This window comes from Melozone crissalis, unplaced genomic scaffold, assembly GCF_028551555.1.
Source record: "Melozone crissalis strain CALT ecotype California unplaced genomic scaffold, PUWL_Pcris_2 ptg000033l_1, whole genome shotgun sequence".
NCBI lineage: Eukaryota > Metazoa > Chordata > Aves > Passeriformes > Passerellidae > Melozone > Melozone crissalis.
Genome location: NW_026535811.1, coordinates 16,473,431 through 16,544,522, shown reverse-complemented (window position 1 = coordinate 16,544,522; position 71,092 = coordinate 16,473,431). Strand labels below are relative to the sequence as shown.

Here is a 71,092-nt window from a genome sequence, read left to right as displayed (position 1 = left end):
ACTGATCCTTGGTCCTGCTGTCTCACAGATGACCAAACCTATCTGGAGCTTTGCTGTTGGTTTATATGCCTGCTGTAAAATGCTCTATTCCCTTTTTAAGAAACCTCAAGCTCCAACTCTAAGTTTGTGATTTTTGACCATAGAGTCTATAAAACATCCTGGGTTTATGTTCTTCTGCACCTAGTGGATAGACACAAGATTTTTTTAATCTTGTGTCTATTTTAAAGATTAAAAAAAAATACACTTTCAGATAAGAGAAACAGTTGAAGCATGAGGGAAAAGAAAGAGCAGTCAGTGCTTAGGTAAGGTTTCCAAAGGTTTTTTCAGGCAGAGAAGTGATGAGCTTGAAGGGTGAACCAAAGGGAACTTAAATCTGGAGTCTATAGGAATCATTAAATATGGCAGGCTTTTCATATACATTACTGACACTGTGAGTGAAATAAAAATCTGCTCCATGGTCAAAAGAGTAACTGGATGACAGAAAAGAAAGAATCAGTTGAGTTGCGATCATTACAAATACTTTGGAGCTGGGTATGCACAGCACACAAGTATTACCTGACAGAATTCAGGACAGGGTAGATTTCTCTGAGAACAGGGCAAAGCATAACTTAGGAGGAGGAGAAGATGGGCAGGGTGCAGATGGATGTAACAGTGAGACACCATGATGTAACATGGCTTGTGCCACGATTGTGCCTGGAAACCTGAGTCAGATCCTGTGGTCCCACAGCATAAAATGCCATGTCAATTTCTCCTAAAAAACTTTAAATTTTCATCAGCAGTAACACTTCCTGTTCCAGTCTGAGTTTCCACTGGCTTTTAGGTTGAAGCTACAAGTAGAGCAAAGAGTAAAAACCACCAGCTGGGAGAATAAACATTACCCTGGCACACTCTGAGCTGGCCAGCTAAAGAATTTATCATACCAGAGCATAAATATGAGGATGAAAGTTCTCAAAAAAATAGATTCCAAGAAAGCCATCCAACTGTATGGCTCTGATCTTCATTTTCTACCTGAAAGAAACCATAGATAAGTGCACGCTGGGCATCTCCACTGTGGTTTTCAATCTTCATACCAGCTGGAAAGGGATAAAAATAATCAGGAGGCTCTGCATGCTCTGAGGAGGAGTGGCAGCAGAGAAGGGCTTGTATGAAAGCACCCTTTATTTCCTGACCCAGATACCTGCAATAGGTGTGGGTTATCCCAGAGCCAGTGAGGGCAGCACAATGTAAACATCAGAGACACACATAATTAATCACATAACTGAGCGGCCTCAGTGATTCATGTGCTTCACAATTACTTTTATAAGGGATGTTACTGTTATTTCCTGCTTAAGATAGAAATATCTAGAACCTTTTGCAACACCAAATCACACCTAATAAGACATTTCACCAGTGAAGAGGCACTCTGGTCTGAATAAAACTCCCAGAGCCACTCTCTGAGGCCCTGAATGCCAGAAGCACTTAGAGTTTCTCTTTTCCTATTCCTGTGGTAGCACTAGTGTCATTTTGCTTCCTGAGGTGCCATCAGTTCCTTAAGGACTGGCCAACCCCAGCATTACAGAGCAGTCTTGGCAAGGATCACTGAGTCCCATTGATGTGGTAACCTGACCTGATTCAATTTTTCACATCTGCTAAGGAGATCATGACAGGATTCATCCCAGCAGCAGACCAGGCGGGCAGCAGAGGGAACCTGAGCTGGAGTTGGCACTCCTAGCCCAGCTCCCTTTCCTTTGTTAGCCTGGGCACTGGTGCTGCTATAAATACTCAGCAGTCACTTGACCTTGGCAGTTGTTTTGGCTGCAGTATTTCTCCTTTGCAGCTGGCAGGGGTTCAAGAGGAGCACATGCCTGCTGCCCCTGCTGCTCAGCTGGAAGGAATGACCTTCCTCTTGCTCTGAAGGTGCAGCTCTGGGGCTGCCTTATGCTCAGCTAAGAAGGACTAATCCTAAAACAGTGACCCCACCTTCTTTTTCCCCCTGCTACACATTCATACTCACTTTTCTGACTGAATCAGACTGAAAATCAATCTAATTTCTTTTCCCTCCAACAATTCACTTTCAGAGTGAAGGGAAAGAAAATGCACTTTTAGGAATCAACACATTTTTCCTCCATGGCAGATGTGGATTAGAACAGATGGGTCAAAATAACTTGTCTTTTTTCTTTCACTTAAGATGACCAGACAACTATAAATGTATGCTTTGTTTATCTAAAGGTAGATGAGAAAAACCCCATCATCAATGTGTATATCCATCTTTTCTTTTCATAATTCCCCATTGAAAAGTTTCCTAAGCCAGCTGACCAGAACCCTCTAAAATTCCACTGGGAGGTGAGCAGCCCTGCAGGCACTTTGTCCTCTCAGCCTGTATTTTAGGATCAGTCATATTGCCCTCAGATCACATGTCAGGTGCTGATATTCTGCCACTGAATGGCAGATGTCTGTGAGGTGCTGTGTTTTCTCCAGCTAAATTCCTGGATCAACAGTTCACTGCTGAGCAAGCCCTGGATGGTTTCTGTCACATCAAGTTTCAGAATCACAGCCTCATGCCTGGCAGATCTTTCAATGAAGTGTTTTCCTTTGCCAAGGAACCATCCATGGGAGCAAAGGCTGCCCAAGGCCAGTGCCCACAGGCATTTTCCATGGCAAAAATAAACAGAAGAGGGCAGGGCTCTTTCTGCATCCCTTTAATAGCCAACATCTTATAATGGGTATTTAGATAATATTACAGTTCACAAATGCTACAGTAAAAGGCAACTGAGACGTTGCCCAGAAGTCACAGCTGCATTTTTTTGTCATTTACTAAAAATGAAGCAGAGCCCTGGCTGATTCTTAGAGGGGCTGCTGCTACAGCTAAAATCAATTTGAATTTTGTCAGAATACCACACTGTTACCAGTGGCACTTAATATATGGAGCAATGTAATGATGCCATTGGAACAGTTCCCTTAGACACATGTCAGGTGTCCAAGGTGGCTGGGGTGATCTCAGCAGGTTTGCTATGTAGAGGTGACATAACTGTCCCAGAAAGAGGAGCTTGCTCTGAAAGACAAGCCTTTCTGGCTGAAACACTTTTCAAAGTCTAACTGCACTGCCAAATCCTTTCTAGCACTGAGGGAGTTTTAGCATGGGCAGAATTAGTGGGAGAGAGAGAGTGCAAAGAGAACAGGAATAAGCACTTGATGAGGGTAAATCATCCGTGCTTGTGCAGCTCATTCACTTGCTCTCTGGAAGTCAGGAGAACAAAGACTTGTTTATTTTATTAAAGGTTATTGAAATTACCTTCTACAAACAGGGACAGATGTCAAGTTCTTTCATCCCATGAAGGATGTAGGGCTGTAGATGCCCTCTAAGTGTACCTCCTATCATAGGGCAAGACAGTTTAATGATGTTTGTGCAGCAATGGAACAACTGGAGAGAATGGAATGTAATTACTTTTGTGGGTTTATTTGATTTGAAAGGTGAGCACCACATCCCCAAGCAGTTCCAGCAGCTGCAGTGGTATTGAACATCACTTGTGATATAATGTAGGCAGGCACAATATAATTTGAAATGTATTAAGCAGCATCACACTTTCAGCAATTTAATTGAGGAATAGGTTTGCAGAAGTGAATGACTACAGGGTGCATCAGCAAGAGTAAACAATAAGTTTAGGAAATCTCATCATTTAAAAGAGATTTTAATCTACTCACTGATGAAGAAATACATGAGTGTGATGATCACTGAAGGCAGCGAAGAGCACCAATCTCTAACTAGGGGCTGACTTGGGAAAAAATGGGGGGTTTGACACCTATCCCATAATGTTCATTAATTGTTTGACTTCAGTTCTCTGAACTTTTCAAAATAGCTTAGATAAGGGCCCCTATTTTTCAGACATAGATCCAGCCCAGCCAGGCAGAGAAGTCACAGTGAAGTTATAAAAGAATAAGACAATTCCTGATCACACAAAATTCAGTTTTTATCTGCTTACAGGATAGTTTTCATGCAAAATGCTTTATTATTTTTTAGAACTTTTAAAATAAACCACTTCTAGTTGCACTTTTGGAAGCTGGAACCCCCTTCAATCTAACATGCATCCTTTTAAATGTATTAACTTTGATTACTAGTCCAAGTACTGATCAATAAAACTAAAATCCAGGCAGGAAAAATTTCTGCTTACTTTCCTTAACGTGCTAAAAAGCAAATCAACAGCTGCAGGAAGCCTGTGACTTTCTGAATGTGTCTCAGCATTAGCCTGCAAGTTTACAATGACATGGAGATTTTGGGCGTACAATTTACACAGTAAATCTCTGGCACACGTCAAGGAAAAATACTGTGGTGCTTATCTAGCCAGTGTAGCTCATATCAGTGCTGGGGCTGATTCAAGGCAATTTACAACAGGTTACTTGCATGGGTTACTATTAATAAGAAGTGTTGGAATTAGCACCTTGGGCACAGAAGAGGCATCCACGGACACTAAATTGACTGAGTGAAGCCAATTCACACCCCCAGCTACTTCTGTGGAAATGTAAGCTTCTCTAGAAGGCAGCTCAGAGCACGAGCTTAATTTAGACTCAAGTTACAGGAGAGGCAGAGAACTGATTTAGTGTTTCCCAGCCATGACACAGGGAAGGGACTCTCCCTGTGCTTCTTTGTCCTGGACTGTCCTGAGCTGTGTCAGGTATTCGCTGGCACTTCACCAAGCCCAGTCAGTTGGCTAATGAACAAAAAACTGCTTCAAGGAAATAAAAGTGATCGTTTCCTGCTGATTTAATGAGCTGAAATGGCTCAGGAAAAGCTTAGAGAAGCTTGTGGGTCTGAGGGATGAGCAGGGGTGGAGGGCAGCCCTTTGAGGCTTGCCTGATCCCGCAGAGCTCAGCTTTGGACTCAGCACTGCTGGGAAACATCACCCTTGGCTGCTTTCTTTGAGAAGAGAAATTTTAAGTGGGCACCTGTTAGATCCAAAACAAAGATATTTGTTGCAGTCATCCTGAAGTTCCTGTCTCAGTTGGTTTTGCCTACAGCATTATAAACCAAAGTGGAAGCTTGATTGGTTGAATGACTGAGCTGTGTTTTATAGTTGGAAGGAGGAGATTCAAAATATGTCCACAGATATATTCCCTCATCTTTTGTGCATCATCGTTCTAGGACCACTGCTGGAAAACATAACTCTCATCACTTCACAGAGAACTTGCACCTGTCCCCACTTCCAGCAATGATTTCCCCTCTTTAAGTCCCTCTAACCAGAGGAACAGATTTGCAGGGTCAGGTGAAACAAGCTGTGACTGAGGACACTCAGGAGCCTCCCAGCATTCGGATGGAGATTGACACTGCGTTTGCCAACAGTTCTCTTCCCCCTCCCCAGGAATCCAACACCATCAAGGGTAGGGATGTTCCCTCAAACCACCTGATTAAAGGAATTGTGCCAAATTCTATCAAGAAATCTCTGCCGCTATGAGTCCCTTGTGTGTACAGTGCAAAGCTTGTCCCTAGATGCAGGACTCAGATGCACCAATGGAGACAAACCTCCCTCATTACTGGGAAATGTTAAATAATAATGCTTTCTGGACGCTCAGCTGTATCCACAGCTTTTTCCACAGAGCTTGTGCTCTGTGAATGGCAGTGCTAAGGGTCCAGAGTGCAATATGGCAAAGGTTCTTCAGATAGCACTGGATGCTTCCCAAACAGGAGGGTGGTCAGTGAGCCTTGACCCTTAACATCAGCAATCTGCTTCAAAGGCAGTGGCTGCAAGGTTGTGACTGCTCTGGAGGGGTTTATGTAAACCACAGACAGGTTTCTGTGTAACAGGCAAAAATGTATTCAGTCTGTCTCCAGAATTACTTTTAACAAGGTAAATTGTGGGATCATGTAAGTAAAAGTCTAGGTGGGACTGGGAGTGGTGAATCTGTTCTCCAGCAAAATTCACTGTAAGCAATATCCAGACATTCCTTCTCCCAGTACAACACACATACAAGGAAACCAGCTCCTAAAGAGACAGCAAGTCTACAGCTGTGGAACTACTTCAGAAGTCATTAAAGGCACAAGATGTGTTTCTATGTGAAGCACTACTGAAAAATCTACCGTAACACGATGTATTATTGTATTACAGGAGGCAATTCTTACTTATTACCTCACTGCTATTACAATAGTGCTGTACAGACTACTACAAAAATCTTTGTACAAAGATCAATTGAAGTGCTACATACGAGATATGCCCCACTCTGTGTGTGAATACAGGGGGTGATTGCACTGATATAAAAAACTCTCCAGTATGAACACAACCTTGCATCTGTGTCTGGAGAGGTGTTAGTCTGACAAGGTCATATTCACTCCTTCAGACATACAAGTGAAACCACAAAATCCATACGTAAAAATCTTAGGACTACTAAGTTTCTTCAACAGTTAACCAGTTCAGAGGAAAAAAACCCCATCCTTATTGTATGGAAACTAATCTATGGATTAAAAAATCATTCTCTGTCTGTAATTTCAGTTTCATATATTTTTGCTTGCATATGCACTGTTTGCCCCATTTGTCTTATCACTTTGTTTAGCAGCTGTAGTTTCTCCTGAACCTTTTAATGAGCCAGAGCTCATTAAATCAACAACGTTTACTTCTTACAAACTGAGTGCTATTACTTACCTAATTGTAAAACTTATCACCATTTATTTCCTCTGGCATCAAAAATATTAATGAAATGAGATAATCACATTTCACTCCTCTTGCACTATAGCCCCCAAGCTCATGATGTGTTTGTTTGGGTTTTTTTTATAACTAATTCCATTCTAAAGCACTTAACTTATTATGAGTGTGTTATCTGTTTGCACTGTCTAATCTTTAAACAAAAATTAAACAGAAAGTTGGCTTGCTGCCAAAAACAAGGAACCGTTCCTTCAAACTAAACCAGGGCAAAAGAAGCTTGCAAAGCTGCCACTCCAAGATAATTTTTCTTTATTGTGTGATGTATTTTTCCTCCAAATGGCAAATCCAGGTGAAGAAGCACAGAATTAACATAGGTGGACCAGAATTTTAATTCAGCATCTGCCAGCATTGCATGTGACAGTACTTAACAATTTCCAGCAGATTAAATCAGTTCTCTGTAACTGCAAAGCTGAACATCTAATGCTTTTCCCTCCATGACATCCACGTGCAATGATGCCTAGAACACATCCATCCTGTAGGGCAAGGACCAGATCCACCAGGTCCAACACAGTGAGAAAATCTTCACATTGCCATCAGCCCTACATCCCATCCTGTGGTGCAAGGGTTCCTTCCCTTCCTAGGTTAAACTCTTCATGACTTAGGGCTACAGCCATCATCAGACCATGGCCATCAAAACATCAGCATCCTGCTGTGTGAAACAGTCCCATGAACAGAGTTTTTCGACTGAGATCTCTCTTTTTTTAAAATCAGGTTTAAGGGTAGTTTTGGAGGGGGAAAAAAGGCAGGGAAATCCTATCTACTTTCATTTTGGGAAGATGATGGGACAGATGGAAGTAGTGAAGTATCTCAGACTTATCTAATGACACACTTTGTATACAACCCAAAAGTTGAAGTGATTAAAATGTATGCACAAAATATATGTTGTAATTGTATGAAGGTTACCAGGCAAATTTATTTGCACTGTGTCCCTTAACATTAGGGTTTGTTTTTCTGAAGAACTGCGCTGCATCAAAAATGCGAATGTTGCCAAACTGGAGCTGAACTTTGAAACTGTGACCTGTCACCAGGAGATTTTCCATGTGACCTTGGGGAGATCTTTTCACCTCTCTGTGCCTCAATCCTCCATCATCTGGAACAATAAGTAAGTAAATAATTAAGAGCAGGAAAAGGGAATAAGCTTCTTTCTTCTACCCACTGTCTTGCTCCTACCTTGTCTATTTCGATTGAAAGGACTTCAGGTAGGGGATTAAATACCCTGTGCTTTTAGCACTGCATGCAACATGAAGCCTGATCATAAGAAGAGCTGTTGTAACCTGTGGTGAACAGACTAAGTCTGCCTTTTAAAGCTTTAATATCATGCAAATAGGAACATGGCTTTTCCCTCTCTAATTCCAAATGCTACTGTGATAACTGATTGTTGAAAGTTCATAAGGAGAGAGAAGGATCCTGCCCAAAGAAGACAAAATGCAGTGGTGAATGTTCCTCACAACAGGCACTGGCAGGACAAGGACCTTAGTTATGGTTCAGGAATTAAAAAACTTTCCTCTGGTCCTTCCCTAATATCTCCAGAATCTTTTTATCTCCTTTCCTCCCTATTTCCTTAAATTTCAGTTGTGCATGTTCCTGTTGTAATTATAGAAGACAGCTTTTCTGACCCTTACATTTCATAGTGTAATTATTATTTACCTCCAGCTCCCAGTGCAGCCGTAATTTCAAAGTCTTGAATTGATTTTCTTACAGCAAGCTGCTACCTGAAGTGTCATGTGGATGGCTTAACCCATTTCTTTCCCTGCAGGAGACCTTTTGCAAAAAAATGTGTAGAAGCAAAGCAGGCCACGGTTAGACAGTGATTAAAGCCCGCATGGATCTGTACTGATCTGCTGCCCAGAAGAGCAGGTTTCATCCTTTGCTCACCACCATGCTCACAGCATCATTTGTTTGGCAGCTTGGTGAGCCATGGGAATTAATCCAGTTATTACTAAACCTGGCAAAATATCTGGGAAAAAAAAAATCAATACAACTTTAAATGAGCCGCAAGAACAGAATAAAAAAAAAAAAAAGGCAGCCATAGTCATAGGCAGGCAGAGCTAGGCTCTCTGCCTAGTCCCATCTAACCCAGTGACTTATTTGGGAGGGCCCTGGAATCCACTGTTCTGTTTTCCCTCTTGTGAGAGAGACTAAATCATGTGTGATGGGGAACCTAAAGCTTGCTGATTTCTTCCCCACTGGAACTAATTGCATACAATTCAGTGTTGTGCTTCTACTTTCTTCCTTTACAGCCAGGAAGATGTAATGTTAGATCGCTAGATGAAACAAACTCTGTTTGCTGTTATCCTGTATTTTGCTTGCTTTGGTCCCGAAGGAATTCCAAGAAATCCCTTTCTTCTCTGCTCAGCAGCAGTGGCCGATTGTACACCCAGATTTTCAGTCTGTGTGTTCTGTGTGTATGAGGAAAAGGAAAATATCATCTGACTCTTATTGCTACTTACAGTATCGGATTTGCTTACTGCTTTAACAAGGCGTTGAACTACATTCACGCTTATTATCATCTTTAAGGGATGCCCTACTGGGATACCGCGAAAGAGAGTGTGCTGGGTCTGGCCGAGACCGAGGGAGAGGGAGGAGGCGGTGGCGGTGGCTCTACTCGGGTTACATTCTTTGTTGGCCTGCCTCACGTTACATCCCTTATTCCTGCCGAGGCATCGCTCTGTGCCTCCAGGAGGGATTCGTCCGACCACCAAAAATCCAACCGCAGTCAGGCCCGGGGCAGAAATCAACGAGCGCAGAAATCAGATACCCCTGACTGAGGAGATACCCCAACTTGAGCAAGTTCTCCACGAAAGATCAGGTAAAATGCTTTACTTTTGCCATATTTTATATCGATTGCAGCGATTCTGGCCAAGCCTGTGGTTCTGTGACACCAGGGACCGACAGCCCCGTTGTTCCCTGTGAAAGTGGAGCTGCCGAGGCCACCAGTGTCGCACGGCCACCCCCGGCCCCGGCAGCATCGCTGCTCCCGGCGGCGCGCCCAGCGGTGTCCCGGGGACACAGCTCCAGGGACGGGCCAGCAGCGCGGGCCCTGCGCCACTGCGGGACCGGGGCGGAGCAGCGACATCCTTGAGGCTCCGTCCTTGGCGGGGATTGAGCGCGGCCGCCGCCTCCCCCCAGCCGCGCCGCCGGGCCCGCCCCTTCCGCTGCGGAGCGGTCTTTGCCTGAGCCCCCAGCCCCGAGCCCCGCTCTCCCTGAGCTGCTCCGGCTCCCCTTCCATTGCGGAGCGCTCGTTGCCCGAGCCCCGCGCCCCTTCGGTTGCGGAGCGCTCGTTGCCCGAGCCCCGCGCCCCTGCCGTTCCGGAGCGCTCGTTGCCCGAGCCCCGCGCCCCTGCCGTTCCGGAGCGCTCCCTGCCTGAGCCCCGCGTTCCCCTCGCCGTTTCTGCGCTGTTCCCGCTGCCCGGTGCGTATGGGGAGACCCCGCTCCGGGGCACGGGGTGCTGGGTGGCCGCCCAGCCGGCCCGTCCCTTGACCCCGCCGGGGTTCCGCCTTGCCGCGGGCCGAGCATCCCTGCGTGGCCAGCGGGTGATGCCTGGGGTGGCCGCAGCTGGGTCGGGCTCCCGAGGGTTCAGGTTGGGGTCTGGAATGGCCGGAGCCGAACTGTGGTTCCCGGAGGTTTGGGGTTGGGGTGGCCGGAGCCGGGCTGCGGTTCCCCCGAGTGTTGGGGTCTGGGGTGGCCCGAGCTGGGTTGTGGCTCCCGAGGGTTTGGGGTGGCCGGGGTCGGGCGGTGGTTCCGGGCTGGTCCCCGGCTGTGCTCAGGGTGCCGCCGCGGCCCCTGTGTGCCCTGGCGCGGCCCTGGGCCTCGGGCAGTCTCGGAGGGAAGCCGGGGAAATCCCAGCCCGCTCCCTGCGGCCCGGCTGGCTCGTGGAGTCCCGTCCCGGAGCCCCGGTGTGCCGAGAGGTGAATGCCCATGGCCCGGCAGCGCTGATGGAATTTCACCTCCGGCGGGTGGCTCTGGGAACGGCAGTGGCGGGGTGTGCTGCCAGCCGCTGGCCGGCACAGGGAGGGCAGGCACCTGGAGACCTAGAGCTGTGTGGGTGGTGAGGGGTGACTCGTGGCTGGGAAGGAGCCCTGCGAGCAAGGGCAGCGTGTCCGGAGCTGCTTTACGTAGGCTGTGGCAGGTGACTCCTCCCTTCAGAACATGCCTTCGGCTCCCTCTGGCCTGCTCTGATCCGCATCTCTCCGTCTCTCCTCGCAGAACACCATGGCCACTGTCAAGGACCAGCTGATCAGCCCCATTGCGGAGGAAACCAAGGTCCCCAACAACAAGATCACGGTTGTGGGGGTTGGCATGGTTGGGATGGCCGCTGCTGTCAGCGTCCTTGGAAAGGTACGGCTCAAGGACAGCGTGCTCCCCAAGCCCCCGTGCTGTCGTGCTCTGCACTACCTTAGTAAAAGGTGGGACATTTGGGAGGTTGGCGCAGGAATGAATCATTAGCAGCTCGGGTAAGCAAGCAGTGACCTACAAGCCTGACCTCCACATTCAGCCTCTCCTTGTTCTCTCACTTTTCTGTCTGTGCTTAGCAGTAAATGTCTCATTAGGCAGAATGATTTTCCAGGCTGCTGGGAAGATGTAGGTAGGAATGATTTCACAGCCCCTACCAAACTTCTCATTCTCTTTTTAGTTTTTTATTCTTCCCCAACAAAGCTGGAGTTTGCTTGGTGAGGGTGCTATGCTGGGCAAAGAATGGGGACAAAGCAAAAATCTGGGTGAAATATAGGATAGCAATCAAGACTGTTTGCTTTCATTCTTTTAAAGAATATGTGCTCTAGTAGCTGAAAATACTGCTATCCCCTTCAGCAGCTTCCCTATTTCTCTTAAGCCCTTTTCGCTTGTTTATATGACTTTATTTTTTTTTCCAGAGAGGTGTTAGCTAGTTTTTAAATAACTAAAAATAGAGGGCTGAACTTGGAGATTATTATGACTTTTCCTGCTGCTGGTTTGTGGGATATGTTTGTCAAATCTCATGGCGCAGTCTTTGAGCAAAGTAAAGCCTTATTAATCAGTGAGGATGTCTTGTACTTTGCACTTTGTTTTTAGAGAATATTGTGAATTCATCAAATTTGAAAAGACAGATAGAAACTGCAGACTTTTTTTGTTTTTAAAAGGCACCAACAGATATGCCCTGCACCCTTGCAGGGGTAGATCTTAAATCAGTTAGCTCACAGTCAGATGAAAAATCTTGCTTGTACAAATAAACAGCTGTAATTTGTTTGTAGATGACCCTCCAATGTATTACCCTGAGGATGCATGTTTTAATGCATGTTTAATTATATTAAAAAAAAAAGTAAGGCCTTTCACTTGCTGATATTCATGAACCCTGTGAGCAAAGAAAATTTAAAGAAGGAACAGGCCGCATTGAAACTAAGTGCGAAACTGATGTGAAAGTGGCAAATAGTTTTTAAAACAAATAAGTAAAGAAGAAATTTAATGGAAAAACAGTGATAAATGATAATTCCGTATGGGTTTTTATATATAACGATTTTTAAGCACATGGTTGCCTGTCATGGCATGAAATCAGTTGTTTTTGATGTAACCTGTGGGGGAGCCCAGGTGATGTTACCACAAATTGAACCACAATTCAGCATTCATTTAATGCACTTCTCTAAGCAGGGTCAAACTGCCTTGTCAGATATCTAAGCACAAAGTTTTACTGTTAATGAACAGTATGCACCAAACCCCGAATAAGAACTGGTTTTAAATTCTTCAAGCATGGATGATGACATGGAGTTTATTTGAGTCAGGCTTCTGCTTTTACTCTCTCACAACTATAAGCTGCAGTATAAAATGTTTTCATAATAAAACCATCTGGTTCTTGTAACTGAATTATAATAATGTAATAGAATCATTTGGGCTGGAAAAGATCTCTTAAGATCGTTGTGAGCAACTATTAACCCAGAACTGCCAAGTCCAGCATGTCTCCAAGTGCCACATCTAAAAGTTTTATAAACACATCAAGGGATTGTGACCCAACAGCTTCTCTGGGCAGTCTGACCACCCTTCTGGTGATGAATTTTTTCCTCCTATCCAATCTAAGCCTCTCCTGGCACAGGATCTGTTCAGTCCCTTGTTCCCTTGGAGCAGAGCCCAACCCCATCTGGCTGTCCCCTCCTGTCAGGGAGCTGTGGAGAGCAGTAGGGCTCCCCTGAGCCTCCTTTTCTCCAGGCTGAGCCCCCTCAGCCCCTCCTGATGCTCCAGCTCCATTCTCCAGCTCCGTTCCCTTCTCTGGACACGCTCCAGCCCCTCAGTATGTTTGTAGTGAGGGAATACAGGATTTGAGCCCAGAGGGACAGTCACTGCTCTGGTCCTGCTGGCCACTCTGTTGCTGATACAGCCAGAATGCCTTTGGCCTTTTTGGCCAGCTGGGCTGGCTCATGTTCAGCCACTGCCGACCAATATGATGTGGGTTTGACTTGTGCAAAATGCTTGGCTCTAATACTGATTTCAGTTTGGTGGTGTGGTGTTAACTGTATGAATTTGCATGACTCTAAAACTTCCACGTTGGTTATTTAGTTCCTGCTCAGTTAAAGACAAATCATTGATATTACCATATTGATTAGAAATGGGAGCTAAATCTGTTCTGCAACATAAATATCACACAGTAGCTCCTGTAGAGAAAAATAGCTAAAGAATCCTTTTTCTCTCAATTTCAGTGTTGAGGAAGTCTGTTCCCATTGTATATTTTTGTGAAATGAATTGACTGATGGCATGTTGAAAGAGAATACTTATTTGATAATTAGACGGTGTGTTCTTTCAGATATTTAAATATTTAAAACAGGCCTGTTTGCTGGATAGATTTAGAGGGTTTACCATCTGAAAGATGAAACTTTTTTCCAAAGATAGTAACTAAATTAAGAAGTGCTTTCCTAGCAAAGTGTTGGCTGTGCACTCAAGGTCTCCACAAATGATACCTTTTTTTGGAAAGTCTGAGTGGGTTTTGTGAATCTGTGCTGTAGTAGCCTCTGACTTCATGAGATGCATCAGAACACCAAGATAGAGCTGGTTTATTTGGAGAAGAGATGCTTTCAGATGGGTGAAACGTGTTACTTTAAAATGTAATTTAACTCTGCCCTGGGTTAACTTTAAAATGCATGTGAACTGCTTCATTGACTCCACATTTTGTTGTTTTTAGGGTCTTTGTGATGAGCTTGCTCTGGTTGATGTTATGGAAGATAGACTAAAAGGAGAAATGATGGACCTGCAGCATGGGAGTGTGTTCCTTCACACTCACAAGATCGTGGCAGACAAAGGTGCACTTCAGTTTCTTTGATTTAACACTGATATTTTGTGACTTTGCTTCGTAGTGGAGAATTAGTTGTGCAGTCCTAAAGAACTCTTAGGATTTGGCATTGAAAAAGGTGAAGTGTGTGAGTTGGGGTGAGTTCAGATGAACACCATAATGGGAGTGGCTCTTAAGCTGGGCTCTCTTACATCTCTTAACAATTTGGGGCTTGTTTAGTAAAATTGATTTTAGTGAAACTGTATGTAGAAGAAATAGTATTATTTTCATAGTGGAAATGAGAGTCAGAATGGCTAAATGGACTCTCAACACCCAGGTATTGGTATATCAGGTCAATGTTAGGAGATGCTGCTGGCTTTTAAACTGATGTCTTGGGTTTTGGGTTTGAATGCTGAAGCTCTCTCTAACTCCTGTATTAACACAGTGCTACTGGAATTAGTGGAGTTATTTTAAACACACTCTGTATCTTCTCTCCTGTGCTCTGGTTAGACTATGCTGTCACTGCCAACTCCAGGATCGTGGTGCTGACTGCAGGAGTCCGTCAGCAGGAGGGAGAGAGTCGCCTCAACCTGTTGCAGAGGAATGTGACTGTCTTCAAAAACATCGTCCCTCATGTCGTCAAGTACAGCCCCAACTGCATCATCCTGGTGGTTTCCAACCCAGGTAATGCAGTCTTCTCCTAATTACTTACAGATTTGGTTTGACAAGATACAACATTAGTTAGTTCTCAGAAAATCTCTTCAATTACAAATTATTGAAACTTCATAGCTTTTTGTGGACATCTGAGAGTACAGACAAATACTCTCTAGTTTCTGATGCTCTCTTTATTCAGAACTTGCCATTATGTCCATTTTAAAAGAGTACTTTGTGATAAATACTTAAGTTCTTTGCATACTTTGGCTTAAGCAGTAGGAAGTTTAAAATTTTTCTCTCCAATGGAAGCTTTTGTGTCTGGATAGCATAGGGCTGTTTTTCAGCATGAAGAACTTGCCCTGTAGTTGTGACTATATTTTCAGAAAAAAGCATTTGCATGCTGAAGCCTATGGTGAAACAAGGTTTGTCTGTACTCCACAGTTCAATTAAAACAGTAAAGATTATGCATATTTGTTCACTTGCAAGTATCTCATTGCACTGAGACAGTTTGGACATTAGGATGTCTAAAGGTGACTGTAAATATTCTGATGTGCTTTGTTGGGTGTCCCTGTAGGGTTGGCCTTGCTTAATTCAAGATCTGAAACCACTACTGAAGAACTGTGGTGATGAAGTTGACACTGCTTTTAAAGAAAACCTGGCAGAGTGGAACCATTGCATGCTCTGTTGGGGGTTGAGTGATTACCTGGTGTACAGTCAGCCAGTGTTCTGAGTGAATAGAGTGGCTTGCAGCAGTTCTAAGCACTTACCTGAAAACCACACTGACACAAAGATCAGGCTGTTCTTGTTCTAGCAAAGCTGAATTCAGCCTGTCGACTTCTCTCCAGCAGAGCAGCTGCAGGAGGAGAATTGCATGTTGCTTTTTCAGAATTATTTTTATCATTTATATTTTTGTTTTTTCAGTGTGTGGAGTTTTGTCCACTAGTCTTACACAGTGAAGGTCATTGTGAGCCCATGAGAAGCAGCTTTGGATGTGTAACCTTTGATGCCCTTCCCTGCCCCAGCTGAGGCTGTAGAGCACATGCCACTGGTGAGGTGTGAGCTGTGCTTTGGTGCCTGAGCAGAGCTAATGATGCATTTCAGATCTGGGCACACAAATGTGTTCCCTCCTGAGAACTGCCTGGCTCCTCAGAGTTGGACTCGATTCCTGCAGCCTGGTTATCGCTGTTGCTTTGAGCTGTGAATTAGAGCTCTCTGCTCACATCCTTCTGTCTGCCCTACCTAGCTCTGGGTTTTTTCCTAAAACTGTATTTTTAGAAACACATGCAGCTAAAGCACATTGCTCATCTGGCTTTTCATGCTGCAGAGGTGGTAGATGTAGAAGGTGCTTAGTGCACAAATCAAGAAATGAAACCGAAGGAATTACCAGCTACACAGAGTATGTAAATCTCAGACTTTTGGTTGTAAATTGTTTAACCTGTTGTTGTGATGGTGAACTGGAAGGGAGCATTATTCAGGAAATTGCTGGAATGTTTTAGCCACATGAGATCAGTCCCAGTTCTGAATGCCCTAGGGCTTTAACTGTGACCAAAAAAAAGTGTGTCCAACTTTAGCTGGTAGGAATCTAATCTCTAAAGACCTTCCTTGAATTTTCTTAGGACCCATCAAGCTACTGTTTAAAATTTCAAGCACTGCATCCATTTTAATCCCCCAAACAGCCAGATATAAGCTTCCTTGATCAGTGAGCACGACTGTGTTTTGAGTCCTCCTGATTGCCCTGCTATGCTCAGTAAGGAAATTATTGGAGCATTCTTGGTGTGAGTGGAGTTTCATTTGCCCTGCATGCTTTTCCTTTCAGTGGATATAATGACCTATATCACATGGAAGCTGAGTGGGCTGCCAAAACACCGTGTGATTGGAAGTGGCTGCAATCTGGACACGGCCAGATTCCGTTACCTGATGTCCGAGAGACTTGGGATCCATCCAAGCAGCTGCCATGGCTGGATCTTGGGAGAGCACGGTGATTCCAGTGGTAAGGAGCAGTTCTGATCTCCTTGGGAATGAGCCAAACCATAGCAGAGGTTGAGGTTTCTTACAGGATTCTGAAAGAACAGCTGCAGTTGAGCTCAATTAACTGGTACTTTGCTGTAATTTTATGAAGATGAGAGAAGTGCAGGAAATCCACCTACACATATTTAATAAGTGTAATTGTGGCTGTACGATTAGAGCCTGAGCTGAGAAGGCCAGTTTTGTGAGGCTGTGTTGTGAAGGCTGCAGCTTGCTTCTCTTTATCCTCAGTTTTTGGCGTACCATTCCATAGCCTTTGGCACAGTTCTCCTCTGAAAGCAGTATCAGCACTTGCTAGGTCGATAGCAGAGCTTGTTATTCTGGCAGTCCATGTCCAGGATAACAAAATTATCCCTTACCTTGTTTTGTGACTTTTCTCCTTGCTGTTTAAAGCAAAGATAGTTTTAAATATGAAATAAAAGAAATTTATCTGTCCTGATTGAATTCATGTATTCCAAGTCTGAAATGCTGCAGCAGAACATTTATGTACATTGTCAATACTTTATATTTTCATGTTGTGTATTTCTAAAGGAGCCAGCTCTTCATTGTCCCATTGCATTTGATCAAAGTACAGCGTCTGATCAACAGCAGCAGTTTTTGTAGCCAGCTCTATACTAATGAAAGCAGAGTTTGACTGAGCACATACAGAGCTTATCCTGTGTCATTGTCACAGATGCTTTTGCTTTGAAGTAACTCCACATTCCTGCTTACTTCCCAGAAACAGAGACTCAACCTGCCTCTGATCTTCCAGGATGCAGGGAGAGGTGCATATTCCTGTCTTGGTAGTTTAAGTTTGCATATTGCTGCCCTCTTATTTGTGTAAATAAGAACAAATTTCTTGAAGGCTGATCCTAATGCTGATTAGTGAAGCTGCAAATGCTGCCATTTTGAGTAAAATCAGTTCTAAAAGGCCAGGTAGCTAAAATATGCCTTTTTACTAGAATTTGATATTTCTGACTTCAGAAACTTCCAGGCTCTGACTGCTGCCACATGTTACAAGTGACTTGTTTAAGTGCCAGTGCTAACACAGTCTCATGTTTGACTCCCAGAGTTCTCAGATTTAACTGTAGCTAAATAAAAACGTAAAACCTGCCTCAACCATTGCTGTGGTTCTGGTTGCTCCTCCTTTGTTTTCAATTATTTTGGCTAGGAAAGATGGAGGGGGAGTTGCCAGGTGCTGCTGGCACTGATGTCCTGCCTCTGTTGCAGTGGCTGTTTGGAGTGGAATGAACGTGGCAGGAGTTTCCCTCCAGCAGCTGAACCCTGCCATGGGAACTGACAAGGATCCTGAGAACTGGAAGGAGGTCCACAAGCAAGTGGTTGCAAGGTATGATGATCTGAGGGATAATGTGGATGGATACCATGCTGACAACAGTTTGTCTGCACTCTGTCTCTTCTGGTGCAGCTTTCATGCCCTCTTAGGTAGAGGGTTGCTTGAGTGAGTGGGACTGCTTTTTTAAACACAGAAATGAAGGATTTCAGCTGGTAAGGTTTGTCTCTGGCATGGGACAGGTTGTTGCATAAAAAACCCACTCAAGTGCTGGAGCACTTGAGCTGTGAGTGCTTATTTTCCCATATGGAGCTTCTTCAGTGGGTAACTTTGTTCAAAGGGCACAAGCCCAAGAAAAGGGAACATGTTTGTGTGAGCAGAGTGTTGGAATTGGGGAAAATGCTGCTCATGGATGCAGGAGAGTTTGTGTACAGCTGGCTACGTGTTGCTAAGTCTTTTGTGAAATGAGTATACACTCACTGGGATAAAGTGTGTGCAGATGTTGGCTGAAAACCTCAGCATGTAGTGGTGCTTTGACTCTAAATATTTGCCTATTCCATTGTGCCCCTGGCTGAAACAGCTTGTCAGGTATAGGTGCCATTTTCTACTTAACACTAGGATCTCTTCCTAGATGGAGCTGATTTTGTTTTCAGCTAATCCTATGAGAACAACAAGATTCTTTATTATGCATAGTGGATAATGTGGGGATAATGTAGATTTTATGCTTTATCCTCTAATGTTGAAACACATAACTTGGACATTTTAATTCCGAAAAGTACAGTGTGTTTCGGGAGTTTGAAAATTTTTAAATGGCTTACATTGACTGGTTTTAAGACTTCTAATCTGCAGTGACTTGCTTGAAGACATGTTAATGAAGTTGTATTTCAATGTTTCCTAGTGCCTACGAGGTGATCAAACTAAAGGGATACACAAACTGGGCTATTGGCTTCAGTGTGGCTGACCTCTGTGAGACCATCCTGAAGAACCTGCACCGGGTTCATTCAGTTGCTACTCTGGTGAAGGTAAGAATTGGGGGCTGATTGGACACTCTGGCTCTTTTTTGTTCTGGACAGGCTAAATAGCCTCTATTAGCAAGGTGCTGAATGAAGGAAGCTTTGTAAAATACTACTTTGAATGTCAAATGGCAGCTTACTATTGCTCTTTCTTCTAGGCTGACCTCTTGTCACAAGTATGGAGCTGAAAAGGAAGTTCTCTGTGCAGAACTACCTTTGTGTGAAGCTTTGCTATGTGTAGCATATGCAGATTCCTTGAAAGGAAGTTTTCAGTGTAAAAGTGGAAGAGTTCTTGGAGGCCCAGCTGTGATTGCAGGAGCCACTGTCCTTATATAGCTGGTGTAACCGGCTGCATGTGGTCTGTACCAGCTCCGCAGCCTCTGCTGCAGCAAGGGCTCTGAGCTCCCTCTGTTGGCCTGTCCTAATCCTGTGTCTGAATCTTTTCAGCTCCTTGCTGTATAGAACTAAAGTGAGAGAGAGGTTTGAAGGTGGGGTTTCTGCCATCAGCTGTTTGGTATTGCCAGGCATTTGGTCTGAAACAGCTCTATACTATTTATTTTCTTGAATTCATTGTGGCTGAAATTTTTCTGCAGGTCGTAAAACAATGGTTTTTGAGCTCTGAAACATAAACCAACCACTGATCTGTGGTGACAGGCCTGTGTCTGATCTCTTCTCTTTGGTGACAGGGCATGTATGGCATTCAGCATGAGGTCTTCTTGAGCCTTCCTTCTGTCCTAAGTGCCTCTGGCCTGACGTGTGTCATCAACCAAAAGCTGAAGGACGATGAGGTGGCCCAGCTGAGGAAGAGTGCGGACACACTGTGGGACGTCCAGAAGGATGTCAAGGATCTGTAACTCCTGAATGTTAGGTTCCAGCAATGTTGTAGTAAAACAGCATGTTGTTTGCGGATGGGGGTTCTACTCACTGTGTATCTCAATGGTCTACATGAAATGTTCTTCCAGACTTTTGTCCATGGTAGCTAAGCTTATGCTTGCTGTAAACGCACAACTTTGCAAACAAATAAAGCGATTTTCAGGCGTCTCTGGTTGTCTTAGTGACTCTTTCAGTATGTAAATTATCTGCCATGTTTGCCACGGACTGCATGCAAGTGTAGACTTGATGTGTCCTTCTAAAAGGTTGGAAACAAAGTAGTAAGAGTGAATTTGTGGGATTTCGCTAGCACCACCTTGCTGTGAGGCTTTTCTCAGTCCAGGTGCTGAGTAAGTGGAGTTCATTCCCAGACCTGTTTCTGATAGAGGACTTCATAGTTTTACTGATGAGTAGAGAAAATGGAACAAGCATTTGGCTCTGTGCCACCAGCCAAAAATATGCAAAATATGCCAGCAATAAGGTTCTGTATGCCTCTGGCGTAGAAAGAGTCCCATAAATCCTTCCCTCTTCTGGACTAAATTTTTTGCTTGTTAATGGTGCCTAGTTCTTATAATTCAAAAACCAATATTATTTTATATTTGATTATCCAAATTTCAAGGGTATTTTCTGGACCTAGACTGGAATGTTGTGGTTTTGGTCTTTTTTATTAGACAAGCCAAGTTGGGTCTTAAATCTCTAAATTTCAGCATGATTGTTAAAGGCTTTATATACTTGGAGGGGGAGCAGATTAAAAAAAAAAATCGTAGTTTATTTCTTAATCACTGTTATGGAGTAAATATTAACCATAAAATAGAACTGCTCAGCCTAAATGTCCAGGGGACAGACAGCATCAAATCCATGTGTCTTGTGGGGCCTGTTAGTTTTGTTTCATTACAAATGGTCTGAGACTATGCTGCAGCAATTTAAAGCTCTTTTCTATCTGCATTAAAATGCTCTGGATATTGGACTAAAACACTTTCACAAGCAGGTAGCTTAATTTTTGTAGTTCCTTTTAAAAGGGGGGGTCATGCAAGTGTTGTTACATTGCAGGTTAACTTCTGTGATTCAGTAAGGATCATGTAGTTACTGAAATATTTGTGGCATGCTGCTGGCAGCATTATTTACAAAGGGTATCCCAGAGACCTTGGGAGATGTTTTATTCTTAGTTACAGGCTGAATTCCAGCCTCCTTTGCCAACAGGGGCGAGGAAATTATTCTCTGCTTTCCTAGCTTGGTGTGGAGATCTTACTGGAAGGCTTTCTACACCTGGATGGATTAAAGTTCTTGCTATGAACTGTTCATGATCAGCTGGATTTAGGAGGTAAATAGCACAAGGTGCTGCTCTTTTCAGGACACACCCATTAGGAAAATTCACCTGAGCACTTTTAGTACAGGAACCTTGCACAGTTCCTTCCTGGCTTTGTTCTTACACTCTTCTCAGCAATGAAGTAATTCAAAGTTGTGTTGTGGGACCTTGCAGGATTCTTGAGTGATGTGCATGAAGAGGCATCAGCTGTCTCAGGGAACAGGGAGTGCTCCCTTTCCCTTTCTGGTGGTGTTACATACTGATTTTTGAAGGTCACCTGGCTACAGTTATCAGGATTTTTCACTAACTGCATCCTCACCCATTACAATGTGGGGTCAGACCTTGTTCTGTGGTTGGCAAACTGAGACCCAAAGGGACATTTTGAGCATCCATGCTCCTGGTGCTTGAGCTGAAAGATTCTGTCACCTGCTGTCTGTCAGCTGCTTCAATCCCCTCCAGGTGCACAGGGGAGGCTTTTTTTGTGAGTGATCACAGACTTAACAAGATCTTTAGTGCCTAGACATCAAGCAAAGAGAGAACTCATGAAAAAATCTTCTGTTTAAAGACAAAGTGGACACAGGTGAAGGAGGAAACTGAAGGAATGAAGAAAAAATTGGTTTGTGTGGTGAGAACTTTTCTTGCACATCAGCAATTTCACTGTACTACCCTTTTTTCTTTCTACTTTCCTTTTTTTCATCTTCTGCTTTTAGAGCAATGACATCATGAAGAAACATTCTAAAAAATTTAGGCAGCAGTGAATAGCCATTCTGGGTGTTACGCAGGATTAGTTCCAAATTGTTAAATAGGAATGAGTATCCTGGGTTAGTGGGTTTTAAGCTCTTACAAATAGGCTCTTCAGCTGTTACTTGCATCCACTGATGCTTGTAAGACCTATGCAAGGGCCACAACGATATTGTGATTATTTTCTCTTAGGAATCTTAGCACACACAATCTTTTATTTTCATTGCAGCTGCATGGCTGTAAAATAGCTTCCCTGTGTGTGTTTATACAATACCAGCCTATCACCTCCTGTTACTTGGAGTCTATCCACAATTTAGTATTGTATCAAACACATAAATTCCTAGATAATAATATTGCTATAGGACATCTGTGGGTTTTCATCCAAATATAATAGGTTTATGTTTTCTTCTGTATGCTTTGTTTGTTCAGGCCATTGATTCACAAACTTTGCTTGTTTTATGTGGTTTTTAGCCACATTCCTGTGTCTCAGGAGGTACCTTGGTCACTTCTTGGCCCAGCAGAGAACATTGTGGTGCTGCTGGGCAGAGCAGTGCAGCTAGCAAGAAGAAATGCTTCAAAACACTTCAGAAAAGTGAGGACAGCCTCCTCTGTTCACTCACACAGGGTAAGATCAGTAATGTTATTTTAATTGCCATAAGGCTCTGGACCCCCTTGCATTTGCAGGTGCACAATTACTGGAGAGCAGAAAGTCACCTTGATTACCCTGCGAATGTACATATTGACAGACAACAAGGGACTTTACTGACTTTCAGTGTTAAAACATGTACTTTTTTATTAGTCAAATTATAAAATTGGGACAGGAAATTGAAGGCACATTTAAACAGTGAGTGTTAAAATGAACACATAGCTGCAGAGGGATGAAAATGTTTCATAAATGTATTTTGAAGACTTGTAGTGCTGATGTGACTTTCATATCAGCTAACTTAGAATTGTAGTTTATGGTAGTTAGGTGACTTCAGTTGCTCACTGAGTTCCTCTTACCTTGTGTTTACAAACTTCATGTTAGTTAGCCTTGTGCTGCAAAGAAATGCTATTTCCCCTGATTTACAGGTATAAGTCAGACCAACTAAGCCACAAACTCTCAGTGGACTGTGGATGCTGAACTGCTTGCTGTCAGTGTGACAAGTAGCCCAGAAACATTTAGGAGTCAGATCCTTACATTGTTCTCCTGTGGCCTCCCAGGGCAATGTCTAATTTTGGGCATTTCTTCTATAAACACTTCTCCCCTAATGCATGTGTGTGAATCCAGCCTTATGCAAGGCAAAACTTCCAAAGCCTTTCTGACTACAGTAGCCAGGGCCTTCCTAAAATCCACACCTGTCCCTGTGGTGTTCTACAATTTTATAAACTGCTCCTGAGATACCATTGCTGTGTGAGCTGTTATTCTGTGCCAGCAAGGGAGCTGTGCAAATCATTAACTTAGAATGCTCTGTTGGAGAGGTCAGGCTCAGGAGGGCTGGATTTGCTCAATATCTGAAATGAATCATTTACCTGCAAACATAAGCAACAAGGACCAGGCAGTGGCTATGCAAAGTAAGATTTCTGAGTAAATACCTTTTTCTTTATGGTCTTCTCTTTAATAGCTCTCTCTTCAGCATTGTTAGGTATGTTTACACATTCAATACCTGAGGTTAAACATCCAGAAAATCTGTCAAAATAGCATGGAGATGGATTCCTACCAACACTGATTTTTGGAAGGAAATATTGATGATTCTTGTTCTGTGAGATACATTAAATGAATATACAAAGGGAAACAAACGAACAAAAAAAACCCAACCGTTTTGCCTGAGATACAGCTCTCTCTGTGATGCTAATTCTGTATCTTGGGCAATAAGACAGAAATGCAATGATTTCCAAAGCCTCTGTTCATTCAGCGGTCTCCACCAGTACCAGATACTGGAATACTCTCCCAGTATCACTGGGAATCAGTCTAAGAACCACATCAAACTTGATTTTCCTACCCACAGCAGTGGAGTCCCTGATACTCTGACTGAAAATCAGTCTAGAAGAGTATTTGTTGAACTTCTGTTCATTTTTCTGAGTTTGTTTTTCCCATATCAAATTGCTGTGCAGAAGGAAAAAACTTTAATGTTACTTCTGTACTGGTTTGATTCTGTGTGTTGCAGGGTTGTTTGGTTGGGTTTTTTGAAGATAAAAGACAGAAGAATAAGGAGAAATATCTTATTTTTTATATATTTCAAGCGCATTTAAGTCAGTAGAGTGGCTCTCAAGGAGGCAGAAAGGATGTTAAGACCACACTGACCTTAGCTCAAGAGCCTGCAGAGTAGGATTTATGCTTGTTTTGTTGAATGGGGTTAAATTTCAGTAAGTTAAATTTTAATTTTAAGGGTTATCATGGCATAACCTGTTTTTTATAAAGTCCTCACTATACTTCCACAGTTTAATGAATGGAAATGCCTCTTTCAGCGCTGCACCTCTGTTTGCAGCAGTCTTTCAAAGCATAGAAGCCTTGGTGTGCAGCCAGAGAGGTAAAATGATGCAGTGGCCACTTGCTGTCAGCCCTGATAACAATTCCTCCAAGGTCACTCAAGATAATAGATGTAATAAGGATTCATACCTAGTCTGAGCATTTTAACATGAGAAAAAATGCCAACCCAACAAAAACAATAACCCCAAAAATCACAACAAAAAATAAACCTGGGAAGAGTTGACTTTGATGTAACAGAAAGGAAAAAGAACTATTGGAAGTAAAGGAGTCAGGACAAAACCAGAAACTTCCAGAGCATATATTTGCAAGAGCAAATAGTGACAGGACAAGGGGCAATGGCTTAGCACTGACAGAAAGGAGATTTAGGTTGGATATTGGGAAGAAATTGTTCCCTGTGAGGGTGCTGAGGCCCTGGCACAGGGTGCCCAGAGCAGCTGTGGCTGCCCCTGGATCCCTGGCAGTGACCAAGGCCAGGCTGGATGGGGCTTGGAGCACCCTGGGATAGTGGAAGGGAACTCATGGGTGGGAACTGGGTGATTGTTAAGGTCCCTTCTAAACCAAACCATTCTGTGATTTTATGATATATTTAGTAAGGCTTCTGTCTCTCTGTGATTACAAATTTTAGTCAAGGAGATGATACCACAAGTTACACCAACATACTGAAAAATTCCTATGCTAAATATGATAGAAACACTGTGCTGACCTCAGGAAATGAATAATTAATAAAGCAAATACATGTGTGTATGTCTTTGAAAGTGTTTGGGTCTTTGTGCATGAGTCTGAATTATAGGTGGGGGCTTGGCACCAAACAGTAGAAAAGACGCAAAACAGTGTAATAATCTTACATTTTATTTTTCAAGTTACAGCCATGTCAGACATCACACAGAAAATCTTGGTGCCTCTCAAAAACTGATTGCATGTGCCTGTGCATTTTTTTCCCAGTAGAATTAGTGGGATGTTTTTAGTCTCTAATGCCTAGTGCCCACCTGGAGATACAGACAGGGACACTGCTCCCTCTCCAAGAATGTGAGCTGTATGTCCTTCCTTTGTCAGGAAATCACTTCAGGTACCTGGCATGAGGTGACTTCAAAAGGGAACATTCCCAAATCTCTGCTCACATGGGAAAATGGCACACATGAATTGTAGCATAGATTATGCATTGAGCAGTGCTATCTCTCAGAGGGATACCTGCTCATCACTGCATTTATTTTAAACTTTAAATAGGATGGTGGTATTCTCCTCTATATCCAAGTTGCAGGATCCAGCTTAGTGGCCAAGCTACTCTGGCATAATTTTCCACAGCCAGTTCCAAAAATATTAACCTTAAACTTGCCCATGGCATGCTGATATTTGCAGGATGGCTCTCATTGTCACTCCTGGATGAAACAGTAGAGACCAAAATATTCTGCAGGGCTGGGAATGTCAGCCTCTCAGACCAGCTGATAGGAATGTCTTTGGTTTGGTGTGTCCTGAAGTCCATGCACTCCTAAGTTCCTAATTTAGGACAACACATACCAAGTGTCACTGAGAAAAACCCATTGTGTCCCATCAAGTGTTTTGAAGCCTTTTCTGCCTCCTGGCTGTTTCACAGGATTATTCTACATGCCTGTCCTCTAACTGGAAGAAAAATTCTCGACTTATGGGAGATTTGGATCATTTTTTGGCCTTGCACAGCCAGGGCAGGAGTGAAGGGCATCACTTCTCAGCTGGAACGAGATAAAGTTGCTGCCAGGCAGGCAATGAGGGCTGTCCCTAGAGCACTTCTGGGCCCCTCCCTCATCTCCCCTGGACTGTGCAATGATAAAAGGACAGGGACACTGGAGAACTCATGTGAATGCCATCAGTGCCACCTACTGCTCTGTGTCACAAGTACAGTGTGTGTGCAGCAGTGACTGCTACAAACCCTGTCCTTCCCTCCTCTCTAATTAGACTCAATGTCTACGCATTTTAAACATCCATGTCTGATTTTTTTCTCCACAGTTAATTTAGGCAAACCTGGAAACCACAGTTCTGTTCAAAGCAAGCCAGTCCTAGACAATTATCTCCTCTTAAACTTCCACACATGGAAAGTGTCTCTTCCCCTACAGGCACCTTCTCACTTGCAGCCAGGGAGACTGAGGTTGATATTCCAAGAAAAAAAGGTTGTCTGGAGTGGTTCTGGTGTAAAGGCTGTGGTATGAAGACAAAACCCACAACTTACTTTTTGGGGTGATATACTGAGTTAGTTTTTGCAGAAAACTTTGCTCTACCTAAATAGGAGCTGGATCGAAGTGTGCAGACTAGACAATAGCCTAGAGGTAACATTTTCAAAATGAGATTTAGGTAGAGCAGAATGCACACCATCATCCCTGAATTGCTCTCTCCTAGAGAGCAATTGCTCTCTCCTAGAACTCTAGGAAATTTGGGAAAAACAATACACACACTTTGTATAATTCTCTCCAAAGACCTTGCAAATTCAGCCTTCTTATTGTCCAATATTCTTGCAAACAAAATTATTTCACTTCTGTGGGCTGAAAAAGAATTTGGTGGGGTAACAACTGGTGTATGGCAGAATTGCAACACAATGAATAATGTATTACCAAAGGGCATCTGTACAGTTTGTGATAAGAACAATATGAGAAGCTAGGCTGGACTCAAAACCAGTCTCACTGGCTTCCAGATTTCTGGGAAATATTTTAATCAATGTTATATTTTAAAAACTAGTCTTTCTGGTATGTTTCTATCTCCCCACTTCAGCATCCGGCCTCTGTTTGGTGAAAAAGGAGCAAACTGGATGATCATAGTCACAATCTTTCCCTGCCTCTGGGACAAAAATGACTCATTGTTCTAGTAGCAGCAGAGTGTTCATTTCAGCTCTTGTACCTCACTGCACCTCACAGGGAGGACAGCTAAAGGTTGCCCTTCTTAATGTCAGAATACAGCTTTTCTTCTGAAAAGCTTTTATTTTGTCTTACTATATGTGCACAGCAATACATGGCCTCCTTTATGGCCCTAAACCCAGATAACTCCAGCTGCACCCCAGATATCCCATAGTTAACCCTTGCAGGCCATAAATATGATGAATAGGGCCCTTTGCCCTCTGGCAATTAAGAGCATTTGCAGGGATGAAAGCTTCTGGACTATCTGTTGGAGCTTGCCTTTTCTGGGCACTTCAAATACTTTTCCCTCACTAACAGAAAAACAGGAATTTGGGATGGCATTGGGTGAAAAAAAAAACTCCTTAAGACATGTAGATTGGATAAAATTAAATGTAGTCAGAATATGAAGGAATGCTGAAGTTCACTGTGCTACTGAGCACTTTTTATCAGTTAAAAACTGATTATCTCCAAACTGCCAAAGGTGAGTTGCTCCCAGGTTCACTCAAGGATGGCATTGCCAGTGCTTGTGGAATTATCTCATGGTATCTGAGCATTCTTCTAACTCCTTTGCCAAGGTTTAAGGAATTATATAATCTTTTGTTAAATTCAAACAGTAAAATAATTATCATCTTATTACAAACAGAAGCTGGAAAAACATGACACTCAAGAACCTGAAAACCACAGATTATGTGAGGAGCTTGAAAAATTTAATGCTAAACTTTAGTTCATTGTTGTAAAATTATTTGCATGTTTTTCAGGCTTTTGAATGCTTAGGGACATAGGTATGTCAGTGAACCAGTGCCACTGATTATCTGGCATCACTACTAGAGGGTTTTTTAGAGGGATGGAACACCTCTGCTATAAGGAAAGGCTGAGGGAACTGGGACTGTTCAGCCTGGAGGAGCCTCTGGGGTGATTTTATTATGGAAGAGACACTACAAGAGAGCTGCAAAGGGACTTTTTACAATGGCCTGGAGTGACAGGAAAAGGGGTGATGGCTTTAAGCTGAAAGGCCCTGGCACAGGTTTCCAGAGCAGCTGTGGCTGCCCCTGCATCCCTGTCAGAGTCCAAGGCTGGGCTGGATGTGGCTGGGATAGTGGAAGGCGTCCCTGCCCATGGCAGGGGCTGGAATGAGATCTTTAAGGTCTCTTCCAACCTAGACCATTCTGTGATACTGTGGTCCCTGGAGAGGTAAGTGATGTGAACAGTTTTGATTTCAGCACCCTGAGAGCTGTGTAAGGACCTGCAGAGCACAGTGGCCCCCAGGAGCAGTGGGGATGGGGGCCCCACACCCACAAATCCATCAGCTTTCCCTCAGGGAAGCTACAGCTCCTGGGATTTACTTACAGAGAGGGTGATCATGCTCGGTGCGGTCAGTGAGGGGTGCCAGGGGCTCACTGCACCCCTGTCACCTTTAAAATGAGAAGTTTGGCTGTGTATTCATTTCCACAGGGTGAGGAGAACCTGTGGGATGGGGATGAACCTGTCAGCTCGTTTGTTCTCCACGCCTCACCTGAGGTGGCCTTTGTGCACCCCGCAGCTTTAGGCCTCACCCTCAGCGTGAATGTGCCAGGAAAGGAATGAAACTGTAACTTGGGCAGATCTGGTGTTCATAAATTAAGTGAGCCTTAATGAATTACTGGTTTTTCTTTTAAATAGCATGGGTTTTTAGGTAGTGGATGATCTGGTTTCCTACCTACTGCAGGTAGTAAAAGCCACAGCTGCTCTAAACATAATGGTTCTCGGCCAGGCCTTTTTTTTAGAAACTGGTGAATAGGGCAACTCAAACCATTGAGACAAAATGACATTCAGCCAATAAACCCCTGAATATCCCTGGTCTCTTACCAGGCTCTTTTCTGAGACAGCTCCAGTTCTTAACTCTGCAAAAAAAGGTTTCCTGCACCCTTAGGTATTTTCAGTGAGCTGTATCCACCAGCTCAGGGACGGGTCTGAGTGCTGTGAATGCAGAGAGGGCACAGAGTGTGGAAGAGCAAGTCTTGTGGAGGGTAGGTACTCTTTAAGGCAGGCTCAGCTGTGCCATGCATTATGTATTCTGTCTAAGAGACTTCTATGCTGATGGGCTGCCTGTCTCCTAAACCAATTGTCAGACTTGCTTTGCCCCAGGTGAGCTCAGAGCCTTTCCTCCTATGGCTGCTGCTGCAGTGGTATTCTCCACAGTGCCAGAGATGTCCTGGAGCTCACCTGGAGATTTGCTCCCTGCTGAACTGTGGGTTTTGGGCAAGTTGTGCTCTAAGCTCAGAAACAGAGCCAGCTGGCGCAGCTGTCCCAGCAGCATTGGCTTCTCAACCAGATGTGTAATATAAGCATCTAACAAGCAGGCAGCTGCTCTGGGGAGCTGTGAGGATCTCAGGCTGTGAATTAGGGACCAGCATCTCTGTCAATGTGTGTTCAGTGCTTGCAGCATCCCAGCTCTGTGCTGGAGAAGACAGGGGCATGCTGTGCCCTGACGTGGTACTCACTAAGCTCCCTGGGTGGAGGACATGGGCCCAGGGGCCAGGAAAGATCTGTGGCATAGAAAAAAATCCAAACAGGTGGAAAATCAGGACTGCAAGGAGGGGCAGAGTGCATGCCAAAACAGGGGTAGAGCCTTTGTAGCTCTGTAAAAGCTGGCAGAGCTGCAGAGCTGCTAAACAGCCAACAGCTGATGCAGAGTCCTGGGAGCCGAGCTGGAGATAATTGTGGAGAGAGGAGATGAGGTAAACTCAGGCTTACAGACTGCTGAACTGAAAAAGAAGAGCTAACAGCATTTAACCTGGCAAGGAACCTGAGAGACATCATGTAAAATGAGTGTACTCTAACTCCTGCAGATGGCCAGCAGGTAGGAAAACTCCAGGGTGTAAGGGGAGGGTGTGTCTGGAGGGGAGGACTCAGGGGCTGGACTCACATCAGGTGGTGAACTCAAAGTGTCCTCCCTGTTGGAGTTAGCTCAGGGCGGTGCTGACTTTACAACCCTCCAATGTCAACTGCTCCTGAGGTGCTGGTGGAGACTGAATGCTGTGGTTCAGGAGCTAAAAATCCTTTTTTACCTCCTTCTGAGAGAAGACAAAGAAAGAGCTGTGGCCCCAAAACAGTCGAGACCTTTCTCAGGTCAGTGTTAAATTCTTACCTCTCCCAGCAGCTGCTTCTCAAGCCCTGAGGATTTCACTGAGCCAATTTAATGCTGGTGGTCAGACAGTTTAAACTCATTAGCTCCCAGCTATCTGAATAATTTTCTCCTGGGATCCCAGCACACAGGCAGACTGCTCTAACCAGAACTGCAGAGCACTGCCACGGGACCTGGACTTTGCTGACTGCTGTGGCCTGCGTGGTGAGCACTCAGGGGCTGAACAAAATGCCACTGGCGAGATCCTTGTCCATGACATCTCTGAATGGGCTTCTTCAGTGTGAGGATGAAGACCTGCCCGTGGAGGATTTGTTGCTCTTTGAAATTTCTTGGGAGGTTACCAACAAAGGTTTGTACCACACTTGGGGGTTAGTATTGCTGTTTTCTCAGGAGTGGAGGGAGGGAAAGGATGGAGAAGAAAGGCATTCAGAGGGAGATTGGAGAGGGCTGCAGAGCTGCTGGATTGGGAGAAGTGGAGGTGTGTAGTTGTGCATGCTGAGCATGGGGTGCATCTGCCTGGGCTTGTGTGGGATGGGCAGAGCCAGGATGTCTCTGTGACTTTTTGTGTTCCACCACCGCGGGGGGGGGGGGGGGGGGGGTTTGAACATCTAAGTGATAAGTCTGAGTGTGCAGCTATCTAAATTGCTTTGCACATACTTAGGTTTTGCCTTCCATGCAAATTCACTTAGGAATGTCATGCATGGAAATGAGCTGTACAACAGAGATCAGATGCACAGCAGTTTAGCAGCCCCCCCTCAGCCTTCCAGAGCAGTGTGGAGAAGAGGCCAGGCCTGGAAGGGGAATAAATAAATAGAGCTGTGTACAGCCACTGAACAAAACCCAGGAGTCAATGACCAGCGGCCTTTGTGTGCCAGCTAAAACTCTTCTGGACTGCTCTTTGCAAACACAGGTGGTGCCAGACAGGGCTTCATTTGTTCATTGGTTGCTGCTGGTCAGGCAAAGGGCACGCTGCTTACTAGGCAAAAATCCTCCTGCCTCTATTTCTAATTCATTCATCAAATCATCCCCTTTCAGGTAGGTATAGTTCTGCAAGCTTCCATTTTCACTGCAAAAGTGAGTTAATATGAGTAAATGATTGACCTCCTGTGTGTTATTGTCCTGGCAGACAAACAGAGTTTAATCAGGAGAGGAGATCTGTAAACTGTTAAGAATTTAACTTTAAAGAGGAAATGTGTGTGAGAGGAACAGGCAGTACTGGGGTTTATCCCCATGGGGAAACTCAAATTACTGTTCTGTAATAATTTCTGCTGGTTTGCATTGCTCTTTTTAGGCTGGTGAGCCTTATCAATACCGAGAGGTGAGACAGAGTAGATTTGGCTGTTTGAATCCCTGTGGGCTTGTTTTTCAGTAGCTTCAGCCAAGCTTTTAGAGTTAAATTACAAAGGCCACAACTTGGAGCATGCAGCATTCACTTTTGCAGTGTGCATAATAAGTAAGGCTCTGGCAAGCAGATGGCAGCAGAAATCTAGGAAATTCAGGAGTTCTCACTGACTTCTCTGAACTCCACAGCATACATATTTTCTGAGTCATGTGGACCCAGTGGTTGTAGATATCACACAAGATTTTTAAGAGAAGATAACCCAATTAGATTTTCCCAGAGCATGTACAAAATGTAGTGAATCATTTAATCATCCATAGAGCTCTGGCTGACTTCACTGGAGCCAAATCAACGGACACAGCTAAAATTTACCATTCACACATTTTATGAGAGAATTAATATTAATAAAGTCAGTTTTATTCAGTGTGTTTAAAAATAAGGTGCCTTTGCTTACACCACTTTCCAAGCCCATATATTCAGACAGGGCTGAAGGAACATGGAATGGAAAGCAATTTCTTCATTAGAATCTGACCTTCTGCAAAGCTTCCACTAACCAAGCTCAGCTAGAAACATCTGTGCAAAATATAATATATTTTAATTTATTATAATTTTATAATCCTTTTTCAGCCTATTTTTCTGGTAAATTCTTGATTCTGAGGTTTTGGGGTTTTTTTCAATATCTCCCAGGCAATTCAATGTCTAAGTCACGTGGTGAGAACTGTTCCCTGGTGACCTAACTTTTATAAACAGTTCTGGGAAAATGTTACAGCACTGTGAGAGAGAGTAGACAGCAAAATACAGGGAGAGTCATCACAGAAGATATATAAGCTTAGGAAATAATAGCTTGTAATGTATATTTCCTAGCTCCTTTAGCAGGAGGAATTGTTTGTTTGATGAAATAAACTGACCACACAGAGATTTAGCTCTACTGCATGTTTTAGGGTTTGTGCTGCTGCACATGTTCCTAACATAGAGGGCAAGATAAGCATTATCTGGATTTATTGCCTGACAAGCTAATTTTGAGCATTTAACGTGAAGGTTTCTGCCTTCCTTTCTGTCAATGCAAAGGCGTGTCAGAGGAGCTCAGCCTGAAGTTGGTTTGCATTTCTGAGGTGGTGTAAAGCTGCTGCTGCCCACAGGAGCGAGTCCCAGTCTTTATTTTGGTGCATCACCAGGTGCTTGGGTATGTTTCCTCCTTGGCCAGTGCTGCTTCTTAATAATCCCTCCATTTCTCTCATGGCACTGACAATCAGGCTGAACTGTCCTCTTTCTGTGAGGAAGGTGATGGCAGAGCTCACAGGTGAATATCCATCCCCACACACTGTAACCAATGACCTTTACAGGAGGAGAGCTGAACCTCTTCAGAGCCAGGGATGGCAAGGGAGTCCTGCAAATCAGAGAATATCTGATTCTGTAGAGGGGGAGCATGGCATTTCCCTGATGGTGCTGGTTGTTACTGAGGCTTGAGGTGCAGCTGTAGGGAATAAGATGGTTGTATGAACTCAGGGCTCAGAGATCTACAAGAATCCATTATTTCCAGAGTCTCATCTCTTCTTTGTCAGCAGCTGGGACAGGGGAGTTTTCTCCCCTTTTGTTTTAAGAAGGGATAATTTAAAAAGTTCTCTAACAAGGAAGAGTTTCTACTTCTCCATATTTCCTTTTTGTATTTTCTGTCCTGGCTTCAGCCTGTGCTAAGTAACATCCTCTGACACAAAACATTGGCCTCTCAGTTACACCTCTCACTCTACTCTATCTGAGCAAGCAAAAGTAAGGTAGCTGAAGGAGAAAATGGGAAATGAAAAAGGCTCATCTGCCAATGTCACTCTCCCTCACCCTTCCTCCAAGTCATGAGAGGGAACTTGCCACTTAAACCAAAAACAATATTGAAATCCTCTCGCATTGAAAGTCCTCTGCCAAAGAAATAAGAAATGAGTAGGTTTTTTTGTGGGATTTCCCTCACTTTAGTTGGCTTTTCACTGATAAGCAAAACCTTATGTGAAGTGCATCTACAGTGTTTCTGTGGCAGAAGGGGAAAAATGCAGGCAGTGAAGGGTCCCAGTCCATTGCAGTGACACAAATCTGGTGGTAATTGTGGGGGAGATCAGCATTTTTAACTCTCTCTCTCTCCTGGCCATCATGCTCTAGTAAAACAAGGTCTGGTCATACAACTGTGGAAAAAAGGAGTGGTTTCTTTCCTTCATAGCATGAAGACTTTAAAAAAAAAAGCTTTAAGTACAGGAGCACAAAAGAAGTGGCTACCAAGCTATGAAGATTTTGGGCCTGGGTTGTCTGTGGTGGGATTTCTGACACATTGGTTTGAAGGGCTGAGAATGTTCAAGATCTGCCTTTTTCTCTAGAAAGATGTCTTGAAAATAATTCCAGTGATATTTAGATTAGTATCCCTTGCTGTACCACTCACAGTTTTTAGATAGAAAGTAGAAGAATGCTTAAAAATGCTGGGCAAACAGCCAGCTTGTGTCATCATTCAGCTGTGAACAGCTTAGCTCAAGAGTCACTGGTAGATGAATCTCAAATATTTTTATTCCATCCCCATTGGAATGGAGACTGTGCCAAAAACAAAACTTGTTTCAGCTCTCCCTGGAGCAGAGATCTCAGTTCAGCTTCTCTGGTGAAAAACTGGACTTTTGGAAATTAAATCCTGGATCCACTGAAGTCAGTAGGACCAGCATTTTCCCTCCTCTGTGTCTTCCCATGATGAAACTTCCTTGGGAGAAGGTGATTACTGTAATTTGTGACACAGCTGAAGTAACACCCTTTGGGGAGTGGGGATGTGCTGGCATAAACTTGGCATAAGCACAGCCTCAGAGCTCTGTGCATTTATAGAGTGGGCTGGAATATCAATGTCAAATCAATTCCAAGTGAAATCCTGTGCACTGGGGATGATGCACACAGAAATAGCTTCTCAATTGTGGACATCTGTCATAAGTTTCAATGGTTCAGTATTATTTCAGAATATGTTTGGAATGTCAGAATTTCAGAGATTGTGGAAATCTGTCTTCTGAGGAGTCCTGGCCACAAACATAGCCCAAAAACAACAGGAAAAATATCTGTTGGCTGAAGATGCTGGTTGTTTTCCACCTGACACATTTCACAGCTTGATTTTCAGACAATCTACCAATCAGATTCCAATGAAATGTTAGAAACAAGTTCAATCCAAATTTTTATCACAGCTGTGCAGATCAAAGACACATTCTGAGGAGAACGGTGAAATAATTGATGTGAGAGTGATTGTGGTGGTTTGAGTCCCGAGCCTGGGCTCGTGCTGCTCCCATGGATCCTGTGGCTCTCGTGGTTCTCAGGAAAGCTTTAATGCCTCCAGAGTGGCCTGGTCAGGACACAGCAAAGAAGCTGCAGAGCCCTGGAATCATCCTGATGCTCTCTCTGTGTACCAAAGGTGTGTGGGAAAGGATCAGTGACAATCTCCACTTACCTCTGTCTCACTTCCACAGTTCACTTCCTATTTCTCTCCTTCATTTTTGGTTTCTGCTGCTCCTTCATTCTGTCCTTCTGCAGTGTGGGATGGGTAGGAGGACAAGCTCTAACTGCTGCTTGGATTTTAAATATATGAAAGAAATAATGCAGCAGGACTTGAAACAAGGAAAAGAGAAAATGCTGGAGTGATGCAGAGAACTCCTTTAGACAAATTCCAGTAGTGTTAACATAGGTAAAAAGGTTTAGACTTTTAAAATAATTCTGTGGAATTTTTTGAGATAGTATTTTGGTTTCATCTTCTGTTTTTTAAAGATGCCAGTAAAAAGATGTCAAACTTCCCTTAAATTAACAAAATTCTTCTTTCCCAAATATCTGAGCTCCCCTTCTTGTGCCAGTTTATTTTTTCCTTTAAAAAAAAAAAAAAGAGGAAGAATGGAAAGGAGATAGATGGGGGAAAGATCTTTTGTTGACTTCCTTTTAAAGTTGATTTAATTTATTGGTGGAAAGGTTAAAAGCATGTTTTAAAAAGAAATAATAAAAATATATTTATTTCAAAATGTTTTAAAATGACTAAAACTTAATATATTTGAATAAAGCATTTTGTTAAACATCAGAATATTAAACTGTTCCTGTATTAACATTTTACTGCTAATTTCCTTTGTGATATTCCAAACCAGTTCTCTTGTTCTGCTGCTCTATCAGTTTCTAATTTTCTCATTTCTTGTTTGTTTTAACCCTGTTTCAAAGTACAAAATTTCAGAGGCAGCATGGAGAAACTTGCAACATTTTGGTACATCCCTGTTGTTTGGAAAGGTTTTCTGTTTATAGTATGACCTAGAACATTGTATTAGACAAGAAAAAGAAGGCTTGCCAAATTGTTGAAGCAATTTGAGAATTCTGTGAGCTGAACTTGTAAACCCTTACTCTGCTACTCAGTAGGATATGTAATGTTTTGCTTACTGGCACAGGTATTTCCAGGGAATTCAAAACAACTGAGCATATAGAAACTACCTCCTAAAAGACATATAATGTGTTCCTGGAGTTTGCTATGGAGAAGTGTAATTTCAAAACTCAATGCATTATTCTAGACATTGCTCTGTTCTTCTCAAGATGTCTTTTTTAAGTTATACCCAACACTTCCTACATACATAGTTTCACTTGCAGTTTCCCTCTGCTGTCAGTTAAACCTTATGCACAGACATGCTTTGTGAGTCATATTTCCACAGTAACAGGGAAGACAAAAGCAGGTCTGGGGGCCAGGTAGCACTGCTTTTATCACAGTTAACTTCTGAGGAGTTTTAACAGCCTGTAAAACGTACTCCTTGGATTTTATCATAAGTACTTTTTAGTGCATTTCAGGCAAATCAGTGCCCTGAAATGTTTTTTACCTTGCTGTGCAACAGATTATGACAGCAGAGCATGGCACACTCTCCATTCTTTCCCCCATAAGGGGCCTTCCATACATCTTTGGCCCTTTAGGACACACAGGGATCCTAAGGATAACCTTGTGAAAAGAAACACTCAGATGCTGGCTGTGTGAAACAAAGATCCAGGCTCTGCCCTGCCCTTGAGCTGCAGATTCCCCATTGCCCTTCAAATCCATGGATGTGGGAAGTCAGCTACATTGCCAATCCCAGTGTTGAGCCCTTTGCAGTGTGGAAGAGGCTGATCCACACTCCTAGGATGGGGGAAGGAGCTTTGCTTCACTCTAGGCATATACAGCTTTATCGTGGTATTTAGTGTCTTTCATCTTGCAAGTCATGTTTTCTCTTTTTCCTGGATCACCAGGCTGCTCTGCACTAAAATCTTTCCTCATTCTAAGCTCTGTATCCCTGCCAATTCAAACCAGTCAGTTTCATGACTAAGATTTATATCAAGTCTCATATTTATCTTATTTCGGATTGAGACCTCTTATGCTCCTATGATGAATTTACCACCCCATAAAAAGAGAGATATCATCGTAACTATTGCTTTTTAGGGTCAATGTTCTGATTTGTCTCATATAATTAAAATTTTATATTTATCTGAATCCCAGCTATTCAAATAGACCATCTCAGCTTGAGAAGAGGAACTTTGAGAGAAAATATGGTGTTATTTATCTAAGATTGCTCTAAATCCCTGTCCAAAGCAGCCATGGAAGAATATGATGACTATAAATTAGTTTCTTAAGCTTTCTGGTCCTGCTGAAGGGGAGAATAATAGTGTTGTGCATAGATTTCCTTCTGCAATTCCATGGCTACATGATGTGAAACTCTTGAACTGACAGCTTGATTTAGGAACAGACATCTGTAAGATTCTTGTCTTCTTAGGTCTTGAATTATTAAGGGTAATAATTTATTGTACTAATTCTACTTAGCAAGCTGGTAGATTGAAACTGCATTTTTTTTTCCTCTTTGTAAATACCTAGAATCCTGAGACATGAAAATATTGAGACCAGAGGCCCTTTCAGCCTTCAAAACAAATGGGATATTTGTAGAGAAAAGGCATTTAAGTGAACAATTTATTTTCTAGGAGCATAATTGAAACTGTAGCTCTGCCATTTGGCTCCCCAGGGCTGCAAGACAGCAGGCTTTGCAGAAGGCTTTCTGTGTTTGTCAGGGGATGCAGTTTAATTAATCTGGGAACTAATCTCTCAAAGTGCTGAGCAACTTCAGCTGCCGTATCGTACATAACAGTGGCAGATTTTTAAGGAGAATTAGGTAACTTCTCAAGGTTTTTAATTATATTGGATATGGTGCACTGGCACCTCTGGATATCCCAGTAGCTTTAAAAGGGTGAGCCTAGCGTGCCAGCTCTCAATCCCTGGCAGCTTTCAGTGCTGGCTCCACAGGTAATTTTGATGTCACTGCTGGAAGCTGGAGCACCATCTCCATCCCCAGAGTGCTGCCAATATTTCCAAAGCTTCAGCATTCAGTGGAGGGGAAAAAATTTATGTAGGAGTGTCAGTCCCTTCTGTAGTGTTCCTTTTGCTCTTTGTACCTGTTGTGCTCCCTCTCTCCCACCTTGCTGGAGCTATGCTCATTGTCTCTGGTGTGCAGCAGCTGCTTGGCCTCAGGTTTTCCTTTCCCTCACCATCCTGCCCCCTTTCTGGATTCAAGCCTGCCCTATTGCTCTTCTGACTTGGTGGTGGTGCACTTCCACTGCCTGGCACCCTGGGCACTGTAGCAAAGAGAGGTTTGCCCTGACAGTGTGTGAATTCCAGGGCTGGCTATGGCCAACTCTGAGCAAGAGCAGCTAAGGGACTCTTGCACACCGTGTGCAAGACTGGATAGATCTGTATTGACTTGGCAAGGGATGCTGCTGGATTCTCTTACAAATTTGAATGGTGCATTTGCCTCTAAAGCAGACATTATTTTGGTGAAAGATGCTACAGACATTTATGTAGTCAGTGTAGGCTACATTCCCTCCGACTTTAACTAAACTCTTCGAGGCTGATAATGGAACAAAACTCCTTATGCTTTGAGGATATTGGGTTAAGTCCCTTTTTATAGGCACCAGTCAATGAAATCCATCAGTTTCTCAAATTTTCTTAGTGATTTGTGTCAAATAAGCTTGGTTCTTACCTCGTGATGAAAAATAGGTTTGAAAATTATAACTGAGGCAATAAAACAAAAGCAGAAGGGTGTGCTTGGGATGCAGCAGAATCAAGATCAGACATGGGAGAGTGGAAGTATGAGGCCCAGGATTTCAATCCCCCAACTGAACAGGGAAGCTCTGATACCATTTAAGAGAGTGAACTTCTATTTATTTGATTGAGGCTGGTTTCACTTAAAGCCTACATATGTGAAGGGATTTAACTAGCAGTGTATCTGATCCACAGATGAATTGGAGCTTAGTACAGAGATCTGTAGCCTGTGCCCCTTTCTAATTTTTGTTTTTTGTGATCTTCTTTTGCAGTGGGAGGCATTTACACTGTGATCCAGACGAAAGCCAAAACTACAGCAGATGAATGGGGTGAAAACTATTTCCTGATTGGCCCCTATTTTGAGCAGAATGTGAAGACTCAGGTGGAATTCACTGAACCTCCAAACCCTGCAGTTAAGAAGGCAATGGACACCATGAAAAGCCAAGGGTGTCAGGTAAATCAGATGTGTTGCTGCTCCCCAGGGCAACAAATCTGACTCTGAGGAGATTAAAGTTTGGGTTAATGCTCTTGTCGTTCCACTTGACACAGCAGTCCTGGTCAATGTCACAATGGGAAAGGCTCGGAATCCACTGTTAGAACCGCAGAGTCAATTCATTAAAGGTTATTTTTGAGGAGGAACCAGTTCATCCAATTATGGGTTTTAACAGTCATTTACCTGCAAGGCTGCTTAACTGGATTAATGTCTTATTTATCTGGTCTCTAAGTACGGTGAGATTTTAGTACATATAACATGACCTTACTTTGTGCCCTTATTTCACATTCTTGCATGGGAGTGAGAAGAGCATTCCTTTAGCCCTCAGATTTTCTAATGTAGCATAAAAATATTGAGATGAAAACCAGGAAAGACTTGAGAAAAGCACTGAGGTGACAAAGGATACACTTCTTCAGTTCAGTGCAACCAGCTGTCAGTTCCCTGAGAATAGAGGTATACCGCAACACAAGAAGTGGATTTTCTCTTTTTCCAACATGATTTTTAACCAGTGTTTTCTGTGTGATCTCATAGCCTTTCTGAGGCTCGGTTTCTCCAACAATGAAGTTGGAATAAACTTTTTCCTATAAAGGTTATCTGCTAAAAGAAATAGATTATCTGCTGTGTTGATGGGCAGTTATTAAGCTGCAAGCAGCTTTGGTTACCTGAAAATGGGTGGAAGGTAACTCATGCTAAATTTGACCTCCTTTCTTGAAGTCCTTATCAGAGATGTAGAACTTGCCTGCGCTCTGGCTCAGTGTTGAGTCCCTCAGAGATGCCAGTTTGCAGGGGGAAAAATTGTCTGCTCCTGCTGTGTGCTGAACAGATGTGGAGAGCATCAGAGGCAGCAGCAGGGAAGGATTCTTACTGTTGCTGAGGGAATTGACACACTTCAGTGTAGAAATTCCTGAAGTTCTTGGGTTGTCACTAGCTGTGGCACTGGCAATGTGTTGTCTGCCTCTGTAAGAGCAGTTGTGCTGTTCTTAGGATCTAGTGCCCTGTTATGCAGATATCTTTTGTTGGATGAGTATGTGCCACAGCTTGGGAGTGTCAGGGACACTGACATGATGCTTGAATTGTACGGGCTCAAACTGAAAGGTCCAATCTGCCATTTCTTATCTTTATCAGATTTTCATAGGTCATTGATCAGGTTTTCTGTGTTGCCTCTGTAACACTCCTGTGTCTGGAAAACAGCTAAAGACTTCTGGGGCAAATTGATTGCAATGCTTTATGTTGTTCCAGCAATGCATCCAATTTAATCAGCCACCTCTGCCAGCCCAACACGTGCATGGTGCTGCTGAAGTATTCATATACAGCAGCAAATCTGTCCCAGGGATGTCAAATATAGCTTTGATCTCCAATAATGACGCTCTTGTTTCCAGGAGCTGCACTTATCCTATTAACATTTATGTCTGGGTTTTGCTTATGCATCACAATGGATGGTTTTAAACCAGGGGACCTAGGAATGCTTCCAGACTTCTCAGGTCAGGTGTGTTCCTTGCCACAACCTGACCCTGTATTTAGATGAAGTCTGAGTTCTCTGCTTTTTAACCTCATTTTCCTGAATAGCAAATCTGAACAGTCTGAAATAAATACATGAGGAGCAAAAAGGAGCAAACCTGCCTTTGTTATGCCTTGTACTTTTTGTGAAAACAGGCCAAAAGCTTTTATCTTATTTGTTTTCAAGACCTGACCTCTCTTCATCTCATTGCAGCGTCAGGGCTGGGTTCAACCCCTGAGGTCCCAGCTGTTTTGATGGCAGATTTAATGTGAAATTATTTGACTTTGCAGACTGTAGTGTGGGCCCAGCTGGGTTGGGCAAGCCAGTGCAGGCAGTGAAGTTGTGAATACTCTTAGAAATGTTTAATTATACCAATGGAGACAAAGCAGGAAAGCTGCATTTTTAGCCTGATGTGATTTTAGGTGTTGAGATTTATTGATCTTCCACTTCTGATTGATCCTTCCACTCTTCCAAATGGAATTAGAATCCTTCCCCTCTGTGATGCTTGGGAAGAAGGAAGAAATGTCATGGTAGATACAGGCACAAAGCATCAGTCCTACAAAACCTCTTCCCAGTAATCTAGCATGGATAGCAAAAGGCTGGAGACAAATATGAGTGAAAGAAAATGAAAATTTTAAAATAAGAACAGAACTGGCTCAGATACTTCAATAAGAAGACCTCATTATTCAAGCAAGTGTAGTCTTCCTAACCTTTTTTTTTTTCTTTCACAGAAAAGAAGTTACTATTGCAATGAAAATCTAACATGAAAGACTTAAAAATAAAGTGTTCCTAAAGGTTATAGTTTCCTTTGCTTCAGTATTACTCAATGTATTTTGCAAAGAAAACTGCAAGTCCTGGGTTGTAGGACTGTGAATACACATTGTTTGTGTGAAATACTTCAGATGTGATGGATGAAGATTGTTGTGCTAACTGGCCTTTACACTCACTTTAACCTTTTCTTTCTATCCTTCTTATTCTTTCCTCTTTTCCATAGGTCTTTTTTGGAAGATGGCTGATAGAGGGCAGCCCTTATGTCTTACTGTTTGATATAGGATCAGCAGCTTGGAACCTGGACAAGTGGAAAGGTGAATTTTGGGAAGTCAGCAACATAGGGATCCCTTTTCATGACCGAGAAGCCAATGATGCTGTGATTTTTGGATCATTAACAGCCTGGTTTTTGAAAGAGGTACAGTTTTTAAATCTAGAGATTTGCAGACCAAAACTACTTGGGATGTGGTTCCTATTCTCCAGTTTGAAAACCAAGATTTTTAGGAAGTTGATCTCAACGTAAATCAAATTTGTATTTAAAACTTAAATGTTGACTGGTCATTCAACTATATTTTTCCAGAAGAAGGGTAGTGGGGCTGCCCAGTGAGGAGTCTGAGTGACTGTGCTTGCCAGAGCCCTCTGACACTCTAGAAAGAGGTCTGTTCTGAGGAGCTAGAGAGGCACACATTTTTCTTGGGTTAAGGATTAGAGCTGATGGAAATCAAGGCACATGTCCTCTTAAAATTGTACTTCTTGTTTTGTCACAAGAAGGAAAGCAAGCGTTCAAAAGGCTTCACCAAAAAAAGAAAAAGAAAAGTTCTCTGGGACTGGGATGATGGACATGATAATGTATGTTTCATGTATTTCTTTTTCTTTTCAGCTTTCCTGTCAGTTTGATGACAAGCCCAATATAATTGCCCACTTCCACGAGTGGCAGGCAGGAGTGGGTTTAATCCTGTCTCGATCACAGAAACTTCCCGTCGCCACAATTTTTACTACCCATGCAACTCTGCTTGGCAGGTACTTGTGTGCAGCCAATATTGACTTTTACAACAATCTGGACCAAGTAAGAGACATTTTTCTCATTCTTCTCTGTTTATTTAGCTAATTGTCTACCAGCTCCCTTTCTGTTTATGGTGTTACACTATTTATTGTATTTTCTGGCTTGTGTGCTTGCTTATGACTGACCCATAGCTGATGGTTGATTCCAGAGCATGAGAATCAACATTTTTAAGATCATGAAGTGTCTAGGCATGAGTGCCTTTGTCTTATCTGACAGGTCTGAAAGCTCAGTGGAAAGTAGTAAAACATATTCAGTTATAGCCAACATCTGACCCTTCAGGTGCAGCCTCACAAAAGTCTTTCGTAATGTAACACAGTAGAAAAAATAACCAGTAGCCCTCCTCTTGTTAAAAATACCCCAGAATTGCAGTGGATCGTGGTTGCTTTGACTTTTTTTTTCCCCCAGCCTGCTTCTTAATTTTTACAAACCCATAGTAAGTCCTAATTTCAAGCATTTCAGGTTAGGCCTAATTTGTAACTGGCAAATGTAGAAGTACTTTCTGAGTTCAAAAGACTCACTTGTGTTTCTTGGAATGTGTGTAAACTGTCTGTTGGATTTGATTTTCACTGTTCTCTTTCCACTCAAAGCATAACACAAAACAATGTTTCAAGTACCCAAATGTTTTTCGCACTGCCCTCATCAGGGTACTTTGCCTGATCTGGGATTTCTCATATGGTCACAGACAAACCTGAATTCAAGAGATTTTTCCATTCCAGCACTCAGTGAAGGTAGAGGTACATAAAAGAACCACATTGTTCATGCACTTCCTTGGCTAAAAACAGTGAAGAAAATTACATAGTTGGTAATTTTCAGTTGGATGTTGGAAGTTTGACATGTTGGGGAGCTGTGTCTTCCAAAGACAAGGCCTAAGCAGTTGTATGTTGCTGGCCTGACTCAGAAACAGGAAATCATGGAATGGTTTGGGGGTTTTTTTGGCAAACATCATCTCATTCTGACCCTGCCATGGGCAGAGACACCTTCCACTATCCCACGTTGCTCCAAGCCCCATCCAACCTGGCCTTGGATCCAGGGGCCGCCACAGCTGCTCTGGGCAACCTGTGCCAGGGCCTCAGCACCCTCACAGGGAAGGATTTCTTCCTAATATCCAGTCTAAACCTGCTCTCTGTCATTCTGAAGCCATTCCCCCTTGTCCTGTCACTCCAAGCCCTTGTAAATCATCTCTCCTAGACTCCTAAGTTAGTTATGGTGTTAGGTGCATTAATAAGGCAGCATGAACATCACAGTCCTGCTGTGTAGGAGTCCAGACACTCCTGCTCACTCATAGTCTCTCTGTGTGTATAATACAGAATGGTTTGTTTTGATTCTGGTTTATTGAGGGAGCTGCAAGCAGTCTGGAAAGTAGTCCTTTTTTTCTCAAAGCAACTGGGGTTTTTTCTCTTCATGAATACTTTTGGGGGCCTCACCCTTGTCTGTGTACTCAAAAGGTACTCTAATGATCTTACATCTGACTAAACCTGCAGATTTTAATATATTTATAAACTAGTCACAGTATTAATATAATTTTTTTCTGTCCACACATGACATGAACATCTTTATGTGTGAAAGCACTGTCCATCCTTCAAAACCTCACAAATCCCATTGGTGACCATCAGCTATGTCACAAATACAGAAATGTCTATTCAGATTTTATTCTAAGAATATGTGGAAAGAAACATAAGTATCAATTTCATATATCATTCTAAATGGCTGTAAATAATATTTAAGGGAAGGAAATTGTGGATTTCTAGGCTGTAATGCTTTATACCCTCTGTGGGTTGACAATTAAAGGTACTAACAGAGGAAATTATGTCAAGCTGTTATAACACTGTTTAATATTTCTATAGGATGCTAAAACTCTTCCTGGAAAATTTAACTATCTTAATGAGGGCTTCTTTGGCTGTGAAAAGGTCACCTTGGCCCAAAAGTCAGTTGAGACACAAGAGCTTGATCTCGAATACCACAATTAAATAACAGCTAGATCTTCAGACATATTCTTGTTGTTGCCTTCTAGCAGCAAACTATTTGGGTCAAGCAAGCAATTTGCTTAGTGAAGAAGATTCTTTAGGGCTTCCTAATGTTTAATCTTTGGAGGAAGCAATATTTTTTTAGAGCATTTCACCCCCTCCCACCCCAAAAATAGCTGGGTTTCCTGTTTCGGTGCTATTGCATAAATGTTTTCCTTTGAAGTATGATTAAGTTCTCACGTTTGACCAGTGTTTCACAGCTAGAACACAGTTCCCACCAGGCAGCAGCTGCCAGGATGTGTTGTGCCAGACGTCACAGAAAAATGGCTGCAGCACAGAATGAAAGCGTGTGGCCTTGTTGTGCCTGACGCAATCAGGCGTGTACAGCTCATACACAGAAAAGAGGAAACCTCACGTCTTTGTTTCGAGCCCACAACACAGTCCACAAAATGCTGAGTTAGGATGCCTGGTAGGCAGTTCTGCACTGCCCACACAGTGCAGGACTCTCCCACTGCACTGTCAAACCAACCCCATAGATCAGCAGGGCTAGAAGATGCAAGATCAGTAGAGCCCTGAGCTGTGGGCTACCAAAACTCCCTGTTCCATGAGCTGAGGACACATCTCAGCCTGTAATCTGTAAGAGGACATTTTCTGGGGGGCTGCAAACCCAGTCAGCCTAGTAGAGGGAAGCTGTGGATGGCTGGAAGATGGGAGGGTGCTATATGGATGTAAAACTGTAATGTTGGGTGAGTCCTGACCTCCTCCTGAGCCATCTGCTCTTTCCCTCAGAGATGGGATCCTGGTTCTTAGGCAGTATTACAGCTTAGCAATGGACATGGCACTCAGGGCTGTGCTTTAATTTCCAAGGTGGTGATTGGTCAAAGGTTGGACTCCCTGATCTTAGAGGTCTTTTCCAACCTTAATGATTCTGTGGTTAAGATTTGAGCTTATACAATTCTTATATTCTTACAGTTTTAACTCAGTTCATCTGGGCTGGCTGGAATTAACCTGCCTCTGCTCCAGTGAGAACCTGGGTGTTAAACTCTTAGCAGGTGCTCAGGAGCACAGTGGCCACCAGAAGTAACACTGTTGTGTTACTATTTAGTGCATATTTTAGTACCTAGATTCATATTTAATTCACTCTAATCCTGGAGAAAGGAAGGGAGGGAAAACCAAAAGAACAAAATGGGGTGACATTTACAGTAACTGACAGTGTCTTTATTTTTATTTACTTTTAATTATTTGAAGAACCCTGGGTGCATTACTGGGCCAGGGACTGCTCACTAAACCTATGGGTTATTGAACTCTTCCAAACTCCACACTGCCTAATTTCAATATCAAGCAGGGTTTTTTATGAGTTTAATTCCCAATAGAAGTTTAAGAACTTTTGTATATCTAAATAGTCCAGCCAATAGGGCATTTTCCCATTGTCTCCATGTCCAGTGCAGCTTTTACATTCTTGTGTGAGATTATGTTTGTTGCCAAGATAACTAACCAAAATTGCTAAAAGGTAGGAATTTCTGTGAAAAAAAATCTCAGGGTCTGTGGAGCCTTTCTTCTTCAGGAGGAATTGGCTTCTCAGCTGAAGATTAACATTCTTAATCTGTTATTGTTTTCCCTATTGTTTGAGGGGACTGGTTTAGTTATTTGCTTGTTTTGCATGGGGATTTTTTTTGTATCCTTTCATGCCTTGAGGGTTTTAAATAAACCGGCACCTTTCATAAATTGACTGAGACACCAATGATCCAAACAAATTCCTAGATGAATAGACAGCTCATTTTGGAAAATGATTTAACCTGGAGAGGTCATAATCTGAAATTATTTTTGGGACCAGTGGCCTGGCATCATGGAGAAGTTTGTGTGGTTCAGCCTCTGATGCCTCTTACTAAAAAACCACTTTGAGTTTGATGGGAAAAGGAGAAGGAAAAAAAGGTCAATCATAGTATTCGTTGCCTTTTTCCTTAGGTTGCCCTGCTGATGTGCAACACTTCTGTTTAGAACTTGGAACATTTTCATTCAGCTCATGCAGGTGCAGCTGAATCCTGTTTGCAAAGTGGTGGAAAATCCTGTCCTAAGAAGTCTAAAAGGAAAAGTATTAAAAATCCCAATGAAAATGAATAGTCAAGAGCTTTTTTGCTGACAATGTCTCACTCCACTTAGACTGTCCAGTTTGTCACCGAGCTCACTGTTACACAAAGCTAATCCACTTTGTCAACAGAACAGCTGATGGAAATCTGGTTTAAGCCAGGAAGTGTAAATTTCATTCTCTTTTGGCTTGGCAGAGCTATACCAGAATGAAAGCTCTCTTTACATAAGGCAACAGTCAATTGGAGGTAAATTTGATGTTAGCTGGATTTTAAGGGAGTGGTTCTTACCTAATTTAGACAGCAGCAGCCAGTGAGATTATGCTGGAAGCAAAAATGTTTCCATTCAGTCACTTAGGAATTTGAACTTCAAACCAGTCTCTGACTGTTCCTTGATCCTGCAGAATCACTTTGAACTTGAGTGTACCACTCTTTTAAAAGATCAAGAAAGATTATTTTGTTCTCTCAGGCATCAAACCTGTACCTTTTATTTGAATTACAAAATATTTACAGTGATATTATCCACTCTTGAGGTAAGGTTTGAATGGTGAGGGTATTAAATGGTGAGTCTGTATTATTCCTGCAAAGATGTTGTTATGTTTTATTTAGGAAAATTACATATATTAATTCCAGTTTGAATTTGTATTGGTTTAACTTCTGTTGGTTTTCACCATCCTTTTTTTTTTTCATTAGGAGACCATAGGCTAATATCATTATCTAGAGATTCTTTGTAGACTGATAAATAATTTGTCTTTCTTTCAGACAAGAATTTAGATGGCTAATATAGTCCTTCCTTTTTTTCCACTCTCAAATGATTCTTGTGTTTTGGAAATACTTTGCAATTCATCTTTATAATTTTGAAGTAGGAATTGCTGATTTGGATTTACTACTTCAGTGACTGTTTCCAGAAGAAACATAACTGCTTAATATTCTCTTCTTTTTCACTCAGAGTTCAGAATGTCATGCTGGGAGGCTCAGTGATTACCTGCTGTGTCTCCTAACATGTTGAATTGTGAGAGATCAATGGGATGTTATGCTCATTACATGGATCCATAGACAATGAACCAAAGAATCCACAGAAATTAACCAAAATTTTCCCTCAGAATTGCACTGCAGAAAATGCAAATTTTACTCCAAAGCATTGCACCTGTGGAACATCTTCTTTTGCTTTGAAATTAGAGTGGCCTTCTAAAGGAGTTATTTCCCCTTCTAATCCTTGCCCTCTTGTAAATTCTAATAATCTGCTTGCTTTCCGCTGGTCGGGGAAGGAGAGGATCCTCCAATAAATTTATAGAAAAGGAGATATTGAAGCTGTTGGCCTTTAAATATCACTGAAATGGTTGGACTAAAGGACCTTAAGAGCTTCTTCTACCCTAAAGGGTTCTGTAAACAGTTCATCTGACTTAGGTTTGTTTTTTTTTCTCCTGATGCAGCTGTGATCTGTGGCATACCTAGTGTTCCCATTTGCTGAAAACAGCAAACAAACAAAAGCAGGCGTGACGCACTTGGGAATCTCGCTTTGCTCTGGCTGAGCACGAGGGGTTTGGAGCAGAGTTCACAGGTGCCTCAGCTGGGCTGGACACAGAGCAGGGCTCAGGGCTGAGCAGGAGCTTTGGTTGGGGGTGAGGAGCTGCCCAGGTGTCCTGCTGGTTTCAGCATGTTGTCCCATGCCCCACAGTGCCTCTGACTCTGGAGATTGTCAGGGCAGGCTCAGCTTTGCACAGGACTAGCTGGGTTAAATGAGTCACCTGCACTGTCTCATCAATTAATTTTCATTTAACCTGCCCTTCAACTTGGCTAAGGCTCTTTTCTGAAGTCGCTTGTCTAGCCTGCTCAGAAGTGCACAGTTCTTACTCCACCCTGAGGTGAAAAGTCAAGGTCTTTGCTTGATTGGTGCTGGAAGCTGCTGGAGGGTGAGAGCAAATGAAATGTGAGAACCCCATGACCTCTGTTTGTACTTCCTAATAGATGTGGAATTGTGTACCTTTGCAAAAACATGCCAAAAGCCCCACAAGCATACACAAAATAAAATACTTCTTGTTTATGAAAGGTGGGAAAATGAATTGCAATGAAGAAATAAGCACTGATATGTGTTAAATATGTAAAGTCTTTTCATGAAACCAAAGAAATAAAAGTTAACTAGAAATAAATCATAGTGCTTAACAATCTTTTTATAAACCTTTGCCCCAGCAGTGTTACGGGGAGTCTTTATCAACAGTTGGTGAGCATGTCCCAAATTTAATTTTTAATCGCATTTTGTAATTAAAACCCATTCTTGCTGAGAAAGCAAAAAGAGAACAAAAGGCCTTTGAAGTTTGACCAGCTATTTGTTTGCTAGCAATTTCAAAAGTATTTTTAATAGAAAGCCAGATATGTTTGAAAACACTTTCATAATTCTGACTGTAGTTGTGCCCATCCCATTCATGTGTTTGTCTAGCATACTAAAGAACTGTCCCATTTTGTATCTTTTTTGCACAGAATGTTTAGACAATCAAATATGCAGTTAAGAGCTCCTTGTGAATCAGTTTAGTGTAAGCCAAGGATGATGCCGAGACCTGTGGCACTAAAAGGAGCCAAATGAGTTCCCCTTTATTTTTCTCTTTGTGTTCTTTCTACCACTCAGTTTCTGTGGCGAATGAGATTAATGTCCGGGAGAAAATATCCTTTGTATTTCATGCTCTAAAATTCTCATGGGAAATGCAGAAAAGACGATATATGAGGATACAACTGAGAAACGGTATCAAAATATTTAGCACATTATGTGGTAAATTGTATTTGGCAAATGTAGAAAAGCTCTTGATATAGAGGATCACCAATACCAGATTAAAGCATCTCGTTTCTTTGGAAGTTTTCTGCTGAGACTTTTCAAGTTCTCAGCTTTTTTTTTTTTTGTCACACTAGGGTGGTTAGATTGGCACTTTCAACTAACACAGTGGAAACCACTTTCCCACTAGTATTGTAGCAGAATACTGGTGCAGAATTAAAGCAGAATACTGGTGCAGAATTAAAGCAGATAAAAGCAAGTAATTTTCTCAGCAAAGCAGTTATAAGATATCTGTATCTACATCTGTGTCTACACCTATCTAAGTGAAAATAAGAAGTTTTTTGCTTCACTGTAGGTCCCTGAAATGTTTCACATTGCATCAACTTTTTCACAGTATGTTCTGTACCAGCACTAAGCTTTGCAGGACAGGTCACAGCCTAAATAGCTTTACTTCTGTCCAAGTTCTGAAGTTCTAAAAGCAGCTGGCCATGGCAGGGGTCACACACTCCTAACTATAGAAAGTGCTGTCTGCCCTGCCTGTGATAGGGGTTAAATCTATTATGGTCAAAGTTACACAGTCAAATGCAATCAAAATCAGGCTGTGCAGCCTGCATTAGGCAGCAATCACGGCAGAGCTCACTGAGAGTCATTGTCGCCCTCCATGAAACTCACACAGGCCACTGGGTGCCCATGCTGTTGACCTTAGGGACTCAAGACTTCTGTTTCCAGAAATGAAACATCATGGAAGACTAAGAGGATTGTGATTTAATTGAAAGCATTGACACCTTTTTTAGACTATGTTGTAGTGATTTTGCAGTGGACACTGATAGTGAACATTTGAACCTTTAAGCATGGACTCAAGGGAATTGTGCATTTTCTTTGCATCAGAATAACGTAAGTTTAAAAAAGGGCAGCTGCAAGATTTAAAGGTGATTTAGAAATACTTGGGTGTTTGGAATAGAAATACTTGGTTGTTTGGAATGTCTTTTCTGGCAGTTTAACTTGCATCTGTCTCTAAAAATTAAGGGAGTTCAAACTGAAATATAAGAAGCAGCAAGTGACAGTGGCAGAGTTGGAGGAAGAATATCTCTGAGTGTCAGAAAATATCTCATGTTCTGTTTTCTTTTTTCCATTGGGAATCGTCACTTTGTCTTTATATCCTGCCCTCCACTTCTCTCCTGCCTACCTGTGATTCCCACCATTCTGCCGAGACCCCAGGTTCTGTCCTCATCCCCATTCCTATTTTCTTCTCTTCCCTTCAGCTACCAGTTAGCTCCCTGCTCTCCCAAGTTTTCCAGCAGGCCCGTGAAAGCTGCAACATGATACATTGCCAGCCAGCAGGCCAAATTCCACAGGTCCTTACCTTTCATGGGATCATTAATCTAGATTTCCTTCCATGGCAGAGCTGCCATTCTTTGAGGAACAAGCAGCATCTGAGAGCTCTCCTGCTCTTTCAAATTCCTTGAAGTTGATAAAATAGTTCAAAAAACACCAGAATGACAAAACAGCAGCATAATCACGTGGTTCTTGTGGTTCTCGTTCCATGGGGAAAAGGAGCCTAGCAGGAGAAGCCTTCCCTGAGGGAGACAGTTTGATGCTCATGTCTCACAGGTGTCTTTTTTGTTGGTTTTGTTATTTAACAGTTTGACATTGACAAGGAGGCTGGAGAGAGGCAGATTTACCATCGGTACTGTATGGAACGGGCATCTGTGCATTGTGCCCATGTGTTCACCACAGTCTCCCAGATCACAGCTACAGAAGCAGAACATATGCTTAAAAAAAGCCCTGGTAAGACCTGAATCATTTTTTTTTTACTGTTATTTCCTCAGAATGCCCACATATCCTTAGACTAAATGAACATAGTAGAGGCAGTATGCAAACATGAAGAGACAGAACACATGCACAGGTGTGTCTGGCTATGCTACAGGGATTAACCAGTTTTCCATGGATGTTAGGCTTTTTTTTGCCAGGACTCCTCAACTTCAGGAATTTTGTCTGTGGCAGGGTTTCCATGCTTTTAGAACTGAACCATGATAAGCTTCATATAGATAAAATATTTTCTATTAGGCCAACAAGTAGAGTTTGAAAAATAGTTCTGTGCCCAATAATTTGTCTGGTTTTTCTCTTGATGTTAGGCTCATAAAATATGAAGCTTAGAAACCTTGTCTTGTTCCATGCTTGGGTTTTGAGTAAGGTCATGGTCCCAGTTTGATGTGGCATCAAATTTCTCTTTAAATCATCTCAGTGCTTTATAGGGATACACCCCAATACTCCACCTGCAGGTAGGCAGCATGAGAGAAAACTGCACAACAGTTTTGGAGACTATTTAGCAGGTGTGTTGGTATCTTGGTTATTTTAAATTAAACAGTGCTCAAATTATTGTTTTTGTTTGAACTCGGTTTTTTGTTTTATTTTTGGGGTTTAGTTGTTTATTTGGGGGATTTTTTGCTTACTCTTTGTAGAGCTATTGGTTGATTTGCAGTGCTGATTATATTTTGGGATTGTTATCCTGATTAACTTCAATGCTTCAAGCCACATTGTGGTTCCTGAACCTGAATGAAAGAGCTGTTCATGGAATCCTTTGCCTCATTCCTGACTAGCTGTCAATAGGATGATGGATTTAGATTATCTTTTTCATTTTATTTTAAGCACAAAAGCCATGTCTTAAAAATCACTGAAGTTCAGTCATTTAAACTGGGATACCTCTGAAAGGTCTTGATTTTTCAGAGTGCAGAGCACTCTGAAAATCAAACTTTTAAAGCTTTTTTAATATAGGCATGACACTTCTCCCCACCACAGCTACCATTGAAAATCATAGTCTGTGTTTTGGGATTTTAGGAGACTGAAATGAGTCTGAATCCAGTTTAATTTGGGGAAGAAAATCTCCAGACTGCTCACAGATAAAACATCAGTTGAAGCTGAAGAGAATTCCATGCACAGAGATTGACAGGCCTGAGCTTTTTGTGATTATTCTTGCAACTTTGAAGAAACCAAGTAAATATACTTAATGTTTGGGTTAAAAAACTACTGCCAGATGTTATGCTTCATGTTGATATCGCTAGAAAGAAATTCAGTAGAAATTGTCACCCCAAATCCTAAGAAACAACTCTAAGTGGGAAGTCTGATGAGAATAAGGACTTTAATAGTTTCTCTGAATCCAAGACCACAAATAAACTGTGCAGGAACCTATTCTCACACTATTTATTCTCTCTGAAGTTGTGAAATCTGCATAGACATTGATTTTTTGAAACACCCATCAATCCTTCAGTAGGTCATTGAGCTTGCTAAGGAACATGAATACTGAAAGCATGTGTGCATTTCTCCATCCACGTTAAAAATAAACCTTTAAAAGGAGGATGCTGAATTAGCACAATTAAATTTTATTTGCATTTATTGAGATAAAAATTTTTCAAATAGTTAGCTAAAAATAACTCAGAAATATGCTAAATTGAGGTGTCTCTGCTACTCCTCTTTAACATCAAACTTGGATTATAATTTAAATTATAAATCTCATCACTTGGAGAGGTCCCTTTAAAATTTAATAAAGCCAGTTGCATAGAGAACTTTTGCAGTGGGACAAAGGCCAATTTGCCAGTTTAAACATGGCAGAATGACTGCTTCCATTATGCTGATCCCACTTGCTGCAGTTGTTATGTGATCAACAATTTATCAAACCATATTTGTCAAAAGCTGGAGTATCTTTGACATATCTAGCAGGATTTTGTCAGTGATCATAAGTTATATTCTTGTAGTTTGTAAACTGGTGTTATGGGATGTCTAATGTTTTCACTCAGATATGGAACATATTTCTCATTAGCAGTAGAAAAGACTTTGAGTCAAAATTCCAAGAGATTCAGGTATCAATTGAGTTCTAGATCTAGGCTTCCTATCTGTATGTGTTTGATCAGAATCATAGATGGAAACTCTGAAAAAAGAGTCAACTCTACTGTTAGTGATATATCAAGAGAAAACTGTGCTAATATTACTTAAATCATGCCAGTTTCTTTCCTATAGATACAGAAGTTAAAACATTCTGGTTTGACCTACTTGGGACAATTTTTCAAGCAAAAATATTGTTATTTCATTAAACAACAAGAACAGCAACAAAATCAAACAAACAAAAAAAAACAGCATAGGGACCAAACTCTCTGTCATCACTTCATCTCTCACACATGTTCAAAATATTCCTGTGTGTTGAGCAGAAATAGTGAACTGGGTTCTTTGGGCCACTGTGTCTGTCATGCATCTCAAAGCCTTAAGCAAGAGATGGATGGAGCCCCAGTCCTCATGAAAGGATAAATGAAGCTGCAGTTAAACCAAAGGACATGGGAGTAGGTTATGCACAGGCTGCTGCTGGTGGGTGAGACTCTCCAAAACTCCCTGATAAATGAATGTGAGTGTGGAAAGGAGCCAGCCAGAAATAGCTGGGGAAGGGATTCTTCCTGTGTTGGGAAGTCTTGGAGATGGCTGGAGTCTCAAAGCTCTGTCCTGCACGAGCCAGTTCTCCCACACAGAGCAAGGAACAGGTCAGAGAAAGGAGAAGGTGTGTTGTTGGTAAAGACAGTGGAGGATGGTTCTGCTGTGTTACCTCCCCCCAGAGGTCTTTGTTCAGAGAATTCTTAAGTGCTGGGCGGGAGAAGGTAAAAGCACAAGTTTTCTCCTCATGTCCACCAAGACTGTTTGGCCATTGAAAACCAAATCTTCAGTACCTAGCAAGTAAAGATTTCCTGGTCTTTAGTTTCAGAATTGGTGTTCCAGAAACAGATCCATCAAGACTTTTGCTATTTCATGGTTACTACTAAAGGTTATATTTTTATCTGTTGTAGTTTAACCTAGAGTGCTTCAGGACATTTTCAGGTGAAAGTTTAACCACAGATCACTTACATGGCAGGGAAACACATATATTGCTAAAGCAGACTGTAATTCTCAAGGAAATAATCAAAAATGGCTGTGCCATTTGCATAATGTCAGGCAAGTATCATAAAGTAGTATAAGTCTGTTTCAGTCAGTTGTGGTGCCATGAAATACATCTGCTGAGGAACTGGCCTTCCCTTTCATTTTCATTCATAACCCAACTCAAAGGACAGAAAATGGCGTTCTTTCCATTTACTTGGACTGGATTTGGGGCAAGCCTTTGAATAGCTGCTGTGATCTACCAGGAAGGCTAAGAGTGACTGAATTTCAGTGCCTGTCCTCTGTGTATATCCCAAAACTCTACCTTTAAAATGCTGGAAATGAACAAATTTTAATTGTAAGATCCCTTAGAATCGTGGAGGAGAGCAGCAGTAAAAAGGTAAAGTGTACTATTCCATGGATATTTTTAGGTGAAACACAACTGATTACTGGAAAGAGGCTGTTTTATAAATGTTTCTTATATGCTCCCTTTTTTGATAAATCCTCAGAAGTTTTGATAGAATGGGTATCTCTTGTGCCATGCAGTAAACAAGAGCATAGCACAATTTCTGCTTACAAGGGCTCTCAATCTGTAGTGATTGAGCAGGCAACAGTGATATCAAGGATAAAGAGGTACAGGGCAAGTTGCACAACAAATGTGTGGCTCAATGGAGACGTCACTGGGGTCTTGACAGGACAAAAGGGCAGGGTCTACCCAGTGCTGAGCACAGGTGAAAGCTGCTTTGATGCTGCAGATGTGCAGAGTCATATGCAAGAGCTTTGTGGAGGCAGTGCTGTTCCCTCCCCTGAATAACATAAAAACATAACCTGTTCACATAAACTTGAGAGACACATTGGTTCTTTCCTTAAAGATTTCTCTGACTCTGAAGATGTCTACCTCTGCCTTTTCTCTGCTTTTCCAGATGTTGTCACCCCAAATGGCTTGAACATTAAGAAATTTTCAGCAATGCATGAGTTTCAGAATTTGCATTCCATGTACAAGGCTAGGATCCAAGAGTTCATTCGAGGTCATTTCTATGGGTATGCTTTTACTTTTCAAAAATTAGCAATGCTTGTCCAACACTATTTAAAGCAAAGCAGGAGGACTAACAAGTACTTCATAGAGGAGTGGAAATGTTGAAACCAGCTTATTCAAATGTCTGTCTGGGATTTCTCAGTCAGAAGCTAAGGGAATTTTAGACACCAGATCTGACTCTACTTAACAGATTGTGATTTCAGACAGCAGATCTTGATCTGTTTGTTATTTACCCAAGATGCAATTAGTCAGATTAAGATAGTCAATTTAAAGGACAGCAGAAAAGCTTCACTTTCATTTTTCTCTGGGGATAATAAGTTCCTCCAGAATAGAAAGCTGTTGTGTGTTTTATTTGATTGTATCTTGAGAAATACTTTGTTCTTGTCTGTTTTCTTGCTTTCAGCCACCTTGACTTCGATCTTGACAAGACCTTGTTTTTCTTCATTGCTGGGAGATATGAGTTTTCCAACAAAGGAGCTGATATGTTTCTAGAAGCCTTATCAAGATTAAACTTTTTGCTGAGGGTAAGAAAGCTTACACAGCTGTTGAAAGCATAGAGCTTATGCTCAAACTCACCATCCTGTGGAAGTCACCTACAAGAATTCCCTTTCAATACTCTGGTTTATAGGGAAGTAATGATGGGACAGTCACAGTTTTCATAGGGCTCTCCTCCTGAACCATCAGAATATATGATGATTTCACACAGTTTTAATTGATAGATTGGTTGTATAATTGAAAATAATTAATTACATAGTTCAAGAAGTTAATCCATGGTTGCCTCCCTAGTTTTTAGAGAGAAGTAACAAAAAAAGTATTCTAGAGTTTACCCTGATAGCTTCCGTATTATAATGAAAATAAAAGTAAACCTTTAAAGCGGCATTTTAAAAACATCCTTTTAAGCAAATTGCTTAATTTGTTAGGACCTGTTTATGATCTTTTAAATCTCTGCTACCCCACTGGATGGGAATGTTGCATTAAAATTCACAGAGTGACAGTGGTGTGGTGCAAAGCAATGGGAAGCCATGCAGGTCTCTATGGTTCTGTTTCCTCAGCTATAAAAATTGGTGCAATGTTTCTAAATGTCTTTATGGAGTACTTCAATGAAGATAAGAGCAAGGCCTTGTTAAAAATCACAAAGCAGAGCCCTTACTACCTACAATTGAAAATGTCTCCATTGTGTCCCAAAGACTAATATATTGAAAATAAAACCCAGAAAAAATGCTAATAATGCTAATTGGTTTTCAATCATTTGGCAAGGATTTGGCAAGCTGTTGTCCTAGACTCTGTCCTTTGTACTCCTTAACAGTTGAATAATATGGAAAATCTGGATAAAAGTTATGATACTGCTCTGTCAGCAGGGATGAAAGAATCACTAATGTTCAAAGCCCTAAGTACAATTGTTCTACCACCACCTTCTATTATTATGGCATTTAGTGACTCTGGATTTTCTAGAAATTCTTAATCCCTTCATTCACACAGTTCCCCTCACAGAACTGAAGTATTTCTTCCCCAGCAGAAATCAGCTGTTTGGCAGTGCTGTGCAACATCAGCTACCTGTTAATGGCATTTTCATGGCTGTTACCTGTGAGTGCTGGTAACGTGGAAGGTCTTGTGCGATAAGAGGGAAAGAATTGCCTGAGCAGTTACTGCAGGAATCTCTTATTGCAGCTAATGATTTATATCATAGAATCATAAAATCTTTAGGGCTTCAAAAGATTTCCAAGATCATTGGGTCCAACCTTTGGCCAATCACCCATTTGTCAATTAGACCATGGCACTAAGAGCCATGTCCAGTTGTTTACTGAACACTTCCATGGAGGGTGAATTCCACCACCTCGCTGGGCAGCCCCTTCCACTGCCTGATCATCCTTTCTGTGAAGAAGTTCTTCCTGATGGCATCCATGGTAAACAAGGCTGATGGAAATTAAAGGAAACAGGCTAGTTTTCCCAGGCTCTATAGAGCAGTGTACTGTTGCTTCTCCCAGAAGCTGAGCCTGGATTTATTGCATTGTTCTTCCAGTGTGGATGCCGGCATCTGATTAGCTGTTGTAGCAACACCTGCTCTGTAATTAATTCAAGAGGTAATTCCATTGGGAATAGTAGACTACCTGTACTAATTACAAGTCTGGAAATGGTGGTACTTCCTAAATTTCCCAGTATTGTGCCTGAACCTAAAAAGGACATACCATTGCATGAAATTGTTTTATTTTACAAAGACATTTTACAAAGACATTTTCCTCTGCTGCTTGAAAACTTTACTAAAATTTTGCAAATAAAATATGGAAGTTGGGAGAGATTGTTAATGCACACTAGGATTATAGCACGATGGAATTGGAACCCACTTGGAAGAGAGGGAAGGGAAGAACATTAATTAACATAAACATGATAGATGACTCCCATAGGTTTTTTTATACTGTACATTTCCCTCTGTGTCAGTCTGAGAGAAGGCACACTATTGAATGGGTTTGTATCTAAAATTTGAAATGGAGGCAATTCAAAGTAATTTAATTTTTACAGCTCTGAACAGAGTTCACCCTTAGCTTTTCATTAAACAGCTGATGAGAGGAGTAAAACCTCATTCATGCAGCAATGAATGGACCTGGTATTTTGAACCTTGTTCATGCACAGGAGAAACTAGCAAGTCAAACCACCTAGAAATAAAGGGTCAGAATTCACAGCAAGTGCTTTCTGCCTTTGAAACAGCTGGATGGGCAAGAAGTTATTTGTGGCTTTTTGCATGTCTGGCAGGTTCTTTGCCAGAGTTTCAGGTAGAAAATGGTTGTTCTTTCTCTGCTGTAGGAATTCCCTCATATCATGGCTAGGCATACCTCAGATAGTAAACCAAACGCTCACTCCTTTGAGCCAGCACAGTTTGTGTCAGGTGAGAAAGTGTGTAGGACTTTTATTTTTCTGCAGTTTATGTGCTCAGCCAAAGCCATGTTCTCTAAACCATGAGAGCTCAGGAAGATCTGCTTGCCCAAATTGAAACTGGGTGACATCTCCATCTTGATCTCTGATTTGACAAAACTTTCTTTGTAGCAAGAGCTACAAGATCTGAGCCTTCCTGGAAAACCAAAGTGCATTTGGCGTTTCCTGTGACTAATTCTTTAAGTTGGCTGTATCAGATTTTTTTATTTTAAATTGCTCTCCATTTCTTGTCACTTAGGTTCACAAGGCTGATGTTACAGTTATCGTGTTCTTCATCATGCCAGCAAAAACCAACAATTTCAATGTGGAAACCTTGAAAGGACAAGCAGTCCGGAAGCAGCTCTGGTAATTGCCATTCCCACCCTGGTGCAGTCTGATGGGGACTCATGCAAAAGTCTCAGCTGGAGAATGCTCCTTCTTTTTGCTACAACTGAGGATTGTGGGTAACTAGAATGTATTTCAGGCATGAAAGAGATGGGAAAGATAAATAAGGTCAAATACTTCTTCTTTTAGGTCTGTTTTTTTTTTTCTTTTTAATCCACAGTTATTTTTAGTTAATTTGTGCTGTCATTCTATTAGCAAATAGTACTTGTTTTGTAGCAACAGAGTCAAATGCTCTAGAAAATCCAGTGTTCTGAATGTCTTCTGGATGTTTCTGGTACACCCTTTGGATGTGCCACAGAGCTCCCACAAAATAAAGACTGCCTGCTCATTTTTCACAGTGAGCTTCTCTCACTGTGAGAAGTGAATAAATAAAGACTGCCTGCTCGTTTTTAACAGTGAGCTTCTCTGTGGAAAAAAGAAATTAATTACACATCTTCTTTTATTTAGAAATATGGAAATTGCACTGTGTGATCCAGCAGTTGATAATTGTCTATAATTGTCTATATGGACTACAACAAGCAGTGGCCATAACCAAGCAGTGAAACTTACAGCTATAAAAGAAAAATTGTCACAGTCCTACTTATTTTGCAACTTTTCAAACAAAAAAGCAAAGCAGGAGCAGGATTAACCTTCACCTGACTTTAACTGCTGTTTGATTCTGTGTAGGAAAAAACTGCTTTCAGCTGTTCTTCTCTGTGAAAAGCAGAAGACCCTCTGCATCACTCTATGCAGCATCATCATGGTCATAATCATAATCAGGATAAACCCACCTGCTAGCAGTATTTCATAATAATATCAAATGATTCTCAGGATGCCACAGAAATTAAAGACAAGACGAGGTTGGCACTTATACAGGAATACAGCACTTAGACATTAATATGTGAAGGCTGACTTGGGGTATAAAATCCTTCTTTTCCTCTGCTTCTGGAAAAGCAGTCTATCCCATCTGGGTTAAATTTTAGATATTGTGCATGGCAGTCTATGAAAGTATAGTCATGTGGGAGCGATCCTGCTGGGGTTTGGATCAATAGTGTGGCTTAATATTTGGCTGCTTTCCAACTCAGCCAAAATCGACTTATCCACTCTTGTGTCTATCTGAGCTGGGAAAGGGCACCTAAAAACAGGTATGTGGATTCCCAGCTTGGTAAAGTTTAAGATTTCACTTAACAAGTTTTGGTTTTGCCTAAAGTATAATTAGAAATCAGAAAGGCAGGAAAGGTTCTGTGAAGTGGAACTTCACTCTCAGTAGATTCACTCAAATTTAGGGTGCACTTGCTGTTTTGACAATAGAACTTTTTGCCATGGGCAGAATAATAAAAATTACTCCTTGCATGCAGAACAGGGGTTCACTGGAGTTCTTCCTTAGCTAAAATATAACATTTGTCTGACACAGGCCTCATTCTTGGCTTAAAACTTTAAAACTTGGCCTTAGCTTTTCAGGAAGTTTTTTTTTTGCAAACTGAGATAACTACCTTTAAGTCTAACACTTGTTTCCAAAAGTCTGTGAGTTGGGAAAAAGAGCAGAAAGTGAAGGGGGAAGCTTGCTTTGAAAACTCCTCTTTGTTTAATTCTTATATCTTGCATGTCTCTTCCAGGTTAAGAGAGGCTGGAGCTCTCTCTGTCCATTATTAATGATCATGTTGCAGTACCTAGGGTCATATATATGCTCTTTTTTTTCACAGCTGACGTGCGGTCCACTGATCAGAGAAGAGGGCTGGAAGGAATCCCTAGTAAAGCCTGCCCCTGGCTTTCCCAGTGCACTCATTTGTAGGTGCAGGATAAATCCTCAGCTCTGCGGGAATCCATCAGCACAACTGCTGGCTGGAGAAAGGAGCTTTGAGAACCAGACCTCTGTCTGCTTCTGCATCCTGGGTTCCATCAGTCTATCAGTTTTATTTCCAGCAGCAGGAATCTCTTTTATGCTGTCTTTGTCCTGGATTCTCCTGTTTTATATGTATATTTATTTATCTTTCTAGGGACACTGCACAGTCTGTGAAAGAAAAGTTTGGAAGGAAACTCTACAATGCCTTGCTGAAGTGAGTGAATAAGTTGCTTTGCTCTGCCTTGCAGAGCCTCATGTTCAGGTGGCTTTACTTGTGCTGTTTCTGTGCTTCTGCTCTTCATGTAAGGGATTTTGACATCCATAGGAGGGCATGGTAGGAAGATATGGGACCATAAATAGGATACTTGTTTAACGGGCAAATCACAGAGAAAAAAAATAAAGGTTCCAACAGCTTGTGGTGGAAAGACTCTTAAGAGACACAGGGATGTCTAAGTAACACAAAGGCTTATTCACTGTCAAAAACTAGCTACTTCAGCTCAAAAAAGCACCAGAGACAAAGTATAATGTGTCAGTGATTCAGTCATATAGTTTCAGAAGACAGTTGGAAGTGAATGACCCAAAGCACAGGTGACATGACTGGAACTTCAGTAAAAACAAGCTGTGTCTGAAAAACAGAAGAAAGCAATTCTTTTCCTTTCTTTTTTCAAAAGTTAATTAGGAGATCAGCAAGTATATGGGAGAACAGAATATAGGGAATATAGAAAGGCCATGAAAACAAAGGAAAGGTTCATGTTGACATCAGCAAACTTCAGATCAGACCTTGTTGGCCATTTCTTCATTTTCTTTACAAAAAGGACAGTGAATCATTTGGTAAAATTGGTTGTGTGTTTCCTTTGCAGAGGAGAAATCCCAGACCTGAACAAGATTCTTGACCGAGATGACATAAGCATTATGAAAAGAGCCATCTTTTCAACTCAGGTCAGAAAATATGTTATTTGTATAAACATATAATCTAAATACTTAATGTGATGATGTAAAAGGATTGAGTATGGCATATAGCAATATGTGTGCATTGGGAAGAAGTTTTCAGCAAATACACTTCTCATCAGTAACATATAAAATCAGCTCTGATTGTTTTTAATGAGAGTATGACCCAAATAGACCTTTAGGGGAGTCCATGGATATTGCTTCAGTCACATGCATTCCTAATTCTTTTATTTTGAGCTAAGTGTGAATTTGCAGTTGTTCCTGAGCCTGGATTTTTCAAGTTTTATTAAATATGTGAAATCAAATGCTAAGGCGATACAGCATTGACTAACAATCTTCAAAATTAAATGGTGGGCCCTTCTTAAAGTTAGTACAAATTAATTTATTTTGAGGTAAATTAAGCTTATTTACATCAATGAAAAAATCTGCCGCTGTCTTCCAGTAGCCTTAGGAAATGGCAACAGAACCATTTGCCAAGAGTTTGTCTGATTTATGGATTGCCTTTTCTGTGCTCAGAGACACTCTCTGCCTCCAGTGACCACCCACAACATGATTGATGACAGCAATGACCCAATCCTCAACACCATCCGGCGCATTGGGCTGTTCAACAACCGTACAGACCGCGTAAAGGTGCATTCTGGCCACTTCATTTGAGACCCAAAATGGGATTTCTGTGAACATTCTCAGTCTGCATCACTAGCATGGGGAGAGCAGTTAAATTCTTGATAGGTGGTATTATACTGCTAGAGTACTTCTCTCTTCCTCCCTTTCCAGGAATTACAACTTGTCACTGCACAGGGATCCTCAGGTGTTGTTTAGCCAAGCTGATTTCCAGTTAGAAATCTGAGGTTAGGGAGCGGTTTCCATTGCTGCCTCCTGCACTGAATGAGTAGCTGCTAACTGCTGAAATCAAGAAAGTACCATGGGTCATTTGCACCCAGATAGAAAACTTTGACATAGATTCACTTGCTTAAAACTGGAGGTCCAAGGTTTGAGCACAGACATTCCTGGAGTATTGATTCATCTCTTAAGAGCAACACCCTGATAGCATTTTCTGTAAAAGATTAACCAGGGCTTTGAGCAGAAGGAATTCCTGTTCATGCCATGCTCATGTTTACATCACCTGTTGAAACTAAATTAGTGCAAATAAATCTTTTCCTTATTTCCATGTTTACTTTGTCAAACCACAGAAATTATCAGCTTCTGCTTTCACAGGTCTGCCAAAGTTGTTTTTTTCCTGGCAATCTCTGATATTCTAACTATGTCTATCTCAACATCTATCTAGTCGAAGTTGAACCTAAAATTGCAAATTCTTCCTCTTCCAAACCTTTTATTTAAAGCCAGATCCAAAGTATCTCTAACAATGACATATCAATTATTCTCAGTTTCTTTTTAAACCCATGGCTATACCTGAGTAAATATTTTCTTATACTTCCTAGTTGCTTCTTCCTGGCTTAACATACGAGCATTAACTCCAATAAATTCTGGGATCATCATGTGGTAATGATACACAAGATGTAACAAAAGTAGGGGGGAAGGATGCACTGTGTACAGATGTAGTAAAAAATGCCTCAGAATTAACTGCTTGAAGGCATTACAGAGCAGATAGGATATAACACAGCAGACACAATGATCTACTTCTCAGCAGATGTCAAGTTTGTAGAAATCTGTCATTACCCTGAAAAATTACCTCCTGCATGAACAGGCTTAATACTTAATGAGCTGAATACTATTTGAAAAAACATCTGTAAACTTCAAATTGAAAGTAATTTTGAGAGAGGTACAACATATTCAAGCAGACACAGCTGGCATAGGAAAAATCCCCTCAGCAATTCCAGTGAAATCACTGGGATCAACTAAGCTTGCAAAATGAGCTTACAGCCCATTTACTGGTTGAGTACATTCATTTGTTTACTCAAATGAGTAGCATGACAATTTTATTAAGAAGGGATAAAAGACCATCCTGAGCATGGAATAATGGCTGTGGTATGTTCATGCAGGGAGATAAACCCAGAGCAGTTTAAATCATTCTCTCACATTTTAACCTCCCAAAGCTGACTGGGAACCACATACAAGGCACTTCTCAACAGCGCAGCAGATGTGGGGCAGTAACCCCAAACCCTGCAGAGTCATGCAGATAAATTAACTTTGGTCCTTAGAGGTGTCTTTCAGCAAGATTAATTAGGCACAGGTTTGTGGTGACAGGGCTATAATGTGCCTGCTTTCAAAATTCCATCCATTCTTGGGAGATCTGTTGAGTACAGTGAACATTCCTTTATCTCAGGGAATGCTGTGAAGTTCAAGAAATGCTGTGTCTGTCTGAGGCCTCCTCCTAATGAGACATCCCAGTAAAATTGTAGCATGATTTGTGTTGGGAGGGACCTAGAGATAATTTCATTCCATCCCCCTGTCATGGGCAGGGACACCTTCCACTAGCCCAGGTTGCTCACAGCTCCATCCAACCTGGCCTAGGACACTTCCAGGGATCCAGGGGCAGCCACAGCTTCTCTGGGCAACCTGTGCCAGGGCCTCACCACCCTCACAGGGGAGAATTTCTTCCTGATATCCAATCTTAACCTGCTCTCTAAGAGTGCGAAGCCATTCCCCCTTGTCCTGTCACTCCAGGCCTTTGTAAATCCTCCATACCTTTGTACAAGAGACCAAATCTTGCTAAATGCCTTAGGCCTAATTCTCAATGCATGTGGGCCCCCTTGGTGAAGAAAGATAAAGCTAAATACCTGTCCAGTGAAAAGGGGGTTCATCATCAGTCCTATTTCCAGGACAGGAGTGCACACAGGCAGGATGTGTTGTAGTGTGAGCAGTGGGGTCGATAGCAGATGGATGGCCAAAGGAGATGTTGTCCAGATACTTAGAAAAAGACCAGAATGAATAAAGGTGCCTAAGTTTATTGATAATTGAAATATAGCAATGATGGTTTTCTTTCACCTCTAACATAAGTTTTGAATATCCAGGTGATCCTACATCCAGAGTTTCTTTCTTCAACAAGCCCCTTGCTGCCCTTGGACTATGAGGAGTTTGTTAGAGGCTGCCACCTTGGTGTATTCCCATCATACTATGAACCCTGGGGCTACACTCCAGGTAGGAATTTTGTACCCTTAACTAGTGTAGAAAGATGAACACCCATTCTGTTGCTGCAGCCAGTTCCTTCTGAAGTTCTCCAAAAACTCTTTAAACTCTGTTTCCTCTGCCATGCAAAGGTCCTACTGCTGGCAAAATGTCCCTGCAGTTTACTCTTTCCTGTACTAATGTGTAATCTTTTGATTTTTTTTTATGGCTTTAGAACAAGAAATAATTTTTAAAAGTTAATTCTTGGTTAAAGGATTTTTAAAAAAGATGTGCAGGAATGTAAATATTAAAAAAAGCAGGGCAATAAATCTGATGCTGCCAGCTGACATAGTTCAGTGGATTTAATTCAAAGATAACAAGTTTGAGAGAATTATGTAATACCATAGTTATTATTTAACAGAAATACATGCAGTGGTAGTGAATCTCATTGAATTAACTGAAAACTTCTAAAAATGCAGACAGCATATAGATTCTGACTAAAATATTCTCTTTGTCAATATCCATTTGTGTCTCCCAGAAACAAAGACTGCTTTTTAAAGGTATATTTATAACTATTTTACAGACACCAGTTTTATTGTCATATGAGTGAAGGCCATGTAGATGTCTCTGTGCTTTTGTAAGACTAGAGTCTGCATGCTGGTTTAGGTTAGGCTTGGGTCCCTTGGCAAAAACTTTTTAAGGAGAGTAAGCAACTATCCTTACTCATGGATGTGACAGAAAAAAAAACTACAAAAAATCTATACATATTCTGATTTTATAAAACTAGCTCCACATATACTGTGAATGTAGTCCTGAGTTAATCATGGGGTTTGTTGTTTTGGCATGGGACTTTTATTTTGGAGGGGTTTTTTTTCCTGCTATAGAGACCTGTTGGCAAACTATCGAAATCCAAAGGTTGATGTGCTCCTGCCCCTAAGAGATTCAGTTTTGTAAAGAGTTGTGAACAACTAATGAACATAGGTGTACATTAGGCTCCAGTTTAAAATCCAAATAGTCCTGACCATGTAGTGGGGTTCTCTGTTTCGAAACTGCACTCCCAGAAAGTTTTCAGTTTAGCTGCTCTGAAACACAAACATATGTTTGCAAACACAGGGTGAATTTTGTGTTTAAAATTTCTTTTTATATTTTTTCCAATAATCCACAACAAAGCATTATTATAGTTTTCACTTGACATTTTCAGAGCAGCTTTATTGTTATGGGACTGTCTGTCTGCCTGTTTTGTTGGTTTTTTTTCTCATAAAGGTGAAACCACTGCAGGTGTATTGTCCTGAAACCCTTTTTGCCTGTTTCTTTCTGCAGCTGAGTGTACTGTGATGGGCATTCCCAGTGTAACCACAAACCTCTCTGGATTTGGCTGTTTCATGCAGGAACATGTTGCTGACCCAGAAGCTTATGGTAAAATCTTTAACAGCATATCAAAATATCACTTCTGTGTTAGGAAAGCAAAAAGCACAGCAAGCATGCTGTTACCCCTCAAATTTGTGTTTCTCTAGGACAAGGAAATGCATTAGGGGAATATATTCAGAGCTCTGAATATCTTGTTAAGTTGAACAAGTGATTTCAGCTTTCATATTTATCCAAATCCTTTATGGTTTTGGTTTTTTTTTTTGGTCTCCCTTTCACCTTTTGTTTTCCATATTCTTCCAAATTCATCACTGCTCATATCAGTCTGTAGTCTCCCTTTAGTGCCTCTGGTTATAATGCTCTAAGCCTTCCAGAGAAGCTGGGAAAGTCTGCTTCTCTTAATAGTGTGGAATTTGAGACCAGTGGCATGACCCTCCCCAAACAAACATTAAATTACCATGTACACTTAAAAAAAAAAATCCATGAAAATACAAGGAATCTACTTCAAATAAATAGTGATCTGCTCAGGTTCATAACTGGAGTGCCAATGCCTGGTATGTCAGGATGATTCTGCCTCTTGAGTCCTCCTCTGCCTCAGTAGCTCCTCCTTTTAGGGTTGTTTGTCCCTGTTTTCCAGCTGGTGCAGTTGTCACTAAAGCTGTGGCCTCCCCGAGGTACAGAGCAAAGGCACAGCCCTCCCTGTCCTTTCCTCCTTGCTTAGCCAGGGCTGACTGGAAGCCCCATCTCTGGAAGTGTCCAAGATCAGGCAAAATATAGCTCTGAGCAACCTGGGATAGTGGCAGGTGTCCCTGCCCATGGCAGGGATTGGAACTTGATGATCTTTAAGGTCCCTTCCAAGCTGACCCATTCTGTAATTCTGTGGTTCTGTGAATATTGAGCACATTCCCAAACCAGGGCCTCTTTCCAAGTACCTGGGCTTGTTTCCACTATCAGGCAGTGACAGCCCCACACTGGTGCCACCTTTGCCTGACCTAGAGGCAAGGGTTAGAGCCAGGTACAAAATCTAGATAACCTGCCCGGGTGAACATGTCTTTGAGACCTTTCCGAGACCACAGAACACAGGTCACCTGCTCTTCTCTGCCAAAACATAGGTGTGAGTTGTATAAATTACTGTGCTGGTCCCAAGCACTTCATTAAGGTAGTTTTGCATCTCTCATGTCCATTAAGAGAGCTGCAAGGTCTGGCACCCTCTTCTTCCCAACACTCTGGTTTAAGGAGGGTGGCAAAAATAAAGTATTAATCTCAACAATGTAGAGGCAAAGTTTACCTCTGCCCTCTCTCTGCCAGAATTGTCTGTTGAATGATGTATGTGAGTTAGCTGTCTCCATGGAAACACTTGTATTTCTACAGAAAACACAGCCTCTCTCCTACAGCCTGATTCTGGCCATCCACACTTGTGAATTCTACAGCAAGCTAGGAAAGCACTAGATTGATTATGTTTTCTTTAAGAAGTCAGTATTTTTAAAATTATGGGAAATAAAAATTATATATCTTTATCCAGAAACTAGAACCTTTTTGGACATACTTACACATCATCAATAAACCCTCTGAGTTTTGAAGAATTTGCTGAATATCAGCCTGAAAAGTAGAAAAAATTAAAGTTTAAAAAAAAAGCATATTTCTCTGCATCTTTCCATTTCATCAGCGTGGTAACAAATGTTCCAGTTGTAGCTGCCTTTTAACATTAAAAAGAATATACTGCATGTAACATTTGATATCTGACAGAAGGTAGATGGGAGGTGTATGAGGTCAGATCCCATCTTCAGTCCCACTCACCTCGGCCTCCCCTGTGTCCCTCAGGGATCTACATCGTGGACAGGAGGTTCCGCTCGCCGGATGAGTCGTGCAACCAGCTGACCCAGTTCCTGTACGGGTTCTGCCAGCAGAACCGGCGCCAGCGGATCATCCAGAGGAACCGCACCGAGCGCCTCTCCGACCTCCTGGACTGGAAGTACCTGGGCAGGGTGTGTGAGAAAGAGGCAGTAAAAACTCCAGGCTCGTAGGCCTGGCCAGAGCCCTCAGCATGGTGCTGCAGTGCGAGCACACAGCCCTGTGCTGAAATTCCCCTCTCCAAGGGGATAAAGGCAAAGCCTGCACATTGCAGTGTAATCCTTCCGTGCTTCAGTGGCAAGGAGAGACTGAACAGGTTAGAGCAGAATCCAGTCACACCACCGAGCTCTTGCTGGTGCTAAACACAATGTAAAAATCTGGTGGTGTTTGCAACACCCACACTAAGGAGGATTTGTGTTCCTAAGTCATCTGGACACTTTCAAAAATCTTTCCCATCCTCCATGAAATGTTGCTGGGCTCTGTGGCTCCTCAACACTCCTTAAGTACCTCTGTACTTTAAATGCAAAGTAGTGTTTTTAATTTGACACAGGGCACTACAGTACAACCTATTCAGAAGACAGTAGTGAAGTATTGTTCTCAATTCTGCAGGACTAAAGAAGTGGATGCACATATATGAGTTTTGTAACTGTTTTGAACCTTTTCCTGCTCTGATACCTGTGTGTGAACCTTAGTATTTATATGGTTCCCAACACTGCATAAGATATAACAAGCTATTTTTTCCGTGCATGTGCTGCAAACTCAGGAATACAGTGGATCTAAAAATATTTTTGTCAAATTCTTAAATACCAGGCATCAGTGAACTCATAAATGTCACTTCTCTGTTGCTGTTACACATGCTTCAGTGCAGTCCAAAGTGACTTTGAATGAGCCTAAAACTTATGTGTAATACATATGCACACTTAAAAATGTAAATTTTCCTTGTTAAAAAAAACCCCACAATTCTTTCCTGAGGGATGAAGAATACCTGTCACTCAAGAGGAACCACACTGACCAAGACAAATCCTAGTTTCCATTTTAATACATCTTACAGACACCTTATTCAGCTTCTGCTCCAGACCTCTTTGGTGTGAATCTGTCATGAATGGCTCATCATTTCACAGTACAAGCAGTGATATCAGCTGGATTCTGCTTATCTAAAAACATGTTTAGCCTTTGTTCAGCACCATCTTTTAGAAAATAACTCATGTTATGTTCCTTTCCCCCCTTGCTTAAATCTACCCAAGATTTCTATGACTTGTAATGGCTTCTCTGTTGTGTTGCAGTATTACATGCATGCCAGACACTTGGCCCTCAGCAGAACATTCCCAGATAAATTTGAGATGGAACCAAGTGCTCCACCAAAGGTAAAGTCTGCTTTTGGAGATGAGTTCATTTTGCCTGCTTTACAAGGAGAGAGAGGAAGAGTGTGAGGGAGAAGAGATTTAACAAGTTTGGGTTTAAATAAAGAGAATTAGGAACTCCTACTTAAAAGCTTAACAAGTTATAGACCTAGTCTCCAGTCAGGAGTATGCTGTTTTGGGCTGCAACAGAGTCAATTTCTCTCCCAGTAGCTGGGCTGTGTTTTGGATTTGTGCTGAAAGCAGTGCTGATAGCACAGGGATGGTTTAGCTCTTGCTGAGCAGGGTTTGAACAGAGCCAGAAACTTTTCTGCTCCTCACCCACCCTGTCAGTGAGGGGCTGGGGGTAGAGAGGGAGTTGGGAGGGGACACAGCTGGGACAGCTGACCCCAACTGACCAAAGGGACACTCCAGACCTTATGGCATCATGCCCACTATATAAAGCTGGGGGAAGAAGGAGAAAAGGGGGATGTTCAGAGTGCTGCCATTTGCCTTTTCAAGTCACTGCTACCTGTGATGGGGCCCTGCTCTTCTGGGGATGGCTGAACACCTCCTTGCCCATGGGAAGTGGAGAGTGAATTCCTTGCTTTGCTTGTGTGCACAGCTTTTGCTTTCCCTACTAAAGTGTCTTAATGTAACTCATGAGCTTTCCCACTTTCCCCTTTTGATTCCCTCCTTGGCCTTCCCAGGAGGGAGTGCGCTGAGGCCGTGTGGGGCTGAGTTGCTGACTGGGGTTAAACCACAACCTGCTGGTATCAGATCCAAACACAGGGGTTACCAGGTGGGACACAGGAACACATCTTCAGATGATTTAGACTGAGCTGGATGGGACCATGACACTTTGCACCAGCTGAGGAACTGGCCCTTGAAATTCCTCTAGGAAGAGTGGCTGCTTCTCCTTTTTGCTTCTGCTAAATGCCATGGAGATGTTCTGCACCAACCAAATAGAGGGGAGTTGGGAAAGGATGTTCTAGGGAAAGCAAGGCAAGGTATTGCCTTCTTCTGAACATGCTATGTTGGCTGGAGCTGCAAGGGGTCGCTTTAAAGACACACCTCAAACAGTTCTTGCCTAGTCCAGATTAGCACCAATTTGAGAAGAGAGGCTGCTCAGAACAGTGTTACTTAGAACCAAACCTCAAAGAGCAACTCTTTTTGTTTTTTTTTTTTTAGTAAGGAGAGAGGATGTTCAGACCAAAACCCTTTGCTGGTTTTGCAGATGCTGACATTATAACAAGAAAACCATTTTGAATGTTTAGATTGAAACCTGAATTTCAGTAAGCATATTCTGACTGCAGAGTACAGAAGGATTTTGTCCTATGCTGATTGTTTTAAGGCTCAGTAAAGGTAGTCATGTTTTGCAAAAAGCAATGCTGGAAGGGCAGGACGTTGTTTATGGCACAGGATAAGCATCTCTGTCATACAAGTGTGTATTTACTGGTAGAGGAGTACTGAGGAGGATCTGGGTTGAGGGAAATTTAATTTTAGATTGCAGGGCAGGTCTAGCTTACATATGACTTCCACTGGCTTCCTCTGAAGTGATGATAGCCTTAACCTTAAATAAGGTATAACCTTATTTATAACTTAAAACCTTAAATTGCTGTATAAAACCAATGGAGGAGCTCAGCTGACACATTCACCTTGCTTCTGTCCCTGGCAGACCGAAGGTTTCAGGTTCCCCAGGCCTTCATCGGTGCCGCCATCGCCCTCTGTCTCCCAGCATTCCAGCCCTCACCACAGCGAAGCCGAGGATGAAGATGAGGATGAGAGATACGATGAGGATGAGGAAGCTGAAAGGGATAGGCAGAACATCAAGTCCCCCTTTTCCCTTGGAGCCTTGCCACAAGGAAAGAAGAAGCAGCATGGAGAATACAGGAACTGAACTGGTTGCTCTCCCCATCCACCCAACAGTTTCTCCTGTAGGCTTGGCAAGCTTTGTGTTAAGGACAGTGTGATGTAATTAGGGGAAGCTTAAATGTTACTTGAGCTACACTTTTGGAAAGCCTATTATTATTTCACCTTGAAAGTAGTTTAAATGACAATTTTTCTGTGCCCCTTTGAGGTAGAAGAGATTTTTCAGGCTTAATAAAACTAGAGGATGAGACAATACCCTCAGGAGCTTATACAAACTGCAAATCATACCTTTGTCTGTGGAATCAACTGTAT

General features: G+C 42.1%; 2 protein-coding genes across 3 annotated transcripts; both read left to right on the top strand.

Moving 5' to 3' along the window:
* The first annotated feature begins 9,247 nt into the window (after positions 1-9,247).
* Positions 9,248-19,899, top strand: LDHB (lactate dehydrogenase B). 2 transcript variants are annotated; one of them, XM_054282254.1, is made up of 8 exons: positions 9,248-9,477; positions 10,875-11,006; positions 13,810-13,927; positions 14,407-14,580; positions 16,367-16,540; positions 17,785-17,902; positions 18,744-18,867; positions 19,545-19,899. In XM_054282254.1, the coding sequence occupies exons 2-8, from the start codon at positions 10,881-10,883 to the stop codon at positions 19,710-19,712; spliced, it is 1,002 nt and encodes a 333-aa protein (XP_054138229.1). In that variant the 5' UTR covers positions 9,248-9,477; positions 10,875-10,880; the 3' UTR covers positions 19,713-19,899. The 2 variants fall into 2 exon arrangements, with proteins under 2 accessions (XP_054138229.1, XP_054138230.1); XM_054282255.1 differs by lacking the exon at positions 9,248-9,477 and adding an exon at positions 9,883-10,079.
* Positions 19,900-30,455: 10,556 nt separating this feature from the next.
* Positions 30,456-70,808, top strand: GYS2 (glycogen synthase 2). The gene is made up of 16 exons (XM_054282251.1): positions 30,456-30,576; positions 38,917-39,098; positions 41,630-41,821; positions 42,284-42,469; positions 50,922-51,066; positions 55,095-55,212; positions 55,611-55,731; positions 58,374-58,480; positions 60,496-60,555; positions 61,202-61,280; positions 61,806-61,919; positions 64,262-64,388; positions 65,676-65,771; positions 67,542-67,705; positions 68,855-68,935; positions 70,587-70,808. Exons 1-16 carry the CDS (start codon positions 30,456-30,458, stop codon positions 70,806-70,808), a joined length of 2,115 nt encoding a protein of 704 aa, XP_054138226.1.
* The last annotated feature ends 284 nt before the right edge of the window (positions 70,809-71,092 follow it).

What these genes read in the sequence shown, in the direction of transcription:
- GYS2 (XM_054282251.1), top strand. Translation starts at nt 30,456, where the DNA reads ATGCCACTGGCGAGATCCTTGTCCATGACATCTCTGAATGGGCTTCTT. An exon ending in ACCGTACAGACCGCGTAAAG is followed by an intron (nt 61,920 to 64,261) that starts GTGCATTCTGGC and finishes TTGAATATCCAG; the next exon opens with GTGATCCTACATCCAGAGTT. An exon ending in ACTGGAAGTACCTGGGCAGG is followed by an intron (nt 67,706 to 68,854) that starts GTGTGTGAGAAA and finishes GTTGTGTTGCAG; the next exon opens with TATTACATGCATGCCAGACA.
- LDHB (XM_054282254.1), top strand. Translation starts at nt 10,881, where the DNA reads ATGGCCACTGTCAAGGACCAGCTGATCAGCCCCATTGCGGAGGAAACC. An exon ending in CCTGGTGGTTTCCAACCCAG is followed by an intron (nt 14,581 to 16,366) that starts GTAATGCAGTCT and finishes TTTTCCTTTCAG; the next exon opens with TGGATATAATGACCTATATC. An exon ending in CACAAGCAAGTGGTTGCAAG is followed by an intron (nt 17,903 to 18,743) that starts GTATGATGATCT and finishes AATGTTTCCTAG; the next exon opens with TGCCTACGAGGTGATCAAAC.